The sequence below is a fragment of the Dendrobates tinctorius genome, unplaced genomic scaffold (assembly GCF_039654945.1).
Source record: "Dendrobates tinctorius isolate UK_male_01 unplaced genomic scaffold, ASM3965494v1 ptg000111l, whole genome shotgun sequence".
Taxonomy (NCBI): domain Eukaryota; kingdom Metazoa; phylum Chordata; class Amphibia; order Anura; family Dendrobatidae; genus Dendrobates; species Dendrobates tinctorius.
The window spans coordinates 16,197,033-16,269,121 of record NW_027361779.1 but is presented as its reverse complement, the minus strand read 5'-3'; the positions used below and the strand labels follow the sequence as shown (position 1 = coordinate 16,269,121).

Below are 72,089 nucleotides of genomic sequence, written 5' to 3'. Positions count from 1 at the left end.
CACACGTTTGTGAGTAGGAAAACTGTGAAAGCTGATGATAAACCACCACTGCATGTAATTGTGAGTCGACGTCCATAAGAAATGGAAGCCACTGATCATCTGGAGCTAGAGCCCGGCCAGCAGGACAGGGCATAGCTACATCTTAACCATCATCTTTCAGTTCAATTAATTTGTAGTGGCAGTCCCAGTGAAGGATTTGACAGCCCAGACTACACAGCGGAGGAGCAGGGAGAGGTAAACATTGCAAATGCTGGGGCCCTGCCCAAGCAAGGGGGGCACACTCATGGGCGTCGGTACTGGCACTGGGCCCCTCATAGTACGGCGGTGTGTCTGACGGCGGGGGTGCAACACCACTGTCAGAGACACTTGATTGCACTATGAGGGACCCTATGCCAGTGCCCGTGCCCAAGAGTCAGCCTACCCACCTGTCCAGGGCAACGGCACTCGCACGGTTTTGTGCACTAGGTGGTGACCCTGGCCAAGGGGGGGGCCGCCCACTTAGGGAGGTTTACAAAGTGGCATATGTAGATGTGGGTCATTCAGCTGATGCAAAAGGCGAAATAGGTCAAGTTCGCGGAATAGGAGGAGGACCAAAGCAAGCCATTTTTCTGGCAACCTATGTGTCATCAAGGGAAGGTGGGACAAAATCCTTGGAAACCCATGCATGGTTCATTTTAATGAAGGTTAGATCATCCACATTTTGGGTTGACAGACGGGTCCTTTTTTCTGTCAGGATTGATCCAGCTGCACTGAAGACTCTTTCCGATAGCACACTTGCAGCTGGGCAAGCGAGCTCCTGTAAGGCATATTGTGCCAATTCAGGCCAGGTGTCCAGTTTAGCAGCCCAATAGTCAAAGGGGAATGACCTGTGCCTGAGAACATCGATATGGGAGGAAAAGTAGTTGTTAACCATAGTTGACAACTGCTGTCTCCTGTCACTTTCCATCGATGCAGTATTACCAGTTGTGTGAGCGGTCCGTGAAAAATCAGTCCACAACATTGTCACGAAACCCCTGTTTCCAACACCACTTCTGATGTGTGCACCATGAACACCTCTGCCAAGCTGCCCCCGGCCCGTACGGCTCATGTGAGAACCATCACCGCTGCTGTGTGCTGGGAATGCCTCAACCAACCGGTTAACCAGAGTTGCTTGTTTAGTAGCCAATATTAGGTCAAGGTTCTCCTGTGGCATGATGTTTTGTAATTTGCCTTTATAGCGTGGATCCAGGATGCTGGCCAACCAGTAGTCGTCATCGTTCATCATTTTGGCAATGCGTGGGTCCCTTTTTAGGATCTGCAAGGCATAATCTGACATGTGGGCCAATGTTCCCGGTGTCAATGATGCTCTGCGAGTGCTGGGTGGAGGAGCACTTTCTGGCAAATCCACATCCCTCCTGTCACGCACAAACCCTGTACCAGACCTTGCCACGCCAACATTTTCACTTGCCCCATGAGATGCATCCTCCTCCCCTAAGTAATCATCCCCATCCTCATCCTCCTCCTCCTCTTCTTCCTCCACCTCGTCAAGAGGTTCCTGAGCAGACAATGGCTGAATGTCATTAAGGATTCCCTCCACCTCTTCCTCCTCGTCAACATTGGCTGCAGACGCCTGCTCCTTAAGGTGCGTCAAAGTTTGCATGAGCAGACGCATAAGTGGGATGCTCATGCTTAGGATGGCGTCGTCTGCGCTTACCAGCCGTGTGCATTCCTCAAAACACTGAAGGACTTTACAGAGGTCTTTCAGCTTCGACCACTGCACACCTGTCAACTCCATGTCTGCTCTCAAAGTGCCTGGCCGTGTATCCTCCCACAAAAGCATTATGGCCTGCCTCTGCTCGCACAGCCGCTCAACCATGTGCAGGGTGGAGTTCCACCTTGTTGCAATGTCGATAATGAGGCGGTGGTTGGGAAGGTGGAGCAATCGCTGCAGCTTCTGCATACGAATGGAGTGTACAGGCGACCGGCGGATGTGCGCGCACAGTCTTAGCACCTTCTGGAGCAGGGCTGTTAACTCTGGATAATTATTGAGGAAGCACTGCACCACCAGGTTCAAGGTGTGAGCCAAGCAAGGTATGTGGCTGAGTTTTGAAAGGGCTATGGCTGCCACAAAATTACGGCCGTTATCACTAACTACCTTGCCTGCCTCAAGATGTACACTGCCCAGCCATGACTCAGTTTGTCGCTGAAAGTACTCGGCCAGCACCTCGGCGGTGTGTTTGTCACCCAAACACATCATCTGCAACACAGCCTGCTGACGCTTTCCACTAGCTGCTCAATAGGGGGACACCTCATGTGCAACAGTGGCAGCTGCAGATGGAATGCTCGTACGACTGCGCTCTGTGGACGAGCTTTCGCTTCTGGAGGAGGGTCGAATGCCTACAGCCAACTGTTTCCTATACAGTGGGCTAGGCAGCACTGTCCCACCACCGCTGTCCCCTGTGGACCCTGCATCCACCACATTAACCCAGTGCGCAGTGATGGACACGTAACGGCCCTGGCCATGCCGACTGGACCATGCATCAGTTGTGAGGTGCACCTTTCCACTCACTGACTGCTTGAGTGCATGGACAATGCGGTCTTTCACATGATGGTGGAGGGCTGGGATGGCTTTGCGAGAGAAGAAATGGCGACTGGCTAGGTCATAGCGTGGTACTGCATAGGCCATAAGTTCGCAGAAAGCTGCGCTTTCCACCAACCGATAGGGCATCATCTCAAACGAGATTAGTTTGGCAATGTGGGCGTTCAAACCCAGTGTACGCAGATGAGAGACTGAGTACTTTCTTGACCTACTCATAGTGTCTGGGAGGGTGAGCTGGACTTGAGAGCTCCATATGGTGGAAGTAGCGGTGGACAGGGCGGACTGAGAGAGGGTTGATGATGGTGATGGGAGTTGGTGTTCTTTCTGATGGCCTAGATTCAGTATTTCGTTGATATAACAGTGGGATTCCCTGACTGCTGTGGCCTTGCAACGACACCTCAACATTTGCTGCTGTGCTAACCGGTGGGCTTACAGTGGGGGAAACAATGTAGCGTTGCTGACTACCTTCTTTGTGATCAGTTGCACATGTGGTACTTGAGGTTTGGTGTTGTGTCCACGCTTGCAAGTGCATGCTAGTTAAATGTCTAAGCATGCAACTGGTATTCAAATTTTTCAGATTTTTCCCTCGGCTAAAGGTCTTTGCGCACTTCTTACAGATAACCTTGGCCTGATCATGAGGATTTTGTTCAAAAAAGTGCCACACTGCACTCTTCCTACTTTGGCAGACATTTTGCGGCCTAGCACGCTGTGGTATTTTGACCCTCTGGACAAGCTGTCCAGCAACTCTTTTGATTTTTGGAACCTGTCTTTGGAGTGCTCCGGGCCTGCCAGATAACAGCTGTTGCGATGTCGATGTCTGCTGTGGATGCTCCTCCTCCTCATCTGAGCTATTGGAAGCAGCACCCTCTTCCCCCAATGGATGCCAATCTGGGTCAACAACTGGGTCATCCATCACCTCCTCTTCAATGTCATGTGCACCTTCCTCTGTGTCACCGTGTATGGTGGTATAGTGTGCGGGAAGGGGCACCTGAGTCTCATCAGGGTCAGAATCTGGCTCTATACACTGCGAGGACAATGTAGTGCTCTGAGTGAATGTACCAGCAGAATCATCTATCAGTGGCTGTGCATCAGTGCACTCCATGTCAGATTCATCTTGGCCTGGGTAATTCACCATTTCACTTGATAATCCAGGCATGGTATGTGAAAACAGCTCCATGGAGTAATCAGTAGTATGGCCTGCGTCATCCTTCAATCTTGGTTGGGGTGAAGGACACAAGGAAAGGTGTGGTTCATGAACATGAGCCTCCAATGACGACTCAGTGCTTTTATTTTTTACAACTTCAGAAGAGGAGGCGATAAGAGCTGGAGGCTGAGTCAGCAATGTAAGACAAAACTTTTTCCTGAAGCTCTGGCTTTAAAAGCGGTTTGCCAACTCCTAGAAAACTAAGCCTTCGAGGCCTTGTGGAGCCAGACGATGACGCAGGCTCAACACCTCCTGCATTCAGTCCTATTTTGCTTTTGCCACTACCATCAGATCCACCACCAACACCATCATTACCAGCTGCCAACCCCCGCCCAATTCCACGGCCTCTTCCACCAGCCTTCCTCATTTTTGGTAGAAATGTAGACAAAATCCAACAAACTATATAGTAATGTAAAACAAGGTACAAGGTGTCTATAGGACAGGGGAGATTTTGAATTTCTGCACACACTTGTGGACACTGGACACTTTTGGATTGTGTGAGGCCCACTGAATATCACAGCGCTATGTCACAGGCTCGATGTCGCAGGTGTGAAAAATGTCACTAGAGGATAATGGAGATTTTGAATTTCTGCACACACTTGTGGACACTGGACACTTTTGGATTGTGTGAGGCCCACTGAATATCACAGCGCTATGTCACAGGCTCGATGTCGCAGGTGTGAAAAATGTCACTAGAGGATAACGGAGATTTTGAATTTCAGCACACACTTGTGGACACTGGACACTTTTGGATTGTGTGAGGCCCAGTGAATATCACAGCGCTATGTCACAGGCAGAAATTGGCTAGTGTATGACAAACTACAAGGTGTATATAGAATTGGGCAGAATAGGAATCTCCCTAGAGTGTAGGTCTGTAAGAACGGAACAAGTCCTTGACTTATCCTTACAGAGCGACACACAGATAGCTTCACTGTGGCCGTGATAACAACCGTTACACGGTACTGAGAGAGCAGCGTACACGTACACGGCTGTCCGGTGTACGTAAAATTGTCAAGCTCCGTGTTTTTTAAGTATACGGACTGACACACGCTGTCTCTCTATAGTTTTGAATGTGAATTGGCTAGTGTATGACAAACTACAAGGTGTATATAGAATTGGGCAGAATAGGAATCTCCCTAGAGTGTAGGTCTGTAAGAACGGAACAAGTCCTCGACTTATCCTTACAGAGCGACACACAGATTGCTTCACTGTGGCCGTGATAACAGCCGTTACACGGTACTGAGAGAGGAGCGTGCACGTACACGGCTGTCCGGTGTACGTAAAATTGTCAAGCTCCGTGTTTTTTAAGTATACGGACTGACACACGCTGTCTCTCTATAGTTTTGAATGTGATCAAACAGCAAATATATTTAACTGTTTGAAAGCTAAACAAAACTAGAAGGTGCAGGTCTGTAAGAACGGAACATGTCCTCGACTTATCCTTACAGAGTGACACACAGATAGCTTCACTGTGGCTGTGATAACAGCCGTTACACGGTACTGTGTGAGGAGTTTGCACCGCTGTATGGTGTGAAAAAATGCACGCTCAGTACCTCACCAGGACAAAAAAAAAATTGGGATTGCTTTTAAAAAAGTAGTTTGCAGAGCAGTGGGTAAACAGCAATGCAGCCGTCAGGAAGCCTTAGAAGGCAGCCTAACAACCAACACCGCTGATCCAGCAAAATATAGCCTCCACTTGCACTGCACACACAGTGACTGGTGTGTTGTACAGGCAAAATCATTAGCAGCAGAAGCAGTTTTTGGTGTCTTCTTCCCTGCCTAACGCTCTCCCTACAAAATCAGCAGCAGCAGCTCTCCCTATTCTGAGATCAGCATGAGTAACATGGCGGTCGGCGTGCACGCCCTTTTATACCCCCTGTGACGCCCACCAAAGTAAGCCAATCACTTGCATGCCCTTCTGAAAGATGGTGGTGACCCCTGCCTATGTCATCACGTTGCCCACAGTGTCCGTGGATCCTGATTGGCTGAAAAAGAGCGCAAAACAAACTTTTGAAACGCGACTTTGGCGCTTAAGTCGCAGACCTCGTGGCCGACCTCATCCTAGGGTCGGGTTTCGTTTCATGAAACCCGACTTTGCCAAGTCGGTGACTTTTCAAATTTTTCGACCCGTTTCGCTCAACTCTACTGTACGCTTTGGTTGTAGCTTCTTGTTTCAGAAACATGGGAAGGTATGGAGAGGCATAAGCATTTAACCCAGCAACCGGTTTGGTGTATACAGTTTCTGTCATATGCAAGGCTGGAGTCATGCAGTTGTCAAAGGTATAGTGAGTTGCAATCATGTGAGGTTGCTTGTAGATGTTGGCATATGGAGTTTGCTGAGGTGCAGTGTTTGGCTGTGTGTTGGTGCGTGAATGAGATTCAGGTTTGGACATTGTATGTTGGACTGACCATGAAAGCTGGGAGCTGCAGGCGGATCAGCGCCTTGGAGCCTTGGAGAAGTGGCGGAACTGACAGGAAGTTAGTAGTGGTCGGCGGTTCAGTGTTTTGGCTTAGTACATAGTCTCTTGTGCACTTAAGGGGCTCTTTGTATCTATCTCACACAAGCTGATATTGTCCCCTTGGCTCCCACTTCGAGCTTGTTCAAAGACCTTTAACCTTGCCATGGCTGTCGTATGTTCACACTCCTTCTCTAGGACTTCTGTTTCCGCCTTCTTCCATGCAGCCTTGGCTTCTGCTCTTGCTGGCAACGCATTCATGTCTTCATGTCTGCCTTCTTGCGTGCAGATTCAGCTTCCATGTTTGCCTTCTTTGGGCAAAGACGGCTTGCACTTTCGTAGTTTCCGCTTCGGCACGCGCTCTTATAAGCTGTTCACTGAGGGTATAGAATCTTGATGCGCTTGATATGGATGAGTGCTTTGAGTACTTAACGGACCTGGATTTGTTAGATGACACTTCCAACATCTGCACAATTTTTGCTTCTGTTTTGTTCACGATGTTGCGCACAGTGCAGTCTCATTCACAATTGAGTTGTTAAAGGGAATCAGTCACATCATTTTTGGCCACCACCATCAGGGGCTTATCTACAGCATTCTGTAATGCTGTAGATAAGCCCCCGATGTAACTTAAAAGATAAGAAAAACAAGTTAGATTACACTCACCCTAGGGTCCGATCCGGTCCGATGGGTGTCGCGGTCCAATCCGGTGCCTCCCATCTTGTAGCGATGACGTCGTCTTCCTTACTTCTGCCACTGCTCCTGCGCAGGTGTACTTTATCTGCCCTGTTGAGGGCAGAGTAAAGTACTGCAGTGCGCAGGTGTCGGGAAAGGTCAGAGAGGTCCGGCGCCTGCGTACTGCAGTACTTTACTCTGCCCTCAACAGGACAGATAAGGTATGCCTGTGCAGGAGCTGCTGCAGCAGTAAGAAGGAGGACATCATCGTTAGAAGATGGGAGGGACCGGACCGGACCGTGACACCCACTGCACCGGACCGCGCCCCCCCGGTGAGCATAATCTAACTAATTTTTCTTATCTTTCAGGTTACATCGGGGGTTTACAGAATGCTGTAGATAAACCACTGATGGCTGTGGCTGCATCTCACAGGCCAAAGTGCAATTCCTACTTTACTCAAACAACTAACATTTGATCATCTTGCTATCAGTGGAAAGATTTTTTTTTTCTATGCATCTTGTGGACAAGCAATGAATTGTGATTATGTCTGTAGGCAGGTGACAAACAGAGCCAGATCTAGAAGTTAGCTTTCTATTTCAGGTGTAGGCCATTTACCTGATCTGAAATGTTGTGACTTTCACTCATTAGTAAGTCAATCAGCTTCTCTCCCTTTGTGTCATATTGTAATAGAAGTCAATGAAAAAAATGATGTTATAGCTACTCAATGTTATGGACATCATTAACTTTTACTGTAGCATAACTGTTGTTGGAAAAATGTAAATATTTCCAAAACTGCAATAAAAAAGGGATTATCAATATGATTGATAAAATTTTGAACTTATTCACCAATTTTTATTTTCTTCCATAAACGCCAAGACTAATGCTACAAAGGCGTTGCCGATAAGCAATTGTGAAGATTCCAGGAGACCAAAGAGATTTCTGTGTGGTTTATTATCAACACATTTTGAAGTCATACGACTTCTTCATGAGGAAGGACTTCACAAGTACTTTTGGTTAGAGATGAGTTCAGTGTTCGTACCGGACAGTTAGGCCACATGCATACATCCAGTATTTGGTGAATTTTTTACCCCAGTATTTGTAAGACAAAACCAGGAGTGGGTGATAAATGCAGAAGGGGCGCAAATGTTTCTGTTAGGCTGGAGTCACACACAACCAATAAAAAATCGGTCCCATTTTAACAGTCCGAAAACGCACAAAGGTATCTTAACCAGTGATGCGTTTTTGATGCGATTTATCTTCATTGATGCGATTTTAATCGCATGTAAAGATCCTTTTGACATCCGTCTGGCGAGATTTTCTCGCAGGATAGCAAAATGGACAAATAATGGAGCCCAATGACAGGTTTCCCCACACAAACGAATTAATAGATATAGACACATTAAATATATATATATATATATTTTATACATGTTATAGAGACACATTAATATCTATATTTCTAGTTCATACAGTTCTTAATTGCAGAATGGCCGCTGACACATTTGCCGCTTTTGTATAATTCTGCTCCTACCCGACATGAAATGACACATGGTTTACATATAGTTAACCATTTCATTTCATGTTTTTTATTTTATGTCTCTCACTATTAATTATATGAGGGCTTGTGGGTTAAATTTTGGGCTTGTAGGGGTTCATTTAAGGGGTTAATTCGTTGTATTAAATTGCGGAGACTCCCGCTGACGTCACTGAGGCTGCAGAGAGTCCCCGTAATTTAATACAACGAATTAACCCCTTAAATGAACCCCTACAAGCCCAAAATTTAACCCACAAGCCCTCATATAATTAATAGTGAGAGATATAAAATAAAAAACATGAAATGAAATGGTTAACTATATGTAAACCATGTGTCATTTCATGTCGGGCAGGAGCAGAATTATACAAAAGCCAGCAAATGTGTCAGCGGCTATTCTGCAATTAAGAACTGTATGAACTAGAAATATAGATATAAATGTGTCTCTATAACATGTATAAAATACACTCACTGGCCACTTTATTAGGTACACCATGCTAGTAAGGGGTTGGACCCCCTTTTGCCTTCAGAACTGCCTCAATTCTTCGTGGCAGAGATTCAACAAGGTGCTGGAAGCATTCCTCAGAGATTTTGGACCATATTGACATGATGGCATCACACAGTTGGCGCAGATTTGTCGGCTGCACATCCCTGATGCGAATCTCCCGTTCCACCACATCCCAAAGATGCTCTATTGGATTGAGATCTGGTGACTGAGGAGGCCATTTGAGTACAGTAAACTCATTGTCATGTTCAAGAAACCAATCTGAGATGATTCGAGCTTTATGACATGGCGCATTATCCTGCTGAAAGTAGCCATCAGATGTTGGGTACATTGTGGTCATAAAGGGATGGACATGGTCAGCAACAATACTCAGGTAGGCTGTGGCGTTGCAACGATGCTCAATTGGTACCAAGGGGCCCAAAGAGTGCCCAGAAAAAATTCCCCACACCATGACACCACCACCACCAGCCTGAACCGTTGATACAAGGCAGGATGGATCCATGCTTTCATGTTGTTTACGCCAAATTCTGACCCTACCATCCGAATGTCGCAGCAGAAATCGAGACTCATCAGACCAGGCAACGTTTTTCCAATCTTCTACTGTCCAATTTCGATGAGCTTGTGCAAATTGTAGCCTCAGTTTCCTGTTCTTAGCTGAGAGGAGTGGTACCCAGTGTGGTCTTCTGCTGCTGTAGCCCATCTGCCTCAAAGTTCGACGCACTGTGCGTTCAGAGATGCTCTTCTGCCTACCTTGGTTGTAAGGGTTGCCATTTGAGTCACTGTTGCCTTTCTATCAGCTCGAACCAGTCTGCCCATTCTCCTCTGACCTCTGGCATCAACATGGCATTTCCGGCCACAGAACTGCCGCTCACTGGATTTTTTTTCTTTTTCGGACCATTCTCTGTAAACCCTAGAGATGGTTGTGCGTGAAAATCCCAGTAGATCAGCAGTTTCTGAAATTCTCAGACCAGCCCTTCTGGCACCAACAATCATGCCACGTTCAAAGGCACTCAAATCACCTTTCTTCCCCATACTGATGCTCGGTTTGAACTGCAGGAGATTGTCTTGACCATGTCTACATGCCTAAATGCACTGAGTTGCCGCCATGTGATTGGCTGATTAGAAATTAAGTCTTAACACACAGTTGGACAGGTGTACCTAATAAAGTGGCCAGTGAGTGTATATATATATATATATATACATATATATATATATTTATTTAATGTGTCTATATCTATTAATTCGTTGCTTTATTTAACTGAACACTGTGATTTTACTGTCTTTAGGGAAAAAAAATTGCCGGCTTTTGGTGCGATTTTTATCGCAACTCACACATCGGTTCCGTTTTTACTCCCATTTTTTCTCGCCCCCATAGACTTGTATTGTCGAATCCGATCCGAAAATCGGTGACAATCGCAGCATGCTGCGATTGTCTCGGTCAGAGGATCGGATGCGATAAAAAAAAAAAATCGCATGATGGGAGCTGCCCCATAGAATAACATGGGTTCGAATGCAATGCGATTTTTTATTGCATTGCATTCGACCGTTTTAATCGCTAGTGTGACCCCGGCCTTATGCTTTTCCTCTGACCGTTCCACTCCTGGTTTTGGTTTACAAATACTGGGGTAAAAAATTCACCAAATACTGGATGTGTGCATGTGGCCTTAGTTAGACTTCCTCGGAAGCCCGTTGTAATGTTTGGAGTTCCAGGGGAAGTCCTTTGCAGATAGAGAGATAGGTTTTTTTCCTTACCCAGACCCAAAGTTCAGGTTGCCATTGTTTTCAGTTGGGATCGGGTTCAAGTTTGGGAACTTCCACGGGTCTGCTGATCCCTACTTGTGGTTTGTCCTGATGTAGAAACATCTTAGGTCTCCTGGAATCTTCAAATGGTTATTGTCAGTGCAGTTAGCCCACGTTGCTCCACATTAATTTTCATCGGATTTCTCTTATGGGCTTGAAACAGCTGACATTTCTGAGCTACTATAATGGATATGTATCACACAAACTCATCAGGTGAGCACCTCCTTGCACCCTGTTATCCTCCATCACCAGATAAGACCATTATGTGCTAGAAAGGAACAATTATTGTCTGTATGATGCAACAAAACATGTAACACATTACCAATTCACTTCTCTGGCGCCCAATATTCTTCTTCTGCCCAGTGCTGAGCTCTTAAGTCCAAATTCTAAAACAGTAGGGTGTACTAAATATTATTGATCCCAGACAATATGTGTGCTCCAGGATTTATTAGTCTTCTACCATAATACATATACTGTAACTCTGGAATATTTCATTCCTATGCTCTAATTGTGTGCTTGACTGTTACTCCATCAACCACCAACTTGGTTTTCAGACTTTGTTGTACTGCATGTCCTGACCTTAGCCTAATGTGCATTTTTAATTGTCTCTCTTGATCTTTACTTTTTCTGACTACTATTTCTAAAGGTACTGTCACACTTAGCGATGTACCAGCGATCCCGACCAGCGATATGAGTGGTCGCTAGTGAGCTGCCACACAGGCAGATCTCAGCAGCGACATCGCAGGGGTCGGGGGTCGCTACTTACGTGTCAGACGAGGCGATGAAAACGTCCTCCCGCCCGTGTCCACGCGTCGCCCGTCGTCACAGCAGGAGGCCCAGCAGGAAGCTGATGACGAGAAACGATCCAGGACGTTCTCGCGCGATCAGCGATAACCAGCGGGGGAGCCGGTTGGAGGTAAGTATCAGACATAGCGATATTGCTAGCGATATTGCTATAACGTCACAAAAACCAGTGACGTTATAGCGATATTGCTAGCGATATCGCTTAGTGTGACAGGCCCTTAATACTGTGATTCGAACAATAAATTCTTGGGATAGTAATTGCCATTTCAGGGAGAAAGACCTGGGAACATGCGGGGCTTCGCAGTAAAGAAATGACTATTCCTTCACACTGTGCTCCTTGGCTGAGCCATAAACCAAGTCTGTTAGAGACTCAGTGGTACGACTTATCCTATAGTTTGAGTTATAGAAAATTATCTTTGAGTATTTGGTTGCCTCATGTTTAATGAAGCAAATGAATGATATACTAATGCGCCGGCATTATAGGTTTATCTTATTACACAGATTAAGCAGCTTTAGGGTACCGTTACAATTTGCGATGCACCAGCGATCCCGACCACGATATGACCCGGTCAGGATCGCTGGTGCATCGCTAAATAGTCACTAGTGAGCTGCCAAACAGGCAGATCTCACCAGCGATGCAGCGACGCAGCAGCAGTCATTACTTACCTGTCAGACGCGGTGATGATGACGTCCTCCGCCCGCGTCCACGAGTCATTCGTCGGCGCCAGCAGGAAGCCGCCGATGAGAAACGACCCAGGATGTTCTCCCGCTATCAGCGATAACCAGCGGGTGAGCAGGTTGGAGGTAAGTATCACCTGCGTCACAAAATCAGTGACGCTTTAGCGATATTGCTAGCGATATCACTATGTGTAAAGGGGGCTTTAGAATGTTAATGCAAGTTAGGATGCATATAAAGGTCAGAATTGTTGTAAATTGGATTTCCACAGGAAATATTGATTGTATAGTTTGTTCTAAAAGATTGTTCTATAATGGTTCTTAGCATGTAGGTCAGTGCTTAATAGCCTCATTTATTTCACTTTGGCACAACCTGCAGTATGCATTTTATGTTAATAGAAGGCATTTATTTACTGTACATTATCACAGAATGCCTAAGGTCCCCGTCACACATAGCGACTCACCAGCGATCCCAACAATAATATGAACTTGTCAGGATCACTGGTGTGTCGCTACATGATCGCTGGTGAGCTGTCAAACAGGCAGCTTCACCAGCGATCAGCAGCAACATCGCCAAGCAGGCGCGTTGCTGTGTACGTTAGTTACCAGGGCGCTGATGAAGGGAGCTGGTAACCAAGGTACACATCGGGTTTCTAAGCGGCACGCGGCACTTAGAAACCCGATGTGTACCATGGTTACCAGCTCCCTGCATCAGCGCACTGGTAACTAAGGTACACATCGGGTTTCTAAGCACCGCGCGCCGCTTAGAAACCCGACGTTTACCTTGGTTACCAGCTAGCTGATCGCTGGTCGTTTCTCTCCCGCCTGCCACACGCAGCAATGCGTGCTGGCCAGCGGGAGACCAATGACCCCAAAAAAGTCCTGACCTTTCATGAACGATCAGTGATACCTGGCAGGGGGGCTGTTCGCTGATAGCTGTCAGACACAGTGATCTCGCTGGTGAGATCACTGTTGCATCACAAAACTTGTGACTCGGCAGCGATCTCGCTAGCGAGATCGCTGTGTGTGACGGGGCTTTATAGGTGCTTCTTTATTCACATGGTGTTATGCACAGAATTCTTCAAAAATTTAATTTGACAATCAAATGGGTTTTTCTTTTTCTGCATTAATATTTCAATATTTTAATGTATCGGTTGATTACCATTCGTCAAGGTCCGTTCCATCATCGTTGATTTTTTTATATATTTTACTGTTTTCTTGTCTTTCAGCTCAATTATTGTCATGGATGACAAAGCTTTTGACTGCTACCATTGTAAGAAATCCCTTTATGGTCAAAAATATACTGAGAGAGAAGACAATCCATACTGTGTCAAATGCTTTGAAAGCATTTTTGCAAATAAATGTGAAGGATGTAAAAACCCCATTGAATGTGATTCTAAGGTAAATGGGGGAATGTGAATAAACATAATCCAGTGATACGGAGATATTAGTAGAAATTAGTCTGTGCGGGTTTCTTAAAGTGTAATTCAGATTAAAGGGACTCAGTTTAGACAACCTCCTCCTCATATGGGATGGACCAGAGGTATTAGCATCTGAAATTTTGTCGGACGTGAATAATAATGATTTAAATTTAAAATTCAGTCAAAACTGTCAATAACAAAAAATAATTTTTGGACATTTTCCTCAACTTTGATCAGGATATGACTAGTGATTTCCCTGTACAGGAAGGAGACCGCTATGAATTCTCTATTGTATACAAACCTCATGTCACTCTAAAAAGGTTGTGGATAATATTCCTGTGGGGGAGGCTTATAGGTACAAACGCAATTGTACCTTAGAAACACAGAATAAAACGGAATCACACAGTTAAATAGATTAAGAGCACTTTATCCACAATGGACTTTAGATAGGGTAGAAAGTATAGTAAATGAGAAACTTTGACACATGCTGAAAAACAAAAAATTGTTACCAGAGGTTAAAAAATCCACCAAATTCTGCGACATTTGTTTTGACCTATAGCCCTCTAAGTGGTGCGATTAGCAAATTTATAAAAACTCATTCTTACACTATTTCAGGATAAAAAAAAATTAAATCCATCCTATCAAAACGCAGTGATTTGTAGCCAGAAAAGCAACAACGATTGGAGAAATTTTTTCGCCTAGTTTGTACTCAAATGAATCCCTAAGTTCCAATAACACCTGGTTATCAACTAAATGGTCATATAAATGTGGACATACCATTTGCACATGTTGCAAACCTATGCAGAACGCTAAATATTTTTCCTCATCAATGACAAATAGAACATGATATATACACATATATCAATTTTAATACTACATATGTAGTTTATTTGATTACTTGCAACCACCATATTGTATATTGCAGTGGGTGAACTACTACTCTCTTAAAAACCAGAAGAAGGTAGCATTTATCTGTTGCAGTCAACAAGTTATTATTCAAAAGCACTGCAGTATCAAAACATTTTTTAACAGTGCATAATGGGAATTTTTGAACCTTCAAAATGCAAAGGATTTAAAAGGTTAAAGGGAATCTGTCATCCCCCGGGACATAAATGACCTATTAATTTGGGCATACAGGTAATAGAAATGTTACACTATTCCTACCTGTATGCCTAATATTAGCGGTCTTGTTGTTAAGAAATGTTGTACTGTATTCTTTCTGAATGCTAAGGATTTCTTCCAGGTTCCGGGGCGTGCAGTGCCTGGAAGAAATCCCTGCCTTCTGTCTTCTTTGTAATACTATCCCTCTCCCATGCTAATAACACAAGAGTGCAGACTTTGGGTTTATGAAAATGTTTTCAAATCTAATGACTGATTCCTCTGTTTCCTTATGCCCTTATTTTAGAAAACTGCTATTTTTTTTTGTGCAAGCAAGATGAAGAAAAATCTTTACTGTACCCAAAAATGTACACAATATTATATATAAAAATGAATTGAACATTCATTCTGCAACTCTATTGAAAATTCTTCCACATTTTCCTTTTCTTTTCAAAGCTTCTTTTGATAGCTTTTCTCATATAGAAGTTCTGAGGATCTTCTCTGGGAGGCATCCAGCATTTGTCCCTTATCATGTTCACTTTCCATCTATCTTGGTATCGTCGTTCCATCTCCTTTATATCCTGATGAAATCTTTTTCCTTGTCCTTCGTTAACTGCACCAAGGTTTTCATTCCACATGGGGATGTAAAAAAATGTAACTTCAAATTGATCAGACAACACAATGCTTTGAAACGTTTTAGCATGTTCTCCACGATGGACTTACATTTTTGATCTTTGCTGTTACTTAGAAATTTCTTCATCAATCTCAAGCCCTTTCCTGAACAGCTTTCATTTCTAACATGTTGTCCTTCATGAGTTTACAAATATGGGGCGGCGCAGTGACTCTGTGGCGCTGGGGTCCTAGGTTCAAATCCCACCAAGGACAACATCTGCAAGGAGTTTGTATGTTCTCCCTGTGTTTGCATGGGTTTCCTTTGCATACTCCGGTTTCCTCCGAAAACTCCGGTTTCCCTCCCACATTCCAAAGACATGCTGATAGGGAATTTAGATTGTGAGCCTCATCGGGGACAGTGCCAATGACGTCTGTAAAGCGCTGTGGAATTAATGGCGCTATAGAACAGAACTTTCAGATCACATATTGACGATCCTTGAGTCTTGTAGATAAGTTTCTTGAGAATAAAGGCTTTCCTTCAAGTGCATACTTGCTGCCATTATGCAGTAGCACAGCTATCAAGACTTATTTTGTATGAATCAATAGTCTCCACTCACTCGCATTGTACTCAATGTTAATTTTTTTTTGTCAGCTCAAGAGCATCACTGCAATGCAATAGAGCACAGTCTTGAGAAAAGTATGGAAGGAATCCTTTTCTATACTTCTGTACCAGGAAGCATCCTGCATATACCTTTTCTCTGCTTCTGCATAATGAAAAACAGGTACCAGGAGCCAGCAGGTTCTTTTCCTTTAGTCTACAGCATATAAGTTCTGTAGAATATTTAGGAAGGTCCAAGTCTCTGACTAAATAATTTAATTTGAGCGTGAAAGTCTGTCGGAATCCTGCTCTTCGTATTCTTAATCTTCTGAATCAGGTGTATCTTCAAGTTTCTCTGGAGGTGAAGGGACAGGTATGCCTGGACTGTGAGGCACAGGGTGAATCATTGATGGGAGGTCCAGATATATAATTTACTTCATATTTTTAAGGTTGAATCAATCCACATTGCACATACAAAAGTAGCAATCACTATGATTTCACAGTTCGTTCTAAATTATTGGCACGCCAAAACGAAAGCTCTCTTTAGACATCGGTGCATGTGGAGACACCAACCTGTCCTAATCACCTTATTTTACACCAAAGTACACATGTTCCTTAGTTGTTTCTTCACAACAACCACAAATGTAGCAAAAGTTGTTGGGTGAATTACGACACCCCGATAGCCATTTTGATCATGTTGTTAGAAACAGAAGCTTAATCTGGCGTTTTGACTTTTTTTCTCGCTACACCGTTTAGCAGGTTAATACTTTTTTTATTGATAGATCGGCGAATCTGAGCGTGGCAATACCAAATAATGTGTATGTTTGATTTTTTTTATTGTTTTATTTTGAATGGGGCGAAAGGGGGTGATTTGAACTTTCATTTTTTTAAATTTTTTAAAATATTTTTGAAAACATTTTTTTTTTACCTTTGGCATGCTTCAATAGGTCCTCTGGTTGTCATGCCAACCAACCGGTGACCCGCGATCACGTGACGGGGTCACTGGTTGGCGGATTTATAGCCCGATGGCCAGAAGCACAAGTTAAATAGTGCTGTCAGCGGTTTTCAGTGGCATTTAACGGGTTAATAGCTGCGGGTGGATTGCGATTCAACCCACAGCTATTCCCGGCATGTCAGCTGTTCAAAACATGTCCCGGGAAAGACCTGAGCTCACTGTCGGAGCCCACATCAAAGGGAGGGAGCATGACATTGACATAAATTTACGCCCAACGTCGGAAAGGGTTAAACGAGTCCATTGAAACGTCCTTCTCTTTTCATGTTTTATGTAAGTATTCTATTAGGCATAACATTGTATGCCTCTACTCCTCCTTGGTCAGGACTCATCTGGAATACTGTGTCCAGTTCTAGGCACCACATTTTAAAAAAGACATTGAAAAATTGGAGCAAGTTCAGAGAAGAGCTACCAGGATGGTGAGCCTACTGTAAAGTATGTCCTACGAGGAAAGGTTAAAGAATCTGGGAATGTTTATCTTGCAAAAAAGAAGACTAAGAGGAGACTTAATAGCTGTCTACAAATATCTAAAGGGCTGTCACAGTGTATATGGATCATCCTTATTTTCATTTCCACATGGAAACATGAGACGCCATGGAATGAAACTTAAAGGGAGAAGCTAGAGATTAGATATTAGAAACAACTTTTTGACAGTGAGGGCGATGAATGAGAGGAACAGGCTGCCACGAGAGGTGACGAGTTCTCTTTCAATGGAAGTCTTCAAACAGAGGCTGGACAGAGATCTGTCTGAGATGGTTTAAGGAATCCTGCGCTGTATTGAGCAGGGGGTTTGACACGATGACCCTTTAGGTCCCTTCCAACTATAACATTCTATGATTTTATGTATAATTTTTGCCTGGAGTGTAAAACCTAACTTTAAAGAGTACCTATCATCAAAAATCACCCCTCGTATTTGTTTCATTTGTAATATATTAAAATAACATTTCTAATTATAATCCATGAAAAACATTAGGTAAAGGCATTTGCACACCATATGAAGGGTGAGCCCATTGTATGCAAATCGTCGAATTTCTGAATCGTTCCCGAAAGTTACCACATACCTAGTAGCACAACATTGTCACTTCAAAGCACAAAACGGATCTATCTGCTCAGAACAGCGTGATCTCCCTGCTTAGAGCAGAAAAATCATGTTTGGTTCTATTGCATAAAATAAAATGTGCGCTCAGCAGTAAGGGACACAGTTTTACTTTATTAGAAGAGTTTTCGCTGCCGATGCGCAACACTTCACTGTCCATGCATGTCACATTGTGTGATAGTGATGGATGTGAAGCGCTGTGGAGCTGTAATGAAAACTTCTCTAATATAGTAAAACTGAGTCCCTAACAGCAGCACAGACATTATCATTCACTCGATCAGTGAAATGGTCTCTGCACTAAGCGGAGAGATCTCAGCATAATTTGCAAGATCCTGCCGTTTAGTCATAAGAGAATGTGGAGTGCCTGATAATGTGTGCACATTGGGGCCCTAGTTTTATTTTAGTAGACAATTTTTCATTGCTGGTCCATAGCATTTCACTGTCTATCACTATCACACTGCTCTCTGCTGTAATTGGCATGAGAACGGTTTCTTCTGCCTACACATGAGCATTAGAAGTGTGCATGGTGCAAGAGGATCAGTGAAAAGATATGCCATACCCAATATGGCAGCATGCATCCATTGAAAAGTATATTACATATCAAAGATTTTTAGAGAGATACTGACTTTCAAAGAAGTATCTATAACAAGTAAACACACATATACAGTCATAGCTGTAAGTATTGGCACTCTTTAAATTGTTCCAAAAAATGAAGAATTTTTCCCAGAAAATTATAGCAATTACACATGCCCACTTTTGCGGTTTACTACGAAATTATGCCCAATTTGCCTTTTTCTCTCTATTTGATGTGTTGTTCCAATACCCACAAAGCAAATAAACACATGTATAAAAAACATGTGTAATTGTAATAATTTTCTGGAAGAAATACTTCATTTTCTGGAACAATTTTAAGGGTGCCAACACTTTTGGCCTATAATACACACACATACAGTATATATATATATACTGTAGTAGGGATTTGTACTCACTCAGATGCGCTAGAGGAAAACAGGAGGTGTGCTTTAAAAAAAATGTCCAGCGGGTTATTTACGCCATAAACCCAGCAGCAACAAAAAATGGTAACCGGCTTTCAGAGCAGGCAAAGCAACACAATACTGTCCTTAGCCAGGCACTGCTCCCTCAGGCCTGTGGGCACACAGGCTGGGCAATGTCCAGCATGCAGGCTTGGTCTGGAGCTACACACATAGGAGTCCTTCTACCTCACAAGACACAGGCCATGTGCCAAACAACAGCCTCCATTATGTAACCACAACTACCCATATACCTCCCCTGTAACCACACCCACAGGTGAGGTATATGGGTAGCCAGACCGCCCATCTCTCATAGCTACCCACAACCCAGACCCAGGTGCACTAAACAACATCCTAGTGCTTACGTGCACTAAAGCAAAATACTTTGGATTGCATCACAGGGAGCAGCCATCTCTGCAACACATACCTCCCATTGACTACACGACCATTAACCTCCTTACATACCTCCCCCTCTGCCTAAATTTGTGGGGCTTGGCACCTTCCATTACCCGACCAGAGACTCTTCTCGGTCGCCTTTGATAGTACATCTGTCTGTCAAAACCAGGCTCTGTCACCAGTGGAAGAGTCCTGAGAAGAGAATTTGCATATTCCCAGTGCCTTCTGGGATAAATGAAGAGTCTCCGCGAGCTCAACGATCACTGGATTTTGGCCATTGCAACTGAAAAGAGGAAATCGGTAAACCAGGGAAAGATTCGGGAGGAGAGAATTTGCATATTCCCAGTGCCTTCTGGGATAAATGAAGAGTCTCCGTGAGCTTAACGATCACTGAATTTTGGCTCATTTTTCATCTCTTTGAAATCTCTTTAACAATAACACTATGGAAGAGGCCAGGAGCCATTTGGTGAGCTGCATTTCTTGCTAAATTTTCACTGACTTACCAGTGGTAAAGTCAAACTTCACATGCCACAAATGCAAGCTTGTGTTTCCCTGTTGGAGGAAAAGTTGCAAAATCTTGAAGACAGGTTAGCTACATTGAAGATCATTAAGGAAGGTGAAGAGTTCTTATACAGAGCAGAATTATCTCTTTATGTTACAGAAAGAGAAGAAATTCGAAGTGCACTAAAGAAACAGAGGATTGGAAACATGTGACCCAGAGAAGCAGGAGGATCGGGAGGCACCAACACTGCTAAGGAACCAATACCAGGCTCTTACAGTGGAGAACGATGAAGAAATACATCAGGATAAGACTTTGCCCACAAAGACCAACCATGTATGCCTTCAGAATCCACCTGGATGAAGAAAAAAAAATGTTGTGAAGAAGAAACAGAGAGTGGTGGTCATGGGGGATTCACTGTTGAGAGGAACAGAGGCCGCTGTCTGCAGAAGGGATATAACCTCAAGAGAAATGTGCTGTCTTCCAGGTGCAAAAATTAAAGATGAGTCTGACAGGATATCAGGACTCTTCAGACCTACAGGTGACTACCCATTCCTGCTAATACATGTGGGGACTAATGACACCGCAAGAAACGACCTGGAAACAATCTGCAGAGACTTTGAAAACTTAGGCAAGAAAGTGAAAGAACTTGGAGCGCAGGTGGTCTTCTCTTCCATCCTCCCAGTAGATGGCCATGGAACAAGGAGGTGGAGTAACATTCTGCAGGTGAACAACTGGCTACGTCGATGGTGTCGTCAGCAAGGATTTGGATTTCTGGATTATGGAGTGAATTACCTATACAATGGACTACTTTCTAGAGATGGGGTGCGCCTTACGAAGACTGGAAAACGTATTTGGAAGTCGCCTAGCTACACTCATCAGGAGAGCTTTAAACTAGAACAATGTGGGAAGGGAAGCAAAAGGCCAGAAAAAGCCATACACCTGACAAATGCTATTGAGAACTCTGCTATTAGAAGTGGGAGGAAAGAACAAAGACAAAACTATTTAAATAATAAAAATATTGGAGAAAGAGAAAATAATCACAAACTAAAATGTTTCTATACTAATGCACAAAGCATGGGCAACAAACAAGGAAAATTGGAACTAATAACGCAGGAAAAGAAATATGATGTCATTGGAATCACTGAAACTTGGTTAGACAATACACATGATTGGAATACAAGGCTAGTAGGATACAACTTATTTGCAAGAAACAGACTTGATAAATGAGGAGGAGGTGTCGCATTGTATGTTAGAAACGCATATATCTGCACAGAGATTGAAGCTTCAGAGACTGGGAGTTCTGTGGAAACTGTTTGGGTAAGAATACAAGGACAGAACAATGGAAAGGACACCATTGTAGGCGTTTACTACAGACCGCCTTTGCAAGCTGAAGATATGGATGAACTCTTTATGCATCAAATGGCCAAGTTCTCCAAAAAATATGACATAATTGTCATGGGAGATTTCAACTATCCAGACATTTGTTGGGAATCTCTCTCAGGCAAAACTAGCAGGTCAAGGAAATTCTTATCCTCTCTTGCTGACAACTTTATCTTCCAAAAGGTAGGGGAGAAAACAAGGGGAACTGCTACCTTGGATCTAATCCTTATAAACAGGCAGGAAATGGTTGAAGAGGTAAAAGTGTCTGGGACCCTAGGAGGTAGCGATCATGCTATTTTAGAATTTTGGATAACTAGAGGAGGAAGACCTGTGAAATGTCATGGGGCAGTAGGGAAAAGGCTGGAGACATGGAACCTGGGCCCCTGAGCTGCCCCTCAGGCTAAGGAGGTGCCCTGACTTTCCTTAACTTGGGGGTACACTTGATGGTAGTGAGGCCCATGTCCCCGACCTGTCCCTATCTCCTGTTTAGCCCTGAGTTAAACCCACAACCCCCTCCCCAGGAGGTGAGACAGGGAGTAAAGTGAACTGCACCAAATAACACACAAGGGAAAATAAAGCAGACACCATGGGGTTAAAGCAACTAAAAACCCAAACTTAGCTTTATCTGCTGCCAATGCTGGAAGCAGCAGAGAAAGGCACCCCATCAGCATCCAGCAGCAACTCCACTGCTCCAGATAAGCTGAACCCCCTCTCCACCAGGTAGGTCCAGTCTTCACCAAGGTTGGTTAGCAAATGACCAGTATTACCAACAAGGAGCTAAGCACCTGATGACCTTTTATAGGAAGGAGGGGGTTGGTCACCACCTGCTGGCTAATTAAACATGTAGTAACGCCAGCGGCCACCGTAGGAAGAAAAATCCAGCAGCCGACCAACTGCAGTTGTAGTAACACCAGCGGCCACCGGGGGCATAACCCACCAGCAGACCAACTACAGTTGTAGTAACACCAGCGGCCACTGGGGGCAAAAACTAACATTAACCCTCCCCGATGGACTGAAAGGAAAAACGTTTATATCAGGGAATCCGGACTCTGACACAGATCCAAACATGGATCGTGATATGAAGACTCAGACGTCAAGGTTAGATTTCAGAAAGGCAGATTTTAAGGGATTCAGAAAGAGAATTGGAGGGATCCAATGGCTGGATATCCTTAAGGACAAAAATGTCCAGGAAGGATGGGAAATCTTGAAAAATGAAATTCTCAAAGCACAATTGTTAACAATTCTGAAAAGAGGGAAGAATAGGAAACATTTAAGGAAACCAGGATGGATGAACACAGAACTTAAGCACTTGCTAAAAAGGAAGAAAGAAATGTTTATAAAATGGAAAGAGGGAGGCATAGCTAAAGAAGAATATAATGCTGTCTGCAGAACCTGCAGGGCACGAATCAGATTATCTAAAGCTGACAATGAATTGAGGCTTGCAAGAGACGTCAAAAGCAATAATAAAGGATTTTGGGGATATGTCAAAAGTGAAAGAAAAGTCAAAGATGCTATAGGATTTTTACAGCATGAAAATGATGAAATGGTAAGACAGGATGTTGAGAAGGCTGAATGTTTAAATTCCTATTTTGCATCTGTTTTCTCTCTGAAAGGAAATGTAACATCAACTGTTCTTCACTGTCCTATTAAGGGAATAGAAGAATCCAGGATATCTATAAACAAAAAGATAATGAGGAAAAGCTAACCTAAATGAATTCAAGTCTCCAGGTCCAGAAGAATTACACCCCAGAGTACTGAAGGAGATAGCAGAAGAAATTTTTGAACCCCTCTCCATAATCTTTTAAAATTCTTGGAGAACAGATGTCCCAAAAGACTGGAGAAGAGCAAATGTTGTTCCTATCTTCAAAAAGGGGAAGAAGGTGGACCCAGGACTGAAGGAGATAGCAGAAGAAATTTTTGAACCCCTCTCCATAATCTTTGAAAATTCTTGGAGAACAGAAGTCCCAAAAGACTGGAGAAGAGCAAATGTTGTTCCTATCTTCAAAAAGGGGAAGAAGGTGGACCCAGGCAACTATAGGCCGGTGAGTCTGACTTATATACCAGGAAAGATCTTTGAACAAATTATTAAACAACATGTATGTATGTACCTTGATAAGAAAGAAGTGATTAAACAGAGTCAGCATGGGTTTGTAACTAATAAGTCATGTCAGACTAACTTAATTTCCTTCTATGACAGAATCACTGATTGGGTGGATCAGGGAAATGCTGTAGATATAGTATATATTGACTTCAGCAAAGCATTTGGCAAAGTATCTCACACAATCCTTATTGAAAAAATGACTAAGTATGGCATGGACAAGGCAACTGTTAGGTGGATTCATAACTGGCTTAGTGATCGGACCCAAAGAGTGGTCGTAAATGGCTGCACATCCATTTGGAAGAATGTCTCAAGTGGGGTACCACAGGGCTCTGTCCTGGGCCCTGTATTGTTCAAAATCTTTATCAACGATTTAGATGAAGGAATTGAGGGTAAACTGATTAAATATGCTGATGACACAAAGCTAGGAGGGATAGCTAATACTAGAGAAGAGAGAGAGGATTCAAAAAGATATAAATAAACTGGAGAAGTGTGCAGCAACTAACAGAATGGTTTTTAACTGGGAAAAATGCAAAGTACTACATATGGGCAATAGAAATTAAAAAAAGCATATACAGAATTGGAGGAATAGGGCTAAGCAACAGCACATGTGAAAAAGACTTGGGTATACTAATAGATCACAGACTTAATATGAGTCAACAGCGTGATGCAGCAGCAAAAAAGGCAAATGCAATTCTAGAATGTATTAACAGAAGCATACAGTCTAGATCACGTGAAGTCATTACTGCCCTCTACTCCTCTTTGGTCAGACCTCATCTGGAATACTGTGTCCAGTTTTGGGCACCATGTTTTGAAAAAGACATCAACAAACTGGAGCAAGTTCAGAAAAGAGCGACCAGAATGGTGACCGGTCTGCAAACCCTGTCTTATGAGGAAAGGTTGCATGATTTGGGAATGTTTAGCTTGCAACAGAGAAGACTGAGAGGAGACTTAATAGCTGTCTACAAATATCTCAAGGGCTGTCACATTGTAGAAGGATCATCTTTATTCTCATTTGCACAAGGAAAGACTAGAAGCAATGGGATGAAACTGAATGGGAGGAGACACAGATTAGATATTAGAAAAAACTTTTTGACAGTTAGTGTGATCAGTGAGTGGAACAGGCTGCCGCGAGAGGTGTTGAGTTCTCCTTCAATAGAAGTCTTCAAACAGAGGCTGGACAGACATCTGTCTGAGATGATTTAGCGAATCCTGCCTTGAGCAGGGGGTTGGACCAGATGGCCCAGGAGGTCCCTTCCAACTCTACGATTCTATGTTTCTTATTAAGGATGTGCACAAGTGTGAACTGAACATTATTTGCTATGTACTTGTGTGAATTGGACATTTAATGCTGTGAGGTAACGCATTAAATAGACTTTTGTGTTGGAACTTTGTTGGGTCACTGCCTCGTCACTGCGTAAGTGTGCTACCACTGCAGTACAATATATATATATATATATATATATATACAGTCATGGCCAAAAGTATTGACACCCCTGCAATTCTGTCAGATAATATTCAGTTTCTTCCTGAAAATGATTGCAAACACAAATTCTTTGGTATTATTATCTTTATTTAATTTGTCTTAAATGAAAAAACACAAAAGAGAATGAAGCAAAAAGCAAAACATTGATCATTTCACACAAAACTTCAAAAATGGGCCGGACAAAAGTATTGGCACCCTCAGCCTAATACTTGGTTGCACAAGCTTTAGCCAAAATAACTGCGACCAACTGCTTCCGGTAACCATCAATGAGTTTCTTACAATGCTCTGCTGGAATTTTAGACCATTCTTCTTTGGCAAACTACTCCAGGTCCCTGATATTTGAAGGGTGCCTTCTCCAAACTGCCATTTTTAGATCTCTCCACAGGTGTTCTATGGGATTCAGGTCTGGACTCATTGCTGGCCACCTTAGAAGTCTCCAGTGCTTTCTCTCAAACCATTTTCTAGTACTTTTTGAAGTGTGTTTTGGGTTATTGTCCTGCTGGAAGACCCATGACCTCTGAGTTAGACCCAGCTTTCTCACACTGGGCCCTATATTATGCTGCAAAATTTGTTGGTAGTCTTCAGACTTCATAATGCCAAGCACATGGTCAAGCAGTCCAGTGCCAGAGGCAGCAAAGCAACCCCAAAACATCAGGGAACCTCCACCATGTTTGACTGTAGGGACCGTGTACTTTTCTTTGAATGCCTCTTTTTTCTCCTGTAAACTCTATGTTGATGCTTTTGCCCTAAAAACTCTACTTTTGTCTCATCTGACCAGAGAACATTCTTCCAAAATGTTTTAGGCTTTTTCAGGTAAGTTTTGGCAAACTCCAGCCTGGCTTTTTTATGTCTCGGGGTAAGAAGTGGAGTCTTCCTGGGTCTCCTACCATACAGTCCCTTTTCATTCAGATGCCGACGGATAGTACGGGTTGACACTGTTGTACCCTTGGACTGCAGGGCAGCTTGAACTTGTTTGGATGTTAGTGGAGGTTCTTTATCCAACATCCGCACAATCTAGCATTGAAATCTCTTGTCAATTTTTCTTTTCCGGCCACATCTAGAGAGGTTAGCCACAGTGCCATGGGCTTTAAACTTCTTGATGACACTGCGCACGGTAGACACAGGAACATTCAGGTCTTTGGAGATGGACTTGTAGCCTTGATATTGCTCATGCTTCCTCACAATTTGGTTTCTCAAGTCCTCAGACAGTTCTTTGGTCTTCTTTCTTTTCTCCATGCTCAATGTGGTACACCCAAGGACACAGGACAGAGGTTGAGTCAACTTTAATCCATGTCAACTGGCTGCAAGTGTGATTTAGTTATTGCCAACACCTGTTAGGTGCCACAGGTAAGTTATAGGTGCTGTTAATTACACAAATTAGAGAAGCATCACATGATTTTTCGAACAGTGCCAATACTTTTGTCCACCCTCTTTGTTATGTTTGGTGTGGAATTATATCCAATTTGGCTTTAGGACAATTCTTTTTGTGTTTTTTCATTTAAGACAAATTAAATGAAGATAATAATACCAAAGAATTTGAGTTTGCAATCATTTTCAGGAAGAAACTGAGTATTATCTGACAGAATTGCAGGGGTGTCAATACTTTTGGCCATGACTGTATATACACACATATATAAACACATATAACACACACGTAAAATTTCTGCAGAGCGGTAGTTGCGATTGAGCTGCTGTCTGTTTGCGCTCTGGCACTTTACAGGCAAGGGGTGTCCCAGTCCTAGTGTGCTGTGGGGTTTGGGGTGTATCACAATACCTTGTAGGCCGCAGGCCTCCGCTGCCTTCAGGCTTCCATCTTCAGGATCTGCCACACACAAGGCATGGGACACCAGATACTTTGCAACATTCAAACTTTTACTGAGCAGTCCAAGTTTATCAGGTGGGTACAGGTGAGTTAGGGCACAACAATTCAGACTTCCTTCCTCCTTAGTACAACTCCTCTTCTGTTCTGCCACACATCTATTCCAGACTACCCCCAATCTGACTGCATCAGCCCCAGATTTGTTTTCCACAGCAGCAGTGCACCCAGGAATGGCAGCCTGCATCTCATGTAACTCCATGTCCACTAACCTCGCGCTGTTGAAAGACCAGGCCCGCTCCATGGTACCTGGCCCAAGCCCAAGCCCTGGGATCCAGACGTTGTTTTAATGTCCATCAGGAAATTCCATTTGGCCGCCCATGGCCCTGAGCGTTTGGCCTATGCTGCCCCTAGCAACCCACCCCACCTGAACTCCCTCTAACCAGGAACTGCCTACCTTCTTATCAGCACTAGTGTCCACCACTGGGCCAATCCTAGCCTTAACCATTTCCTGTCTTACATGCTAACCTATTAGGTTATGTGCACACAGTGCGTTTTTGATGAGTTTTCGCAGTGTTTTTTTCCACATGGAAATGGGGCGAAAAAATGCTATGGAATCCTTATGCAAGCTAATTCAATGACAATCCTGTTTTGTGCACATGATTAATAATTTTCCTTAAGTATTTGCGGTGCGTTTTTTTCTGCAGCATGTCAATTATTTTTGTGTTTCTGCAATGTTTTTTCACTCATTGACTTCGATTGAGTCAGTCAAATCTGCAGCAAAAACGCAGGTATAAAAATGTTTGCGGATTTGCTGAGTTTTTGTTTGCGCTTTACCGGCTTCCCATGATGTTTCTCACGCTGTCATCTGTGTGACAGCATGGGAAACACCGGTGTAGTAGTTCTTATCAGCGGTAACACTACTGCCGGAAAGACAGTCGTTCAGAACGCTGCAGGGTTACGCTGTCAGATGTCATCATGACCCTGCCGCTGTGACTGTGACCCGCGGTAACAAACCGTCAATACTGACGGTCAGAGCGCTGCGGGATCATGCTGTCAGATGTCAGCATGACACTGCAGCTGTGACCTGCGGTAATGGTATCGCAGACTGTGTCAGAGCGCTGTGGGATCAAGCTGTCAGATGTCAGCATGACCCCGCAGCTGTGACTGTGACCTGAAGTGGTGACCTGCAGTAAAAAGTTTACCGCAGATCAGCTGGCATGGACTGATGAGACTACTGCTCCCATCGGGCTATGTCTGCTGTCACTGATAACAGTGCAGCTGATGGGAGATATAGTATAATCTGCTGGCACTTGTGCTCACAGTTAAAAAAAAAGTAAAGTAGTAAAATAATTGCATACACATTCGCATAAAAATAAAACCCATTATATTCACCTAACGCCCAATCCCCTATGCCCTCGTCTCCTAGAAAAAATGTAAAATAAAACGCCAACATATACTCACCTGTCCACCGTAGTCCATGTAATCCTGAGTGTCCCATGGCGATCTCACGTGCGGAACAGTCACATTGCGAGATGTGACTGCTCTACCCAGCCGCCAGCGATACACTGACAGGAGTTCTCCGGAGTCCATCAGCTGATCAGCTCCGGTGATCTTTTACGGCATCACTGCTGTGTGAGAAAGTTCTCACGGCAGCTCAGTGATACACTGTCTTTGTGACTGATGTGACTGCTCTCAAAGTGATCAGGATCCTCATGGGACATTATGGATTATCTTCTCGGCGGAAAGGTGAGAAATATTGTGGCTAATTGTTTTATTTTTGCTGCAGGAGACGTTGGCTTTGGTGGATTAGGCGTTCAATGAGTATGGTTTAATTAAGATTCATTAAAGGAGTCTGTGTCATTATTTCAAATAAAGGACTTTATTCTAGGTGTCTGTGTTTTTATATAATTTCACCAATGCAATTTTTTTTTTTTCATTTTTTTTTCTTTAACCCCTTAACCCCCAAGGGTGGTTTGCACGTTCATGACCGGGCCAATTTTTACAATTCTGACCACTGTCCATGCAAAAAATGTAATAAGTAACATTTCCCACAAGTTTACTTTACATCAGCACAATTTTGGAACCAAATTTTTTTTTTGTTAGGAAGTTATAAGACCAGCGATTTCTCATTTTTGCAGCACCATTTTATTTTTACGGACCACATCACATTTGAAGCCACTTTGAGGGGTCTATATGATAGAAAATACCCAAAAGTGACACCATTCTAAAAACTGCACCCCCATAAGGTGCTCAAAACCACATTCAAGAAGTTTATTGACCCTTCAGGTGCTTCACAGGAATTTTTTGAATATTTAAAATAAAATGAACATTTAACTTTTTTTCACAAAAAAAATATTTCAGGCTCAATTTTTTTTATTTTACCAAGGGTAAAAGGAGAAATTGGACTGGAAAAGTTATTGTGCAATTTGTCCTGAGTACGCTGATATGTGGGGGGGAACCTGACAGAGCTCAGAAGGGATGGAGCGCCGTTTGACTTTTTCAATGCAAAATTGGCTGGAATTCAGATCGGACGCCATGTCACGTTTGGGGAGCCCCTGATGTACCTAAACAGTGGAAACCCCCCACAAGTGACAACATTTTGGAAACTAGACCCCCCAAAGGAACTTATCTAGATATGTGGTGAGAACTTTGAACCCACAAGGGCTTCACAGAAGTTTATAACGTACAGCGGTACAATTAAAAAATCTTATTTTTTCCACAAAAATGATCTTTTCACCCTCAATTCTTACTTTTCCAAGGGTAACAGGACCCTCAAAGTTATTGTGCAAATTGTCCCGAGTACGCTGATACCCCATATGTGCATGTAAATGACTATATGGGCGCATGGCAGAGCTCGGAAGGGAAGCAGCGCCATTTGACGTTTTTGGCTGGAATTGAGATCGGACACCATGTCGCGTTTGGAACGCCCCTGATGTACCTAAACAGTGTAAACCACCCACAAATGACACCATTTTGGAAACTAGACCCCCTAAGGAACTTATCTAGATGTGTGGTGAGCACTTTGAACCCCCAAGGGCTTCACACAAGTTTATAATGCCCGGGCGTGAAAATAAAAAAATCGTAGTTTTCCACAAACATGATCATTTAGTTCCCCAATTTTTTTATTTTACCAAGGGTACCAGGAGAAATTGGACCCCAAAAGTTGTTGTCCAATTTGTCCTGAGTACGCTGATACCTCATATGTGGGAGAAAACTACTGTATGGGCACACGTCGGGACTCGGAAGGGAAGTAGTGACGTTTTGGAATGCAGACTTTGATGGAATGTCTGCGGGTGTCATGTGCATTTGTAGAGCCTCTGATGTGCCTAAACTATTGAAACTCCCCACAAGTGACCCCATTTTGGAAACTAGACCCCCCATGGAACTTATCTAGATGTGTGGTGAGCACTTTGAACCCCCAAGTGCTTCACAGAAGTTTATAACGCCCAGGCATGAAAAAAAAAAATCGTATTTTTTTTCCACAAAAATGATATTTTTGCCCCCAATTTTTTATTTTCCTAAGGGCAACAGGAGAAATAGGACCCCAAAAGTTGTTTTGCAATTTGTCCTGAGTAGGCTGATACCCCATATGTGGGGGTAAAACACTGTTTGGGTGCATGGCAGAGCTTGGAAGGGAAGCAGCGCCATTTGACTTTTTCAACTCAGAATTGGCTGGAATTGAAATCAGATGCCATGTTGCGTTTGGAGAGCACCTGATGTGCCCAAACAGTGGAAACCCCCCAATTCTAACTCCAACCCTAACCCCAACACACCCCTAACCCTAATCTCAGCCCTAACCCTAGCCCTAACCCTAACCCTAATGGGAAAATGGAAATAAATACATTTTTTTAAGTTTATTATTTTTCCCTAACTAAGGGGGTGATAATGGGGGGTTTGATTTACTATTCATGGCGGTTTTTATATTTGGCAGCTATCATACGCTAAAAGACGCTTTTTATTGTAAAAATAGTTTTTGCATCACCACATATTGAGAGCTATAATTTTTCCATATTTTGACCCACTGAGTCATGTGAGGTCTTATTTTTTGCGGGACAAGTTGACGTTTTTATTGGTATCATGTTCAGGCATGTGACATTTTTTGATTGCTTTTTATTCCGATTTTTGGGATGCAGAATGGACAAAAACCAGCGTTTCATGAATTTCTTTCTGGGTGGTGCGTTTACACCATTCCGCGTTCGGTAAAATTGATAAAGCGGTTTATTCTTTGGGTCAGTATGGTTACAGCGATACCTCATTTATGTCATTTTTTTATGTTTTGGCGCTTTTATGCAATAAAAACAATTTTATATATAAAAAATAATTATTTTTGCACCGCTTTATTTTGAGAGCTATAACTTTTTTAGTTTTTTGCTGATGATGCTGTATGGTGGCTCGTTTTTTGTGGAACAAGATGATGTTTTCAGCGGTACCATGGATATTTATATGCGTCTTTTTGATCGCGCGTTATTGCACTTTTTGTTTGGCAGTATGATAATAAAGCATTATTTTTTGCTACGTTTTTTATATTTTAAGGGTTTCACTAAAGGGGTTAACTAATGGGACAGTTTTATAGGGCAGGTCATTACGGATGCGGCGAAACCAAATATGTGTACTTTTATTGTTTTTTTTTATTTCCAAAAGATGAATTTATTAGGGAAGATTTTTTCTTTTTTTAATTTATTTAGCGATTTTTTTTTTGATGAATTTATTAGGGAAGATGAATTTATTAGGGAAGATTTTTTCTTTTTTTAATTTATTTAGCGATTTATTTTTTTTAATTATTTTTACACTTTTTTTTTAACTTTAATAGGTTGTCCCGGGGGGACATCACTGTCCTGTGACAGATCGCTGATCAGCGATCTGTCACAGGCATTGAAGCAGACTTCCTCCTGCCTGGGCTTTGCAGGCACTGAGGAATCCAGCTCCCTGCAGGCCCCCGAAGGTCCCCGTCGCCATCTTGGATCCGGGGACCTGCAGGGAAGGAGCCCCCCTCAGCAGCGCTGCACATTGCGCTGCTGTGGGGGGCTCAGGGAAGCACGGAGGGAGCCCCCTCCCTGCCGATGCTTCCCTTTAACCCCGGTACACCGTGATCGTGTTTGATCGCGATGTGCAAGGGGTTAACGTGTCGGGGGCGGTCCGTGACCGCCCCTGACACATTGTGCCGGATGTCAGCTGTGATAATCAGCTGACACCCGGCCGCGATCAGCGGCGCTCACCACGTGGGCGCCGCTGATCGCTGTGACGTACTATCCCGTCCCTGGGAATTAAGTCCCAGGGCACATGGACGGGATAGTACGTCACATGGCAGAAAGGGGTTAAAATTAACAGTTTATGTCTGGTTACAGCCTTCTTACATAAGCTACATGTGTTTGTGTGTGTTTGTGTTTACTTTTCAGCTTAGTAATGAGGGTGTCAGGCTGACACCTTTTCATTACTAAAGGCCCCCTTACACATAACGATGTCCCAGCAATCCCACCAACTATCCGACATGGATGGGATCGCTGGGACATCGTTAGGCTGATCGCTGGTGAGCTGTCACATAGACTGCCCCTCCAGCGATCAGGACCAGCGAGCAAGCTGGTTTCCAATGTAAACAGCGGGTATCTAAGAGCCGCGCGGCTCTTGGTTACCCGCTGTTTACCTTGGAAACCAGTGTGCATGCTGGTTTCTAGGGTAAACAGTGGGTATCTAAGAGCCGCACGGCTCTTAGATACCCGCTGTTTACATTGGAAACCAGCGTCCAGCGTCGCTGATCGCTGGTCTCTCGCTACCACACGCAGCGATGCATGCTGGCCAGTGGGAGACCAACCATCAACAAACGGCCCAGGACAATGGAGCACGATCAGCGTTACCTGGTGGGGGGGCGGTCGATGATCCATGTCACACACAGCGATTTCGCTGGCGAGATCGCTGTGGCGTCACAAAATCAGCGATCTCGCTGGCGACATCGCTGTGTGTGACGGGGCCTTAAGCCTAGAGCTAGGTGTCAATGACAGCTGCTGACACCAAGCCCTAATCCCATTACCCTGATGCTACACTATCAGAATGAAAAACGTGGTGTTGAACCAAGAAATTACATCACAAAACTTTTTTTAAAATATCTTTATTTAGCTCAAAAAAGCCTTCATTACTATACCAAACTGCATTAAAAAAATGCATACAAAAAACGCATTCAAAAAAGTGCTTTTTTGCAGCAGCATTTTTCCTGCCAAGAGATGCAGAAACCGTGCGGAAATTTCTGCAAGCAAATACTCAACATGCACACATAGCCTTATGCTTGTGCTGTATTCTATGCTGTCTTAAACTTTTCATTATGCATTAACACTTTATGTCCTGTACTGTACATCACCATAATACAGTACATTATATCACATTACATTAGACATACGTTACTTCAGATATAAAACTGCATGGCGGTATTCACACAGTGCATCTGTTCCCTTCAGAGACAGGAACAGGGTAAGACAGTCCACATCCCTACACATGTAAATGAAAATTTGCTTATTCAGCTGCGTCGATAATGTCTGTTGTATCAGTGATGTCTTCTGGACAAAATGCATTCTGAAATTTCAGATTTCTAAAATCTCATGCACATGCTGCTTATTTTTTCTTGCAGATTTGAACCATCAATACGTTTTCTCAAAACTGCATTATGTCCATTCTTCCAGCATTTTTCTAGTGATTTTCAGTCATTCAAATAAATTGGGAAAAAAATACAAGTAAAAACGCACGCAAAGACATTTTACACCGCATTTTTCTGCCAAAACTTGAGTATGTGCAGATTTTTCTGCGGTGAAAAACAAAATTTGCACATACTCTAATGAAGGTTTATTTTTCTTCCAGGATCTTTCCTATAAAGACAGCCATTGGCATGAAGCTTGCTTTAAATGTGTCAAGTGCACGAGTTCTTTGGTGGAGAAGCCATTTGCTGCCAAGGATGAGCTCCTGCTGTGTATTGACTGCTACTCTACTGAGTATTCTGCAAAGTGTTTTAACTGCAAGGCCACCATAATGCCTGGTAAGACTCATCTCTCTGCAGATCACTAAAGCAAAACCATATAAATCATCAATTTTTTTCTCATGTGGCACATATCCCTTAGCCAGGTAGGTTTACCTCCTAGGTAAGGAGTTCTTCATTCTCATCCATTTTTGTGTGTTGTAATGGTGGCCGTCCACATTCGGTTGAGCATTATGTTCTGCATGGAGGGAAGTACCCCACTGCCTGCCACCTCTGAGTGTATTTTCAGGAAGTAAGGGGCGTTTAAATTCAATGTGACCAATCTTTTCTGATATCATTTGTCACAGGAGAGTTAGACCATGCTAGTTGGTCACCTCACCAGTCTTCCCGGAAATCAATGGGACTGGCTGACTTTAATCTCAAGTATATGGGTACCTTACTGTAAGTGATTCACGTCATGGTGCAGAAGTCATTTATGTATTAATTTATATAATGACTGAGGTTAGGTGAATCTCCTAGATCTTATCATAGAATCATAGATCTTGTTCAAGTTAACTGGATCTGGTATGATTCATGCATTGTCTATATCAAGTCAATATGAAAAACAGAATTACAAATATAAGAAAAAAAAATAGCTGCAGTAAGAAATTAAAGTAAACAATATAGTTAAAGTCACCCTCCATAATAATGGTAGAAGCATACACAGATTATAATTTTCTGGAACAACTTGTGTCTTGTAAATATTAATGAGTCACTGTTAATACAAATATGAATGCCCTGTTAGACCCTCCATAGTCACTTTCATGGTAAAGACAGTCTTGTCTCAGCAACTTGGTAAGTAGACTGTTTAAAGGGGTTGTCAAGGCTTTTCACAAAAGTCTGGAGTCACTAAGTGAGTGTATATTCACAAATCATCACTTTACACGCAGTTCTGTGAGGATTCTCCAGCGCCGTTGGCGAGAATGTGGTGTTTGCAGGTACACAGGATACAGTGATGAGTCGCGAGACAATTTGGTGCTTTCTATAATAACGTTTATAAGACTAGAGGGAACTTTCCTCAGTCACGGCCTGATCACCAAAAGGGGTAACACGGGTTGCCGTCTCAGGGGCTCTATACAAGCAAACACAAACGGGTAGAACACGACTACTTCCGGCAATAGCCAGTCACTATAGGGCCGCGGTATGGCCGACTACGGGTCCTTAAATATATAGTCAACTTAGCCGTCCAGACGTCCCTCGCCGTTCGGGTTGGTGGTCTTTCGGCGTAGTAGTTGCTGGGCCCAGTTGATGAGGCGTTGGCGAATTCTTCATGCACTCCGGCGCGCTGATGACACTGGAGCCCCACAGGCCCCGGCGGAGTCCTTGGACGGATGGGCCGCAGCCCCCGGACTGGGGCAAGCGGCAGCGATGTGTGGTGGCGAATGACAGGCCACCTGCGCAGCTAACGGCTGCGACAGGGAGTCCACGGTCAGCAGAAGCCCGGCCCCTGCTGCGGACCGGAGCGGGACAGTGGTGGCTGCCGACGGCACTGGGCTTGCTGCGACCACAGGTGAGGGCAGAGCGGCTGCGGGCAGCGGGAGACAGGCCGCAGCTGCGGGCAGGAGCGAGGCGGCAATGGCCGCTGGTGGCCGCGGGCAGGCTTCAGCCGTGGGCAGGAGCGAGGCGGCAACGGCCGCTGGTGGCCGTGGGCAGGCCGCAGCCGCGGGCTGGAAGAAGGCGGCGGTGGCCGCTGGTCGACACTGGGCAGCGGTTCTCGGACGGTCGTCTAGGTGCCGTCCCACTGATGTCCAGGGGAAGTATCTCTCCTGTCTCTGGCCTCCTTCCTGGCTCTGGTGAGTTGCTCTGGCTCTCAGTCGCTCCCACGATCTCCTGCTCCTTCTGTCTCGTTCTGCTGACTCATCGTCCCGGGAATTCCCCGCCTCCTTTATACTGGTCCCTCCCCCAGCTCATCTGTCTGTCACATCGGTCCATCTCCGAACTCTGTCCCCTGGAAACAGTTTCCCCCGGAACCCAGGTGACGGTCCCCTTGGTTCTGACCCGGACACTCGACGGGGACCCTCTCTCCCACACTCCCCCACCCTGTATGCTCGCCAGTCCTCGGGTGAGGACTTTAGTAGACTCGAGTTAGTCTTTGGAGATGACAGTTCTTGTCGCCATAAGAACTGGTCCTTTTCGTAACGTTCAGGGGGTTTGCCAGCTGTTGACCGCTCGGAGCGTCTAAGTTCGACCGGGGTGGAGCTTTCTGGGTGGTGGATGGTGGTGGGTTGGTCGATTCTGGCAGGCTAGCTGGGTCCGCTGCAATGTCATTACTTGGAGGGCCCGCGGATGTGACTGGGAAGTCCTCTTCGTCATCCAGGTCCCAGGCCGTTGACGGGGGGTCGGGGACCTGAGTGATCGGCTCGGGTCGCATGGGATCAGTGGATGCACAGGGGTGCAACATATTTCGGTGCACAGTACGAGTGAGAGGTGCACCGTCTCTTTCCGATTGTATTTCATACACAGGCCCTTCAGGGCTTATCCGGCGCAACACTCGGTACGGGTTCTCCTCCCACCGTGGTTCTAACTTGTTTGGGGGCATTGATCTATTACGAGTACCCGATCCCCAGCCTGGAAGTCAATTGGTGGGGGCAGCGCTCCCCCGGGTGTTCTAGATCTTGGAGCTTTGTATGGACGATTCGGTGGAGGGTCTGCAGCCAGTGCCGGTGGTTTCGGACCCACGAGCATAGTCCGGTCCAGGGTAGAGGTTCCTCCGGGTTTAACTCCACTTCTGTGATTCCTTTGCCTTCCCGTCCAAACAGCAATGAGTAGGGGGTGTAACCAGTCACCCGGTGCACCCGTTTATTATATACCCACACCAGCTCAGGGACGTATTCAGGCCAGCGGGCCTTTCGGTCGCTCTCCAGGGTATGCAGCATTTGGATTAGTGTCCAATTGAATTGTTCACAGGCTCCGTTTCCCTGCGGGTGGTATTGTGTAGTGCGAGACTTATCGATACAGTAGAGATGATGTAGTTCTTCCCTTTATACTGGTCCCTCCCCCAGCCCATCTGTCTGTCACAATGGTCCGTCCCCAAACTATGTCCCCCGGAAACAGTTTCCCCTGGAACCCAGGTGACGGTCCCCTTGGTTCTGACCCGGACACTCGACGGGGACCCTCTCTCCCACAAGAATATGACTGAGAGTATACGATATGCATACGTTTATCCACATTCTAACCACAGTTATGCTCAAAAGTTTGCGTACCTCAGCCGAATTTTTGCTTTCTTGACCTTTTATCAGAGAATATGAATGAGAACACCAAAACTTTTTCTCCACTCACGGTTTGTGGTTGGGTGAAGCCATTTATTGTCAAACTAATGAGTTTACTCTTTTTAAATCATAATGACAACCCAAAACATCCAAATGACCCTGATCAAAAGCTTACATACCCTGGTGATTTTGGCCTGATAACATGCACAGAAGTTGACACTAATGGGTTTGAATGGCTACTAAAGTTAACATCCTCACCTATTTGGTTGTAATCAGTGTTTGCATAAAAACTGAGTGAGTTTCTGGTATCCAGACAGACTCTTGCCTCTTTCATCCAGCCACTGACGTTTCTGGATTGTGAGTCATGGGAAAAGCAAAATAATTATCAACTCAACGGATCTACGAGAAAAGGTAGTTGAACTGTATAAAAACAGGAAAGAGATACAAAAAGATATCCAAGGATTTGATAATGCAAGTCAGCGGCGTGCAAACTGTAATTAACATATGGAAAATCAGGGGCTTTGTAAAAACAAAACCACGGTCAGGTAGACTAACAAAAATTTCATCCACAACTGCCAGGAAAATTGTTCAGGTTGCAAAGAAAAACCCACAAATAACATCAGCTGAAATACTGGACTCTCTAAAAACTAGTGGTGTGACTGTTTCAAGATATATAATAAAGAGGCACTTGAATAAAAATGGGCTGCATGGTCAAGTCGCCAGAAGAAAGCCATTACTGCACAAATGGCACAAAGTATCTCGCCTACAATATGCAAAACAGCACAGAGATAAGCCTCAAAACTTCTGGAACAAGGTAATTTGGAATGATGAGACCAAAATTGGACTTTTTGGCCACAACCATAAACATTACATTTGGAGAGAGGTCAACAAGGCCTATGATGAAAGGAACATCATTCCTACTGTAAAGCACAGAGGTGGATCGCTGATGTTTTGGGGATGTATGAGCTACCCAGGCACAGGAAACTTGGTAAATGTTAAAGGAAATATGAGTGCAGCACATTATCAGCAAATACTGGATGCAAATTTGCAATCATCAGCCTGGAAGCTGCCTGGAAGCTGCGTATGGGACGTGCTTGGACATTCCAACATGACAACGATCCAAAAAACAAGGCCAAGTCGACCTGTCTTTGGCTACAGCAGAACAAAGTGAAGGTTCCGGAGTGGCCATTTTAGTCCTGTCCTCAATATCATTGTCTTGCAGTATGCTTATCGCATACTTGCAGTCATATGACTGAACAGTCTTGCCACCAACATCAGAGAATCCTGACAGCATGTGCTGTGCCAGATGTGAGGATTCACAAGTCTGGAGTCACAGAATAACTGCAAACATTTGTGAAAAGCCTGGACAACCCCTTTAATATTTTGGCATAGTGTTTGCCTTTGTTTCCTCCAATTTTCTTCAACACTTCAAAGACACACTGATAGGGAATTTAGATTCTGAGCCCCAATGGTGACAGTGATGTCAGTAAAGCGCTGTGGAATTAATGGTGCTATGTAAATAAGTAAAAATAATAATTAAATATTTAATCTTTAACCTCTTTCTGACATTAGATGTAATAATCAATCCGTGTGCCCTGAGCCTATTTGTCCAGGGACAGATTACTACATCTGCACGATCGCCCGCACCATGCTGTGGAAGCGATCAGCTTGCAAAAAATGATTGTCCAATAGTGGGATAAAGTAAAACAAAGTTTTAAATAATTGTAAAAATATTTAAAAAAATCAAAAATAGAAAAATCAAAAGATATTGTATCTAAATAAATATTTAGATGAAAAAAATAAAAAAAAAGTACACAGATTTGGCATCTCCGCATCCGCAAACACCCGACCTATAAAACTTTCCTACTAGTTAACCCCTTTAGTGAACACCATAAATAATTATTTTTTCAATAAAATAGTTTTTATTGTATAAAAGCACCAAAGCATAAAAAAACTATATAAATGAGGTATTGCTATAATCGTACTGACCTGATGAATAAAACTGCATTATCAATTTTAAAACACACGGAATGGCATAAACCCGCCCAAAAGAAATTCCTGAATTGCTGGTTTTTGTTCATTCTGCCTCCTAAAAATCGGAATAGAAAGCGATCAAAAAATGTCATGTGTCCAAAAATGGTACCAATAAAAACGTCAGCTCAGCCCGCAAAAAACAAGACCTCACATGACTGTCAGCCAAAATATGGAAAAAATATAGCTCTCAAAATGTGGTAATGCAAAAACTATTTTTTGCAATAAAAAGCGTCTTTTAGTGTGTGACAGCAGCCAAATATAAAAACCCAAAATAAATCATGTATGGCTGTAATCGCACCGACTAGAAGAATAAAGTCGCCTAATCACTTCTACCGCATGAGGAATGGCATAAAAAAATAAATAAAACCAATTCTACACATGCTGTTGATTTTTTCATTCTGCCTCCCAAAGATCGCGGTAAGGCTCGGCGCACATTTATCCTGTGCTTTGTGCTGAACGCTTACAAAGGGGTTTCAGTGTAAATCTCTGAAATACGTGATTCATACGGAACCTCTGGCAGAAGATTTCCTATAATGAGGCAGATGGAGGCACTGTGGATGCCGTCTGACCTGTGATCCGGTGGTGTCCGTCTTTTTAGGATTGCATAAAAGTGCCTTAGGCAACAGTTTTGTGCACTTCTGAAAGGAAGAACACCGCTGAACAGAGGCCAGATGGACTCGAGAGTAACTATGCTACCTCATTATAGTGAATGTGGTGTCAATATGATCACTGCACCTTTAGATCAATTCATTGGGGAGTGTCGTTTGTAAAATGAGTTCACATATAGAGGGTTTCTGTTCTGGTGCCTCAGGGGCTCTGCCAATGTGACATGGAACCCTCAAACCATTCCAGCAAAAGCTGAACTCTAATATAGCACCTCTTCCCTCCTGAGCTTTGCACTGTGCCTCAAAATAGAACAATAAAGATGGTGAACAGCAGCATCCTATACATCTAAATAATCAGAAAAGTTAGTCTTATTTATAACCTGCTTACTATCAATCATGGGCAATAATCGGATCAGTCACTCACAAATACATTGCAACGTGGAGACCACATATACGACCAAAGATCCATATAATAAAGCAAAAATTCTTTATTAATAAGGCATAAGACGGGATACACGGAGAACACGTGCAAAACGCAAGCAAAAAAGTGCAACAGTGCAAAGAGGATGTACTGACCCACAGATAACCACCATAGATATGTATGTATTTTTTTTACTAGAATGTATAATCAAATATCCCCCATAATACTTTCATATAGAAAAAATGAGGTAAGAACCTAGAGGGGAAACAAAACCAAAAGGTAGTGGGCAGTCAGTATGATGTGACCATCCCAAGTATGAGAATGCTGACTATAATTAGAGCAGCAAAAAACCAGTCTCTAAGCATGGTCAAAAAATGTATGTTCCTAGGTCGCATAACATCACATCTCCACTAGATGTCAGTATGCCCCTACCCCAATATAAAGTAATTGTCAACTGACCACTTATTCTAAAAGGGGAGAACATCCCGAGATCACAATTACCTCAGATGCGGTGGTGGTCTAAATGGCAGTCCAGATCAGCGCATCAACCCGATGCACGTTTCTGAGAAAGACTCCTTCGTCATGATGCACTGTTGCACTTTTTTGCTTGTGTTTTGCACATGTTCTCCATGTATCCTGTCTTATGCCCTATTTAATAAAGAATTTTTGCTTTATTCTATGGATCTTTGGTCATATATGTGGTCTCCACACCCCCGTTGCACTGTGCCTCAAAAGTAGTATTTTCCCACATATGGGGTATCGGCGTACTTTGGAGAAATTGCACAACAAAACGTATGGTGCAATTTCTCCTGTTATCCTTATCAGAATGCAATATTTTGTGCTAAAAACATCTTTGTGGGGAAAATTAGATTTTTTTTATTTTAACGGCTCAACGTCATAAACTTCTATGAAGCACCTGAGGGTTCAATGTGCTTACAACATACCTAGATCAGTTTCCTGAGGGGTGTAGTTTCCAAAATGGTGTCACTTATGGGGGTTTTCACTGTTTAAGCACATCAGAGGCTCCCCAAAAGCGACATGGCGTCCACTAATTGTTGCAGCAAATTTTGCATTCAAATGGCGCTCCTTCCATTCCAAGCTATGCCATGCACCCAAATAGTGGCTTTCTCCCTCATATGGGGTATCGGCATGTTCAAGAGAAATTGTACAACAAATTTTTTTCCTGTTACCCTTGTCAAAATAAAGAAAATTTGGAACTGAAGTAATTTTTTTGTTAAAAACAGTTAAATGTTCATTTTTTTTCCACATTCAAAAAATTCCTATGAAGCACCTGAATGGTTAGTAAACTTCTTGAATGTGCTTTTGAGCACCTTGAGGGGTGAAATTTTTAGAATGGTATCTCTTTTGGGTATATTCTATTATATAGACCCCTCAAAGTGTCAAAGTGACTTCAAATGTGATGTGGTCCCTAAAAAAGTAAAAATGAGAAATCGTTGGTCAACTTTTAGCCCTTATAACTTCCTAACAAAAAAAAAATTTGCTCCAAAATCCTGCTAATGTAAAGTAATCTAAAGTAGACATGTGGGAAATGTTACTTATTAAGTATTTTGCGTGACATACTGTAGCTCTGATTTAAGGGCATGAAAATTCAAAGTTGGAAAATTGCAAAATTTTTGCTAAATTTTTGCTTTTTTCACAAATGAATGCAAGTTATATAAAAGAAATGTTATCACTATCATGAAGTACAATATGTCACGAAAAAACAATCTCAGAATCACTGGGATCCATTGAAGCATTCCAGAGTTATTACCTCATCAAGGGACAGTTGTTAGAATTGTAAAAATTGGCCTGGTCATTAACGTTTGGTCCAAAACTTTTTTCATTAAAAAAAAGTTGCTGAAAAGTTATGTCTTCGTTTTAAGCTCTTGGATTCCAATGCAACATTTGTAGCATGTCCACATCTTCTACGGAAGTGTTTTCTCATGTAGGAAAGATGCCCAACTGTGCTTACGAGCTCTGCATCTTCTTTAACTTCTCCTCTGCTCATAGAACTTGTGATATTCCGTGAGTACATCACATTTTGTGGACACAGAAGAGTGTCAAGAACCAAACCTGGTCATTAGAAATTGGTATTGTTTTCTATTCTCAATGTTCTTGTTAATGCGTGCCCATATGTTTCTAAATCATTCTGACCAGACAGCCTAGATATCCAGATTTTGAGATAAAAGTTATTTAGACTGACATTTGCAAATGAGTCTTGATGAAGAAAGCACTGGTGTAAGATGCACTGTAACAGACAGGGCGGTGAACCACTGTGCCATGATCTGAGAAGAGCCTGAAGAGGCGTGACTAGATGGCTCACCAAATCTGACCTAGGGTGCACAGCGGCAGAGAATACAGTGATCCGACGAGGGAGGTGGGACCAGGTGCTACACTAGGACTGACCTCGGGTAGATGGCAGCTTAGCCCCAAGGGACAGGAGGCAGGAATGGCCCGGAATGGTAGACAGGCAGGCAGTCATGGCTGATAGGCAAGTATACATTGGCTGGGGACACTTTAAGAAGGTGCGCTTGTGGCTCCTTTAAGAATGTGGGAATGTGTGGGTTGCCCTCCCAGGGCTGTGGGATACTCGGTACCGGACCGGTCTCTCAGAGGGGATTATCACAGCAGCGGTGACCTGGTCCGTGGCCCTGGGCACCCATGTAAAAGGGGTTGAGTTGGGAATAAAGTTTATAAGTGATTCGTGATGCCACTTGTGGTGTTTGGCAAGGGAGGTGTTAAGCCGACGCTGCAAGCAGATCCTCTGGGACAGATGGTGTAGTGCAGCAATGATGTTGTAGCCCTCCACAGATAGGGCTGTTGGTCCCAGGGCAGTGTAGAGGAATGTTTAGGAAGAGGGTGCAGTGTCTGGCACAGAGATGTAGCAGTGCTGAGGATGTTGCAGGAAGGAGGCAAGGACACAACAGGGTGTAGTTTCTTTACCTTTACTTGGCAAACACAGTCCAGGGTCCTGGTTACAGATGGCACAGGAGCGGGCTAGCCTGGAAGCAACTGAGGAATCTCTCTATCAGATGGGTTGTGTAGTCTCCTTCCTAGCGCTGGCTTGAGGTACATCCAGTACTGTGTTACACTGAAGTTCCTCCTTCTTATCTTCTCTTAGAACTACCTCGTATGGCAGACAGCTTTAGCCCTCTATCTCTCTTGGCTCACCCGTCGCTGTTGTGCCTCCGAGTTTTAGTTGGGAATAGAGCATTTACAGCTTCCTATTCCTCTGGTTTCTGTTGCAGGACCTTCAGTATCCATACAACCGTGGAGACCAGTCTCCAGATCATGCGCTATCACTGGGAGGGAGCTCTCTCTCCTCAGCTCAACCTCCAGCCTCTCTCCACATATCTACACTCGTTGCCCTCCTCACACTAACTAACTAATTTCCCTTCCTGGCCCTCAGAGAGCACTCCTCCCCCAATTCTGGTTCAGAGCTCCCTCTGCTGGCCTGGAGTGGGAACTGTGTTGCATGAAAATGATTAACTGTTAGAGAGTCCCTTCATTGCCTCCAAGCCTGACATCACCCTCCCTGGAGGAAGGCAATGCCACTGTGGCAACCATACTCCTGGGGGCACCACATGTGCTCACCCTAAGCACAGTGCCTGGGTACCTGTGTGCTGTGTACGTACCACAGACAACAACAGCAGGAGAGGAGGGAGGAAGTGCAGGACCGTGGTGGGTGAGTGAGTCGACAACTCTGTCATGGAATGGAGGTAGAGATGCACCAATTTCTTTAAGTAACACCACTTAATGAATTTGCAGCATTTTTCAGCAGGACATGTGCCACCACCAGAAATGCACATCAGTGAGCAATTCAAGTACATTTATTTTGTAATTTATACAACTTTTGTGATTAAATTTGATGTTTGTGCTTTCCTTGCTATGCAACTAGGCTCAGCCCACTTTTTAAAAAGTTGGGAGAGTCTGTTAGGACTGGTGTAAAAAGGCCATAGTTACAAAATGTTTAAAATGTTTGGAGAACTACAGGAGGTGGAAAGATTTTGCAACATTTTTAGACAATTTTATGCCAGAATTCTGGTAAACTGTTTCATGAATTGGAGCTTCAGTGTTGCAGACTGATTTCATCTCTGGTTTTCGGTCATACCATTTATATCCTAAAATCAAATCCAACAAGTTTCAAAAATGCAGACAAGCCTTCACTCAAATGTATATATACAACCTCTTTGTTTTACAGTCTTTACAGTCTTTGTTGTTCTTTTAATTTTTTTAATTTTTTTTTTGCTGAAGATTACAACTAGGGATGAGTGAGTAGTGAAATACTCAGACTTGCTGTACTCGTTACGAGTAGCTCCTAATAAATACTCGGGTACTTGTAACGACTAGTGAGTCCAATGTAAGTCTATGGGAAATGCGAGTAATGGGCTGTGTGTGTGTGCTGGGCTGGGCGGAGACTGTGCAAAGACTGTACCAGGCTGTGCAGGACTCTGCTAGGCTCTGCAGGTATTGTGCGGGGACTGTGCCGGGCTGTGCAGGTACTGTTTTGGGACTGTGCCGGGCTGTGTGGGGACTGTGCTGGGCTGTGCTGAATATTGCGAGGCGAGAAGTGAAATACTCGCCAGGATTCGAGTACCGCATTACTCGCCGAGTACCGAATCCTAACGAGTATACTCGCTCATCCCTAATTACAAATCCTCTTTAACATGTTCCTTTATATTACAGGTTCTCGTAAAATGGAGTATAAGGGCTGTAACTGGCATGAGACATGCTTTGTATGCCAAGGCTGTCAGCAGCCTATAGGATCTAAATCATTTGTGCCCAAGCACTCTAGCCTATATTGTGTCGATTGCTATGAGAAAGACTTTGCACAGCACTGTGCCGCCTGCCAAAAGGTACTTTAGATCCATTTTAACTTTAACTAATTATCCAATAACATGTTATGCTTACATACACAAAAAATATATTAGTACTAAAGTATCAATATTCCATGAGATAGGAGGTTCATAGCCTTCTTCAGGATTAATAGTGAAGCATAATAGGATCTTCTGTCTATTTTAAATCCTGCTTTGTTACTATATTCAGTATGTTACTATGTCTCTCGCATGAAAACCTGGCACTGCCGCCGGCACTAGGACTGGAGCATGCGGCTACATGTGTTTCTATGCAGCCGCACGCTTCGGTCCAAGTGAAGTGCCGGCGACAGTGCCAGCTTTTCATGCGAGAGACTGTTTATGAGACAGATCTAGCTGTTTACAACAAATGGAAGAGTAAATTATTCATAAAACTATGGGCATATTTTAGAATGTAGAGGGCTCAATAAAAGGTAGCATAATTTAAAATACCGCATCATGTTTCTACAGTTCTTGTCTTATTATCATCCAATACCTCCACATCGCTTCCTTTCTTTTCCTGTAAGGCTAGTTTCACACTAGCGCTTTTGAGAGCAGCGACGGCCTGCGCACGGCCGCCGCTAAGCCCCGCCCCCTGCCGCGCCTCCGCCGGTAGCTCCGCCTACCGGCGCATGACGCTGCATGCGTCCTGCGTCCCCTATCTTTATCACTGGGGTGCAGGCCGTGCGCAGTATGCGTTTGGCGGCGCATGCGTCCTTTTGACGGTGCGCCGACCTGCGCCAAACGCAACCTGCTGCAGTTTGGTTGCGCTCGGCGCACCGTCAAAAAGGCGCATGCGCCGCCAAACGCATTTTGCGCACGGCCTGCGCCCCCAGTGATAAAGATAGGGGACGCAGGACGCATGCAGCGTCATGCGCCGGAAGGCGGAGCTACCGGCGGAGGCGCGGCAGGGGGCGGGGCTTAGCGGCGGCCGTGCGCAGGCCGTCACTGCGCTCAAAAGCGCTAGTGTGAAACTAGCCTAAATGATGTAGATAGTACTGTCGTACAGATAGTACTGTTTTCTTGTCTCTTACTGGAAATGATGCATGCACAGATAGTACTGCCTTCCTGTCTCTTTCTGAAATGTATGTATGCACAGAAAGATCTACCTTCCTGTCTCTCCCTGTAAATGGTTTATGCACAGAGAGCACTACATTTCTGTCTTTCCCTTTAAAATATTTTTGCAAAGTACGCTAGCAGCCTATAAAGCAATAGAAGTGCACAACACTAAGCCATGAAAGCAGGGGTTTTCTGATGCCAATGAAAATGCTGCTTGTCATGGAAAATATAAAATAATTGTCAGTTATAGGTTTTATTGGGAAAGAGTCCTACGTGGATTAGGTTTGTTTTTCACATTGGGCCTATAATTTACATTTCATTGAATCTATCACCTAGAGACGATGAGGACAGCTTCAAAAATAGCCATAGAATGCAATTATCCTAACCACGACCATGTCAGTGACAAAACAGGATAAGGAGATGAGCACCAAAGAAACAGATACTAAAATGTGTGTTAGGCCACGTTCACATGTTCAGTATTTTATATCAGTATTTGTAAGCCAAAACCAGAAGTGAGGAAAAATCCAGAAGTGGTGACGTGTTTCTATTTTACTTTTCCTCTGATTGTTCCACTCCTGCTTTACGCTTACAGATACTGAGGTAAAAAAATGACCAAATACTGACCGTGTGCACATGGCCTTAGACTTTGGATGTTGGCAATTTCTTGTGGGTGAATCGAATTGAAGGTTTGTCATGGTTTCTGAGTACTTTGACCCTATACATGTTAGGGACGGCGGAACGCACTAAATATTAAATAACAGAAAGTGCGTTCGCCGCCCGGGGTCCACCGTGCAGAGGTGTTAAACTGCTGCTATATAATGGCAGACGCACAATATGGCGGTATGGCATATGCGGGTTGAACGTCACCCGGCGTGCGCTGGCGAGCTCTGTTAATATCACAGAGGCGCTTAAGGTATAAACATAAATGCCGAGCCAGTTGACCTCACAGGTCTCAGCGGTGTGCACGCATGGTATATGGTCACAGGACTAGGCCCAAGACTCAGGGTAGATGTCCGTCTAGACCTACCGTGCGTGCGGCATCCCTACCGCGGACGCCAACTAGTGCTGCAGACTGCAGCATGGCGACTGACCCAGCCGCAATGCAACAATGCCCAAGAGTGGGCGCACTGTCGGACGCTAGCACTGTGGAGGATGTGCTGTGTGGCCTGTAGCTTGCCACTGACTGGCGCTGACTCTATTACTAGATCCCTATACACACTTGTAATGTCAGAAGGAGGGGAATCTTAATGAGTCATTTGCAGTCCATATATCCATCACCATTCACACAGTAGCAATTAGAGTCTATACAACGCATGGCCGAGCGGCCATGCGGACCTTTTATAGCCGTGCGCTTCCTGGACCTTCCAGATCTCTGGGAAGGACCAATCAGATCAGGAGAGGACCTGAGCACGTGACTCCCGATCTCCAATGGGAGATCGTCTCGTGAGCATGCCCAGTAGCTCGCCGAGAGGACTTAGCCTCTGGAGTGGCTTGCTTGCAGGACAGCTTGTGCTGCTATTACTGGCCCAGAGGTGGCAGCAGCAACCAGTCCTACAGAGCTGGTCTGAGCAGAGTGTCTGGAACGCCGAGCTTGCTGTGCAGGCTCTGGAGCGGTCGGTGGAGAATGGGAGACCGCTGGATGCAAGGCTCTGGATTCCTGCTGTGCAGTTGCAGGAACCTGATACCTAACATTACCCCCCTCCTAGGGCCCCCTACCCCCTGAGCCTTGCTACACTCAAAAGCAGCGATCAGGAGCCGGGCATGGATGTTCTCCACTGGCTCCCAGGTCTGGGCCTCTGGACCATGACCCTTCCAGTCCACCAAATAAAATTCTTTGCCACGCACAATCCTGCATCCCACAATGGCATTGACCTCAAACTCATCCGAAGACAAGTCTGATGTCCCGTCAGATGACTCGGAGAACCGTGCCATGTGAACAGGCTTGAGAAGGGACACGTGGAAGACATCAGAGATGGCCAAGTGTGGTGTGGTGGAAGAGCCTTGCGGTAGACCACCGAGCTGATCCGCTTGAGGTCTTTGAAGGGACCAATGTATCACGGTGTGAACTTGGTTGACTCGGCCTGCAGCTTAATATTTCGGGCAGAAAGCCACACCAAGTCGCCAGGGGAATAGGTTAGAGCGGGGTGCCGATGTGTGTCGGCGGACGCCCTCATTCTTTCCTTAGAAGCTTGAATGGCATCCTGGGTGTGATCCCAAATGTCGCGAGCCTCCACTGCCCAGTCTGCCACCCTGGAGTCAGTGGAAGACACTGGCATCAGGACGGGGACATGTGGGTGCTGACGGTAATTAAGCAGAAACGGCGTCTGACCAGTGGAATCAGCCACCGCATTATTCAGGGCAAATTCGGCCCACGGCAGTAAGGATGCCCAGTCATCCTGCCTGGCCGAAACAAAATGTCGCAAGTAGGTGACCAGAGTTTGGTTGGCTCTCTCAACCAACCCTTTCGTCTCGGGATGATAGGCGGAGGATAGATTTAGCTCGATACTGAGTAGACTGCAGAGCTCCCTCCAAAACCAGGATGCGAATTGGGGACCTCGGTCACTAAGAATTTTGTCCGGCATGCCATGCAAATGAAATACATGTTTTATGAACAGTGTGGCGAGACCACGAGCGGAAGGCAGATGCGCGAGTGGCACCAGATGCACCATTTTAGAAAAATAATCGGTGACCACCCAGATGACCATACTGCCACCAGACTGGGGCAGGCCGACCACAAAATCGATGCCAACTATCTCCCAAGGTCTGTCTGCCATCGGCAGAGGACACAGTAACCCAGCCGGCCTCTGTCTAGAGGACCTGTTCCGAGCATGCGACACGCATGCTTGAATGTATTCTTTCGGGTCCCGGGCCATGTGCGGCCACCAATAAGACCTTGCCAGGAGTTCTGTGGTCCGCTTAATGCCAAAGTGACCACCCACCCTGGACGCGTGTGCACACGCAAGGACCTCCGGCCGCAGGCGAGGAGGGACAAAGGTCTTGCCCGGTGGCACTGACTCGAAAGCAACTGGGGCCACGGTCCTGAGACTCTCAGTGGGGAGAATTAGCCAAGGCTCAGCCTCCTCTTCCTCTGCTGAAACCACCGAGCACGAGAGAGCATCCGCACGGACATTCTTCTCTCCAGACAGGTAGTGCATTGCCAGCAACTCTCTGTCCCCGATGGAGTAGTTTTTCTCCGCCGGTGAGAAGGACTTAGAGAAGAAGAAGCAGGGATGCTTCCGACCTTCTGGAAAAGGACTGCTCCTGCACCGACGGATGAGGCATCCAACTCGAGGATAAAAAGTTTATCCACATCGGGACGATGTAGGATGGGAGCGTTGGCAAAATGGGTTTTCAAAGACGAGAAGGCCTTGGAGATCTGTTCAGACCAAACCATGGGATTACCTCCTTTTTAGTGAGGGCAACCAGAGGAGCTACCAGTGTGCAGAAGTGGGGGATGAACTGACGGTAATAATTAACGAACCCCAAAAAGTGCTGCACCACTTTGAGAGAATGGGGCTCCTGCCAGTCCATTACCGCCTGCAGTTTGGCAGGATCCATAGCCAACCCCTGGACCGAGATGATATAGCCCAGAAACGGCAAGGACTCCTGCTCAAACTGACACTTCTCCAACTTGGCGAAGAGAGAATTCGCCCACAAACGGTCAAAGACCTTGCAGAGGTCGAAGGGCATGACCAGATATTCATAGTGGCCATCCCTGGTATTAAAGGCTCTCTTCCACTCGTCTCCTTCGCGAATGCGGATCAGGTTGTACGCCCCCCGTAGATCCAATTTCGTAAAGATCCGGGCCCCTCGCAACCTGTCAAACAACTCAGAGATCAACAGAAGAGGGTATTTGTTTTTTACTGTAATGGCGTTGAGACCTCTGTAGTCAATGCAGGGACGTAACTCTCCACTCTTCTTCTGCACAAAGAAGAACCCTGCACCAGCCGGCGACACCAACTTTCTGATAAACCCTCTTACATAGTAACATAGTAACATAGTTATTAAGGTTGAAGGGAGACTTTAAGTCCATCTAGTTCAACCCATATCCTATCCTAACTTGCCCTAACATGTTGATACAGAGGAAGGCAAAAAAAACCCATGTGGCAAACAGTAAGCTTCACATTGGGGAAGAAAATTCCTTCCCGACTCCACATACGGCAATCAGACTAGCTCCCTGGATCAACGCAATATTAAGGAAACTAGTGTATATACTCTGTAATATTATACTTTTCAAGAAAGGCATCCAGTCCCTTCTTACTTTTAGTAGGGAATCACTCATTACAACATCATATGGCAGAGAGTTCCATAGTCTCACTGCTCTTGCAGTAAAGAATCCGCGTCTGTGAGTATGCTTAAACCTTCTTTCCTCCAGACGTAGAGGATGCCCCCTTGTCCCCGTCACAGGTCTAAGAGTAAAAAGATCATTAGAAAGGTCTTAGTATTGTCCCCGCATATATTTATACATTGTAATAAGATCACCCCTAAGCCTTCGATTCTCCAAACTAAATAACCCCAAGTGTAATAACCTGTCTTGGTATTGCAGACCCCCTAGTTCCCTCATAACCTTGGTCGCTCTTCTCTGCACCCGCTCCAGTTCAGCTATGTCTTTCTTATACACCGGAGACCAGAACTGTACACAGTATTCTAAGTGTGGTCGCACTAGTGACTTATATAGAGGTAAAATTATGTTCTCCTCATGAGCATCTATGCCTATTTTAATGCATCCCATTATTTTATTTGCCTTTGGAGCAGCTGCCTGACACTGGCCACTAAATGTGAGCTTGTCGTCCACCCATACACCCAGGTCTTTTTCAGTGACTGTTTTGCCCAGTGTTTTACAATTAAGCACATAATTATACATCTTGTTCGTTCTACCCAAGTGCATGACCTTACATTTATCCCCATTAAAGCTCATTTGCCATTTATCAGCCCAAGCTTCTAGTTTACATAAATCCTCCTGTAATATAAAATTGTCCTCCTCTGTATTGATTACCCTGCAGAGTTTAGTGTCATCTGCAAATATTGAAATTCTACTCTCTATGCCCCCTACAAGGTCATTAATAAATATGTTAAAAAGAAGCGGGCCCAAAACTGACTCCTGTGGTACCCCACTGCTAACCGTGACCCAGTCCGAGTGTGCTCCATTAATAACCACCCTTTGTTTCCTATCCCTGAGCCAGCTCTTAACCCACCTACACATATTTTCCCCTATCCCCATTGTTCTCATTTTATGTATCAACCTTTTGTGTGGCACCGTATCAAAAGCTTTTGAAAAGTCCATGTACACCATGTCCACTGCATTCCCTTGGTCCAGTCCGGAACATACCTCTTCATAAAAGCTTATCAGATTAGTCTGACAGGAACGGTCCCTTGTAAACCCATGTTGATCTTGGGTTCTCCCGAATATATTGAGACATAGCCTTCGTCTCGGGGAGTGATAGAGGATACACGCAGCCTCTAGGAGATTCCGTGCCTGGCAATAGGTCTATCGGGCAATCGTAAGGACGGTGCAGCGGAAGCGTCTCCGCAGATTTTTTGGAAAAGACTTCCGCTTACTGGTGGTATTGTCTGGGAAGCGCGGAGAGATCCGCGGGCACTTCCGTGGAGGCTACTTGAACACTGCCCCTCAGGCACCTTCCCTCACAGTCCTTGCTCAAAAACCAAGTATACTCCCCGAAGACCAATCTATATGAGGGGAATGGCAACGGAGCCAGGGAACTCCGAGAAGCACCTGGTCGATGCCATCTGGCAAAATGAACAGGGAAAAATTTCACGGTGGGATGGTGAGATTGAGAGCCCTAGGGGTGCTGTCTGGTGGGTAACCTGAGATGGTAAAGGTGCACCATTAACCACCCTGATGGTCAAGGGTTGGGACAGTAACACCAGTGGAATAGCGTGCTTTTGGGCGAAGGCCGAGGACATAAAGTTCCCTTCTGCCCCAGAATCCACCGTGACCTCTATCTCCCAGGTGGAAGCCCCGCTATCTAAGGTCCCTCGGAATACCAGTTTGGGGGAGAATGGTTTCATATCAGATAGACCCCCCACCTATGACCACTGGATGTGATCGTTTTTTTAACCGCAGTGGACACGTGTTAGCAGAGTGACCAAACTGCCAGCACTGGTAGCAGAGTGCAGAGCTTCGCACTACACGCGGCTTGGGACCGGCGCGAGACACTTCCAGGGGTTCAGAAGGTATAAGCTCCTAAGCGGGAAACTCTAGCGGCTTAGAGAAGGTGGGAGCCAACTTAACCCTTTGTCTGGATTGTGCATGCTCCAACCCGCGCTCTGTAAACCGGAGATCAATGCGGGTGGAAATGGCAATCAACTCCTCCAGACTTGTGGGGACATCTCTGGTTGCTAGAGCATCCTTAACATGCTCTGCTAACCCTCTCCAAAACACAGGGACGAGTGTCTTATCAGGCCACTACAGCTCGGAAGCCAGTGTCCAGAATCGGACGGCATAATGACTGACTGAGAGGGACCCCTGTGTTAGGGCTAATAGCTGGAGAGAGGTGTCGTGAGTGACCCGGGGTCCCAAAAAGACCTGCTTTAAGGACGTGAGAAACTGAGCAGCGCTCAGAACCATGGGGTCATCACGCTCCCACAATGGCGTAGCCCACTCTAACGCCATGCCCGACAGGAGGGAGACAATAAACCTCACCTTAGCCCGCTCTGTAGGGAACCGTGTGGCCAGTAGCTCAAGCTGAATAGAGCACTGGCTCACAAAACCCCTACAGGTGGCGCTGTCGCCCGAAAACTTGTCTGGCAACGGGAGACGGGAAAATGTCGGTGCAGGCGTGGGCATGGGCATATGAGAGACAGCCTCTGCGACTGCCTGTGCAGCGGCCGCAGTAACCTTCACAGCTGAGGTGGGACTCTCGAGAGCCACCAACCTGCCCTCCAGCTGCCGAATGTACTGCAGTAGTTGCTGCTGATCTGCCATTACTAGCCAGACCATGGCGCAAGTATAATGTTAGGTATGGCGGAACGCACTAAATATTAAATAACAGAAAGTGCGTTCGCCGCCCGGGGTTTACCGTGCAGAGGTGTTAAACTGCTGCTATATAATGGCAGACGCACAATATGGCGGTATGGCACACGCAGGTTGAACGTCACCCGGTGTGCGCTGGCGAGCTCTGTTAATATCACAGAGGCGCCTAAGGCATAAACATAAATACCGAGCCTGTTGACCTCACAGGTCTCAGCGGTGTGCACGCACGGTATATGGTCACAGGACTAGGCACAAGACTCAGGGTAGATGTCCGTCTAGACCTACCGTGCGTGAGGCGTCGCTACCGCAGACGCCAACTAGTGCTGCTGACTGCAGCGTGGTGACTGACCCAGCTGCAATGCGACAATGCCCAAGAGGGGGCACACTGTTGGACGTTAGCACTGTGGAGGATGTGCCGTACTAGATCCCTATACACACTCGTAATGTCAGAAGGAGGGGAATCTTAATGAGTCATTTGCAGTCCATACATCCATCACCATTCACACAGTAGCAATTAGAGTCTATACTAGCGCATGGCCGAGCGGCCATGCGGATGTTTTATAGCCGTGCGCTTCCGGGACCTTCCAGATCTCTGGGAAGGACCAATCAGATCAGGAGAGGACCTGAGCACGTGACTCCCGATCTCCAATGGGAGATCATCTCGTGAGCATGCGACGAGAGGACTTAGCCTCTGGAGTGGCTTGCTGCAGGACAGCCTGCGCTGCTGTTGCTGGCCCAGAGGCAGCAGCAGCAACCAGTTCTACAGAGCTGGTCTGAGCAGAGTGTCTGGAACGCCAAGATTGCTGTGCAAACTCCTGAGAGGTCGGTGAAGAATGGGAGACTGCTGGATACAAGGCTCTGGATTCCTGCTGTGCAGTTGCAGGAACCTGACACCTAACAATACATAAGACGCAAGTGTTATCAATTAAGCATTTTCATAGGTTTTGTCATTTTAAACTACATTTAATAAGTTCTAGCTTGTGTTTTTAAACAAATCCATGTCTTGAGCTCAATTATGTGGAGAGAAGTGAGGGAATAACTGCAGGCTTCCTGAAAAAGTGCAAGCTCTTGAACCAAACCTGAATGGAGGCAGTTCTATATGAACATTTGTGAGTGTGTGTTAGATATTGGGGGCTTATAATGATTTTAGACAGATTAGGTTGTCTTATAGTGGTCACCTGAGGTCACACACACACATCAAAGTGTGGGTAGTCACGACACTACTTATTTCAGAAAGATTACATAAAATCAATTGTAGCAGAAGGAAGAAATGTTGAAGTTCTTGGTTTCGGCTTTTACATACAATCCAATGACAAAGTCAAAACCAGAACTTGATGAACGCGTGATTTGCTAAATGGAAATGCAAAAGTTAGACTTTACAGTTTTAACATGTGCTAGATTTTTTACATTGACTCATGCTGCATAATAAATTTGTTGGATCTATGAACACTCTTAAGGGGGTTTTACACATAGCGATATCGCTAGCAATATCGCTATAGCATCACCGATTTTGTGACGTAGCAGCGATATTGCTAGCGATATCGCTATGTATGATACTTACCTCCGACCGGCTCCCCCGCTGTCTGTCGCTGATCGCGCGAGATCGGCCGGCTCCATTTCTCATCAGGCACTTCCTGCTGGGCTTCCTGTGGCACCGACAAGCGACGTGTGGAGGCGGGCGGGAGGACGTCTTCATCGCCGCGTCTGAAAGGTAAGTATCGTCCGCTGTATTGCTGCTGCATCGCTGTGAGATCTGCCTGTGTGGCAGCTCACTAGCGATCATTTAGCGATGCACCAGCGATCCTGACTGGGTCGTATCGTGGTCGGGTGCATCGCTAAATGTAAAAGGGCCTTTAAGGGGCTTTTTCACATAGCAATATCGCTAGCAATATCGCTATAGCATCACCGATTTTGTGACGTTATAGCGATATTGCTAGCGATATCGCTATGTGTGATACTTACCTCCGACCGGCTCCCCCGCTGTCTGTCGCTGATCGCGTGAGATCGGCCGGCTCCATTTCTCGTCAAGCGCTTCCTTTGGCGCCGACGAGCGACGTGTGGAGGCGGGCGGGAGGACGTCTTCATCGCCGCGTCTAAAAGGTAAGTATCGTCCGCTGTATCGCTGCTGCATCGCTGTGAGATCTGCCTGTGTGGCAGCTCACTAGCGACCGGGTCGTATCGTGGTCGGGATCGCTGGTGCATCGCTAAATGTAAAAGGGCCTTTAACTAACTTTTACACCACCTATTGTTTGACTTCTTTTTTTGTGCAAACATTTTGGTGCATATTGCTCAATGCCCATTTTCAAGTAAGCCACACAATTCATCACTTATCCCTATAGCTTAAAAGATAGGTGTGGATATCATAAATACAGTAGATTTAGAAATATACCTACAGTGTGCAGCTTGGGGGCATTTTTTGTGACAGTCAGGGTGTACTGAAAATAGTAAATCTGCCTCGAAGTGTCCATAAGAAACAAAAATATTCCAGTGTCATTATTCCCAATGTGGGTTGATGTGACTGGGGCACATTTCTAATTACATTTGTTTCCTTTTATGCTGTTTGGTATTGAGTTAATAATTTTGATCTTTTTTTATTTAAATGATTTATATACCGTACTTTGTTAAACTTCACATTCATAATGTCTTCCTTGAACAGGCGATCACCAAGGACGGAATCTCGTTCGAAGAACAGCCTTTTCACCGTGAATGCTTTTTATGTACCGGATGTAAGAAGAAACTGGCTGGAGAAAAGTTTACTTCGCAGGATGATATGCCATACTGCATGGATTGCTTTGGTAATCTTTTTGCACAAAAATGCAGCGCCTGTGAACAACCCATCACCGGTACGTGTTATACTGCGCTCTTTAGGCACAGAATTATGTGATGGTTAACTCAGTGTGCAGCAAACGGATATTAACTACTGACTAGTGATCAGAAAATAAGGAACCTGTGTTTTTTTAACCTATGAAAACTATGTAACTTTATAGTTATAGTATATAGTTATATAGGTTGAATAAAATCATGGGTCCATCAAGTTCAGCCTTTCTCCACCAGTTATACATTCTCTATCACTAGATTATTTATTGCCCACAATGCCATTTGGCGTGAGGAAATCATCCAGCCCTTATTAAAATGCTGTTATAATATCTACCATTAGGCTATGTACCCACGTTGCTTTTTTGAAGCAGAATATTCCTGAGCGGAAACGCCCACCCTCTTCCCGGGAAAAAGCATGCATTTTATGAAGCGCTTTTGTAAGTGTTTTTGACGCTTTTTTTAAGCGTTTTAGCATGAGTTTTTCTAAGTGTTTTTGCAATACAATTGTATGTATGTGGAAACGCACGCGTTTCTGCAAAATTAATGAACATGGTGCGTTTTTTTCTGCTAAGCGTTTCTGCAGCGGAAAAAAAACACACCATTAGCACAACATGTGCGGATTCAATTATGATTACATGGGATGCTTTTCTTAAGCGTTTCTGCAGCAGAAACGCGCGTCTAAAAGCTCTGCGGAAACGCTTCAAAAATGCAACGTGAGCACACAGCATTACTGACGCTTGTGATAGAGCAGTCAGACTGCCGAACACCCTAACTGTAAAGAATCCTTTCCTATTTAGCCACTAGAATCGCCTTTCCTCCTCACCTAGTGAATGTCTCCTGGTTCTTTGTAAGGTTTTTGTAAGGAACAAATCATGTACCAGCCCTTATCTTTGTCCAGATATGTATTTACACATATAAATGAGATCACCTCTAAGGTGTATTTTTTTCTAAGCCATATATAAAGAATGACTCGTCCAGAAATAAAATAATGCAATATTCTTGATTGCAAAACAAAAATAGATTTTAAAAAAATCTTTGCATTGGAACAGGTTCTCATGATGGCCATAAAAGATTAACGTGTTGCAGCCATAAAAATAAAATTACACATGGTGATTAGTAAGCACGTTATTGTTAGGCCAGAAACATGTCAGTCTTTCATGGCTATCATGTGAACCTTTTCCACTGCAAGTTTTCTAATTTATTAGGAGAAACCCTCCATCCCATGTAATAATCCAGCTACTCACTACTGAACTGACTGTAACTTTCGAACACTTTAAAAAAAAATAAAAATCTTGAGCCCAAAACTGGATCCCATATTCTACATGTGGCCTTATACGTGATTTATTGTGGGGGTAATACATTGGGATCACAGGATTTTTTTTCTCACTTTTTTTACACCTTAAAATATTGTATGGTTTTGCGGCTGCTGCTTGACATTGAGTGCTGCTGCTCAGCTTACTTGTAACCAGAATACACAAGTCCTTCTGTTCTGTAGTCCAAAGTATATATTCATTTTAATTATATGAGGCAGCTCCAGTGTAGGTGTGTTAAACTACTTTTATCAACGTTTAACTTCATCTGACATATCTAATTGTTCAGAAACAATTTTATAGGGAATGGATAAATTATATAGTTTGAAGCAAAAAATGTATATCATGTGGTTAACTATCAAATAGGCAAGTTTCATAAATGTGAGAGTCATAAAACAATGTTTTCAGATATGTGCAGATGTGATAAAGTGGTTATTAAAATGCATGTTTTTTGAGATGTGAGAACTCTAATAAAAATGGTTATAAAGAGCTGTCATGCTGCATTCACACATGGTAGATTTGAGGAAGTCAAGTTCCATAAAAAAATAGAGGGAAAGGTTATGAAAAGATATGGCACTGTTAATCCTACACAAAAATGGGGCCTATTTTCTAACGAGAGGAATCACATGCTTAATGCAATAATGGACAACTCATTAGTCTGTGGCTGCCATCCTTCTTTGGCAGGGGTCAGACTTGCGAGAAACTCACACGAGTCTCACGTCTCAATACCCGGCACTGCCGCCGGCACTTGGACCGGAGCGCTCAGCTGCATAGAAATACATGCAGCCGCACACTCCGGTCCAGAGTGCCGGCGGCAGTGCCGGGTATTGAGACGTGAGACTCATGCGACCCCAACCTTATGATTAGGTGCACTTGATCTTGAACGTGTTGGCCAAACCCTGTGTCACGATGACACAATTTTCTTTGATATAGAAAAAAAACTAATTTAGATCCCTGTTGTCCATAGATTTGATAATTTTAAGAAAGCTCAAAAAGTATAATTTATGGTGAGACATGTCACTGTGTATAATAATATTTAGAATCATCCAGTAACTACAGGGGTTAAAATGATTATAGCAGACAGGCAGCAGTTATCTCAGCCCCAGGGAATATTGGGAAAGTTGTTATTGTGTCCTGGACATCCAAGAGTAAAGGCCCCATCTCAAATAACGAGATTGTTAGCAAGATCGCTGAAATGTCACAGGTTTTGTGATGCAACAGCGACCTCGCCAGCGATCTCGCTACGTGTGACACATAGCGGCGACCGCCCCCCCCCCCCACTGGATATTGCTGATTGTGCTTGAATGTCCTAGGCCCTTTTTTGATTGTTGGCGCCCCGCTGGCCAGCATGCATCACTGTGTTTGACGCCGACGAGTGACCTCGGCGACGCAGAACTCGGGGACGCAGGCTGGAGTCATCAGAATAGCTACTGTGTGACAAGGTCCCAACAACCGCCGAGGTCGTTATACGGATCTCCATATCGTTGCTGCGTCGTTGAATAGATCTGCCTGTTTGACAGCTTACTAGCGACCATGTAGCGACGTACCAGCGATCCTTACCAGGTCCTATCGTTGTCGGGATCGCTGGAGCGTCGTTATGTGTAACGGGACCTTTACGTGTGTGCTAGAGAGTCTCCTGTCAGACTGAAATATCCTGAGTGGCGTGCATTCAACAACAAGCATCTGCTGCCGCAAGGTGGGAGAAGATGTCTCTTAAAGTAAGCATTCGTCATTTTAGCCAATTTATTGGCCAATTCAAATACGTGATAATATTCACACACATTAAAAGTATTGTGATATTGTACTAGAACCAGAAAACTATAGCAGAAATTAGCACATAATTAATGAAAGTGAGCCATAATCGAGGCAAAATGGCATTTTGGCATAATATCAACTACATTGACCCTGAAAAAAATGGGGAATTGCATGTGACAACTTTATCACACCTTGTGTAATATCTGCCATCTGCTGTAACATCTTTGCTTTATCTGGCACCTGTATTCTCCCCGCTATGATCGGCTCATGGAGTCTTGAATGAAGGCTGGGGGTCATATTCTTTGTGACTCACTGCTGATGCTAAAACAAGCCCGGAGCCGAATATTATGTTGCTATGTAACAGCTATTTATTTTGCACACAAATTAAGATAGAGGCTGCCTCCTGCCTTTATGCGGATAAGGAGCTAGGCCGATGTCAGATGGCACTTTGTTTGCATTAATGTATTATTTCTCACATTTTCCTCTATTTTCCTCCTGCACAGGTCAAGGAGGTGGACAGTACATCTCATTTGAGGACTGCCAGTGGCACCGTGATTGCTTCGCCTGTTCAAAGTGCAAAGTTTCCCTTATTGGCCAAAAATTCCTCTCACAGCAAAGCCAAGTATTCTGCACCGAGTGTGGTCAGGACATGTAGATAGACGTATCTGACAGCGACAATTAATAGGGCATTTTTTTTACTTTAGATAATGCTAACACTAACCCTATGCACTGAATGCTTAATGTGTGAAATGTGAATCTAATATATGTAGGCAACATATGGAAACTGCATAGAGAACTCAAAATAATGCATTTAATATCAATACATATTACATAACATTTGTTTTTTTTTGCTGCCAGATCCTATAGGTCATGATGATCACTGAAGTAAAGAATGAAAGGATCTCATTTGGCGTTAGTTTGGCAACAGTCAAGAGTAGATGAACTTCTTTTTGTGCCCTACACGTGCCAGGCGTAGGTAGTCACCAGCCTCTATACTAGAGCCTGATGATATGGCCAATTTAACTGACTGTCCTGGTAGTCAATGTAAAGTATATGCTTTTTGGCTGAAAATTCTTATAGAGAGAGTCATGATTAGACGTTATTGCTTTGTACATACTGGTAAAAGCTACACCAATTAGCCATAACATTAAAACACCTGTCTAATCATATACAGTAGGTCCCATCCCTGACGCTCTATCAGCTCTGATTCATAAAGGCATGGACTCCACAAGACCTCTTAGAGTAAGTGCTCTCCAGCATCTTTTTCAGGCAGCTTCCAACAGTAATCCGCAAAAGCGTGCCAAAAAAGGAATAGAATCCACAGCAATGAAAAAGCAACATTGCTGTGCACAAGTTCTGTCTACCCTGAAGTAGTTAAAAGATGTAATATGTTTATTCTTCAGGCAGCTTCCTCTTCAAATCTGCCTCTCTCTACACTTCAACGTATAGTGTAAGAGACTGTCAAGGTGCTTTGTGCAGCAGCCAAACACGCCACTTTAGGAAACAGCAAATATTTTCCTGAAGCAACTTTTAAACCTTAAAGAATTCGACTGGTGCACCAACCTCAAAAAGATGCAGTGAGCACATACCCATAACGGAGTATTAGCCCTAAGATTAGCAGCAGATCAATTAAGGCTATGTTGCCATGATGAGTTTTTGGTGAATTTTTGATGTTGTAGATTTTCCGCATCTATTAAGTAAAATTTGTTATTTGCTTTTTTCTGAAAATGCACAGCATAAAAAAACTCTCCAAAAGCTCATCATGGGAACATAGCCTTAAGGCCGCATTACACACAACGATATTGTAAACGATATCGTTGCAACGTCACCATTTTGGTGACGTTGCAGCGATGTCGAAACGACATTGTTGCATGTGACATGTAGCAACGATCAATGATCAGTTTGATGATCATTAACCGTTGCCTAATGGTCTGGGCCATAATTCTATTGTTCAGCAACACTGGGAGCTGGTATCCAGGGTAAACAGCGGGTAACTAAGAGCCGAGCGGCTCTTAGATACCTGCTGTTTACATTGGAAACCAGCTTGCTCGCTAGTCCTGATGGCTGGTGAGTCTGTCTATGTGACAGCTCACCAGCGATCAGCTAACTATGTCCCAGTGATCCCATCCACGTCAGATTGTTGGTGGGATCGCTGGGACATTGAAGCGTGTAACGGGGCCCTTAGTCCCGTAAGTAGCAAGGTCAATTCTCCATGAATCGAACTTGTTTTTTTTTTGTTTTGTGTTGGATTGCAGGATGTCTCTTGCTGAAAGATGCTAATGAAATTTTTAGCTTATTGTTGACATAAGGGAGTATACTTAGTCAGCAAAAATGTTTATAGTAAGTGTCTAAATAACTTCGACATGAATGCCAACAGCCAAGGTTTTTTTCGCCGACGATTGTACAGAACATGACACTGCCTCAGCCAGCTTGCAATCTTACTAGAGTGCATGTTGGTGCTATACGTGCCCCACATAAGCCATGCACATGTATCCACGCATCCACATTGTGTAAACAGTGGTTTACAACTCCAGTCTTCTATTATGTTCCAGTTCTGATGCTCTTACGCCCATTGTTGGCACTTACACCTTCCAGCAGGGGAATGGAGTCAACTTGAAAGTATGTTAGGAACAATATTGTATGTGTAATAGGTGGAACGATTGCAAATAAAATAGGAGATAAATCCTACTTTGATCTGTGATATGGATCAATGGCCCCATGAAAAAAAAACGGTGGCACAAGGAGAAACTAAAATGTTCTTCATACGAGAAACAAAATAAAGTGACAAACTAAAAAGGGTCCACATATTGGGCACAGACAAAAGCACAGACCATTTCTCCCATGAGAATAAAAGCTGGTATAATAGAGAACGAGTATATAGACTTAAAATAATAACATCCAACAAAATAGAAGGAGGCAGACAATGGACAAATATATATATACTAGATTATGGCCCGATGCTATCGCATCGGGAGGATGCGATAGCATCACACCTCTTGCCAGGTTAACCCTCAACACACACACTCCTTTCACCTTTCACCATCTCCACTCACTCCTTCACTCCACATACGACCCCTTCTCTCACTCCGTCTCTCATACTCACGCCGTCATCGCCGCTGCTCCACGATCCCCGACATCTTCTTGCGCCGGCGCCATCCTGGATCCAGACGTTGTCCACGCTGGCGACATGTTCTTGCGGCCACGCCATCTTGAGTATCGTGAAATCCCGCGATAGTCAAGATGGCGTCGCCACAAGAACATGTCGCCGGCGTGGACGACGTCGGGATCCAAAATGGCGTCGGCAAAATCTCGCGAGTTTTCGCCGACGCCATTTTGGATCCCGACGTCCTCCACGCCGGCGACATGTTCTTGCGGCGACGCCATCTTGACTATCACGGGATTTCGCCGATCCAAAATGGCGTCGCCGCAAGAACATGTCGCCGGCGTGGAGGACGTCTGGATCCAGGATGGCGCCGGCGGAAGAAGATGTCGGGGATCGTGGATCAGCGGCGATGACGGCGTGAGTATGAGAGACGGAGTGAGAGAAAGGGTCGTATGTGGAGTGAAAGAGTGAGTGGACGTGAGTGGAGATGGTGAAAGGTGAGAGGAGAGTGTGTGTTGAGGGTTAACATGGAAAGAGGTGCGCGGTGACGTCACCGGTTACAACTGGACGGAAGTTGTTACAACCGGAAGCTGCTTAGGGCAATTATATATATAGATATATGTCTTTATATTTCATACAGATATACATAGAAGATTAGCCCGTAATTGATTTGTCAACTTCTGTAAAGTCAATGCAGGAGCCGACAGGATAGAAGACATGGTTTATATACAGTAAACACATGCAAAATAGCTAGATATGTATATGTCAGTGACCAATCCAATTAGTATAGTGTGTGTGCAAATTATGGGACATGTATGTAGTCAATAAATGTTTTTTTTGGGGAAAAAAATTGGCGTGGGCTCCCGCGCAATTTTCTGCACCAGAAAGGGAAAGCCAGCGACTGTGGGCAGATATTCATAGACGTAATCCATATCTGGGGGATAAACAGTTTGCGATCGGAGCGGTGCTAAAATGCGACTGCCCCGGCTGTAAACCACTGATGAATGAATGAGATGATGCCAGCGCTTGCTTCAGAGACAAGCGCTGACATCACTGAGTCTGCCCTCCCTGCCGGCCTGACCCGCACTGAACTCTGCAGCGTGGGAAAATGAATAGGCATTTTCCCACGCCCAAGAGTTCAGAGCTGGTCAGGTTGTGAGGCAGCACAATCATCAGTGACATCACCGCTAGTCACTGAAGCAAGCACCGGCAGCTTCTCATTCATGCATCAGTGGTTTACAGCCGGGGCGGTCGCATTTAGCACCACTCCAGGTTGTGTAAACTGTATATGGCCCAGGTATGGATTACGGTGTGGGACTGAACGCCGGAGAGGTATGGTATATTGTTGGTTTATTATGTTTTCTTTTATTACAGGAGAACGAGGGCTTCGGGGATATAAAATATGCAACACGCACGTCTGAATGAGGCCATAAAATGATTCAAGTTAACATATGGGACAAACTTCTGTTGAAAAAAAGCTTTGGGGAAAAATAAATAAAATATTTGCGCAAAAAATGAGACTTCTGGCAGTTTCACAGCATTCTCACTGGTAAAGCAGGGGTGGGACTGGGTGTGGCCACTCCACTCGTCAAATTCATGATGAATGGCAGAGTTTGCACCTTGCTACAAATCTTACTTCAGCCTCTGCTATTGTAGCAAATAGAGTCGCTCGCCACTATGCACCTGATTCTCTGCTCCAAAACACCCCATCAAGACCAGCGAGAGAATCACTGGCCATGATAAATTGAAGAAAAAAAAGGATGTAAAAAAAGAAAGGTCAAAGTAAGAAAAATGCTTGAAAGTGAGAAGGCTTTAAAAAATAGAAGTGCACAAACAGGTTTTGGAGTAACTCGGCAGTGAGGTTGTTCCAAACTTCTTGGAGGAGAAGAACACAATAGGGTAAACGGGCACCATCTCAAATGATATCGTATGTGTGATCTCCCAATGCATATAAAACTATATAGAAGCAGACCAAGAAAAAGTATATGGAACAACTATAGGGATCACCACCAATATTTATAATACAAAAATATGTTTTATTTAATTCCAGCAAACACTACATACAAACACATGGTTAAAAACAATTAAAAGAGTCTGTGCAAAAGCAGACATTAGAAAGTGAATGTCACGCCCGCGCCTTGGCTGAATGGCGCGAGTCGGGGGTTGTGGCCCCACTGTGCCACAGACCAGACTACCCTGGAAGGGGCGTGACTGCGACAGCTACCTTGGTCTTCACTGGAGCCTCTGATGGTGAGGTCAGGCTTGTGCGGCAGATAGCTGTCAGGTGCCACTCCAGGGTGGTGTCTGGCTGTGGCTGCTGATCCCACTTGGAGACAAGTCACTTGGACAGATGTGACTGACAGGCAGACTGAGACACAGGGCAAGAAGGTAAAGGTACGACAGATACAGGGCAAGCAGGTGTGGCTTGGAGACACAGGGAAAACAGGCGTGGCTTGGAGACACAGATTTAGGCGGGCACGGCTTGAGACACAGGACAGGCGGGCACGGCTTGAGACACAGGACAGGCGGGCACTGCTTGAGACACAGGACAGGCGGGCATGGCTTGAGACACAGGACAGGCGGGCACGGCTTGAGAAGGAACAGTTAGGGATCTGTTCACACAGCAGGTGCAGGTATGGATGCAGGCAGGCAGGTGTGGAATATGAAGGAACAGGTTTGGACCTGTTCACACAGGAGGTGCAGGTATGGATGCAGGCAGACAGGCGTGAAATAAGAAGGAACATGTTTGGACCTGTTCACACAGGGGGTGCAGGTGAAGGCAGGAGTGGAGAGAGAAGCTGCAGAAAGAGGTTCTGCAGTGGCAGCAGGAGTGGAGCAAAGCTGAACCACAAGGTCTGTGGAGAGAAGCTGCATCAAGAGGTTCCGCAGCGGCAGCAGGAATGGCGCAAAGCAGAACCACAAGGTCTGTGGAGAGAAGCTGCATCAAGAGGTTCCGCAGCGGCAGCAGGAATGGAGCAAAGCAGAACCACAAAGTCTGTGGAGAGAAGCTGCAGCAAGAGGTTCTGCAGCGGCAGCAGGACAGGAGCAAAGCAGAACCACAAGGTCTGTGGAGGGAAGCTGCAGCAAGGGGTTCTACAGCGGCAGCAGGAATGGAGCAAAGCTGAACCACAAGGTCTGTGGAGAGAAGCTGCAGCAAGAGGTTCTGCAGCGGCAGCAGGACTGGAGCAAAGCGGAACCACAAGGTCTGTGGAGAGAAGCTGCAGCAAGGGGTTCTGCAGCGGCAGCAGGAATTGAGCAAAGCAGAACCACAAGGTCTGTGGAGAGAAGCTGCAGCAAGAGGTTCTGCAGCGGCATCAAGAGCCATGCAGGCAGAGCGGCTAAGGAGCCGTGCAGACAGAGCGGCTAAGGAGCCGACGCACAGATAGGGAGGACACAAGGAAAGACACGGCAGAGAAGGAACCACAGACAAGGAGACCGACAGACAGAGGTAAGACTGAGTTCAGACAGAGACACCGGGACAAAGACACAAGGACCAGGATATACTGCCTCCTGGCAGGCGGACAGAGAACAGACAAGGCACTGGGAACAAGACTCAAGGGCCAGGATATTCAGCCTCCTGGCAGGCAGACAAGGTACAAAGCAAGACTAGGAGTAAACCTCCAGAGAAGGAGATACACAGAACAGGGCCTGGCTTCCTCAGCAGCAAGAATGTCATGGTCACGTGTGTCAGGACGCAGATGATACCGCAAGGCGGACCCATAACACACGTGACCCTGGATACACCGCCTCCAGTGGGGCGCATTTAAATAATAAAACGTGCAGGTGGATACGCCGCCTCCACCTGGCGAATTTAGGTATTACACGTTATACAATAAATCAAATGATAAAGGGGGAACCTGGGAAACTTTAACAATGGTGGGCCCTGCGATAGGGAATGGGGACATGGAGACCTCCTAAGCTCCCCTGAGCTAGTGTCCCTGCACTCCTTACATTCCCTAAACAGGCTCCGCACCTGTCGCTGCACGCGTACCTTAACGCCCTTGCTCACCCTGACCCTAAACCCTCACTAGGGAATGGGTCGGTGCGGAGACTAATCCCACCACTGCACTAATAACACACATGAGGAAAGAGACAATACAGGGGAAACACCACTTAGCTTTGCTCTGTTGCGTGCGCTCCTAGCAACAGAGCCCTCCACCTGAGTGCATCTTCTCCTCCACCTGGATCCATCACCATAACAGGATCCTTCACCTTAGTGCAGCCTTGGAGCAGAGTCCAACACCAGTTGCAGCTGCTTAGTACCAGAGTCCCAAGGAAGTGTTCAGCTTCTGCCACGAAGTCAAGCATGCTTGAGTCCAGCTCAGCGGCTAAGTCCCACATGGTGAGTGCCACTCTCCATAGTAGCCACTCCACCAGACCATGCAGACACTTCCCGCTGACTCCATCACTGCGACCCCACCACGCCATGCCAGCCCTTCGTCCAGACACCATAGCTGCAACACGTCCCCCCTGGCTAAGCTGCGCAGGACTCCTCACCAGCTCCATCCTTCCTCCAGGCTCTCCACTTCAAAGTGAAAGCAATCTCACAATATCACAGGCAGTGATTGCACACCCCTAGCACACCTTTATAGGGTGTCACACCTGATACATAAATAAGTGCACAAAAACCTAAAGTGCAATACCGCTAACCACCACCAGGGACAGTCAAGACACCTTGGAACTTTCCAAAGTAAAAAAAGTTCACCCAGTGCTATTTAATACTGCCAGATCCAACAATGGATCATGACAGTACCCCCTCCTTAATGAGGGGCCTCTGGACCCTCAAGACCACCCCTCATTAGGGAAACACCCACAGTGGGGACGCCCAGACCCTGAGTTCACCCCACCATTACCTGACACTTCAGGTTTATGACAAACGCACCGCTGGTATTGGCAATAAAGTTCATTTTGGAGGCACCACTCATCTCCACAGCGCCGACCTGGGGAACGAGTTTTTGTATGTGTATGTTTGTTTGTTATGAGCTGATCAGGCTCCACAACACACTTCCACAAGATGTTTTATGGTGGCACACATACACGCTCGTTCACACACAGGTCCGGACCTGAACGTTTATTATACACATTCGTTTGTCAAAAAATTGGTGAACTCATTCAGGACCTGATCACAGAGGCGTCCCCCTGTGTCACCACACTCACACCCCCGCTATTCACCAAGGGATCACCACCCTCCAACCCTCTTCACCATGAGGTCTGCGCCTCCCAGGGTTGGTTTAATGGCGAGGGTTGAGATTTGTCCCTACTCCCCCGCAGCACACCTGCTGCTCACACCAGGAGGAGAGAGAACGCATATGGAGGAAATATACACTCACTGGCCGCCTCCACACGGCCAGGAGGGGCGGCTTCTACGGTGGTATTTGAAGATTTGGCGTAAACCCCGCGGACTCTACATCAGTCTGCTCATCACTGGAACGCACCCCTTCACCTCGGGGAACACCAAGCAGCTCCGTGGGGCACCATTCCTCCCACCTGCCTGGGTACGCCCACGTGCATGAGCAAGTCCCGCTCCCCAGCAGCGACTCCAGGGGCTTTTGCCAGACCCGCAATTTGCCAAAGCCACCATTTTAATTTCCTGGTTACCTGAGCAGAGGCCCCAGACCGTGATAACTGCTGCTGCAGCGGCTCTAAACACCTTGCCGCTCCCCACTCACATCAGTGAGGCCCAGCAGCAATTACTCAGCGGTCTCCACATGGCCAAAGCTCACCAGAAAAAAAAAACTGAATGGCCTGTGATAATGTCATGATCACGTGTGTCTTCTCCTCCACCCGGATCCATCACCATAACAGGATCCTTCACCTTAGTGCAGCCATGGAGCAGAGTCCAACACCAGTTGCAGCTGCTTAGTACCAGAGTCCCAAGGAAGTGTTCAGCTTCTGCCACGAAGTCAAGCATGCTTGAGTCCAGCTCAGCGGCCAAGTCCCACATGGTGAGTGCCACTCTCCATAGTAGCCACTCCACCAGACCATGCAGACACTTCCCGCTGACTCCATCACTGCGACCCCACCACGCCATGCCAGCCCTTCGTCCAGACACCATAGCTGCAACACGTCCCCCCTGGCTAAGCTGCGCAGGACTCCTCACCAGCTCCATCCTTCCTCCAGGCTCTCCACTTCAAAGTGAAAGCAATCTCACAATATCACAGGCAGTGATTGCACACCCCTAGCACACCTTTATAGGGTGTCACACCTGATACATAATTAAGTGCACAAAAACCTAAAGTGCAATACCGCTAACCACCACCGGGGACAGTCAAGACACCTTGGAACTTTCCAAAGTAAAAAAAGTTCACCCAGTGCTATTTAATACCGCCAGATCCAACACTGGATCATGACAAAGATATTAACTGAGAGACATTGCACAGGCAATGTTTCAGTGGGAGTGGTGAAACTAAATAGTCAAGGGCTCCAGGTGATTGGTCAGGGACAGATTACACAGGTGCGCCCTGACTGCATAAGAACCAGAGAGTTCAGGCGCCGCCCCCCTATACACACAGTCTGGAAACATAGAGAGCAGAGGCACAGAGCTGGCAACAGACATAATTCACAGCATGGCTTGAAGCAGAAAGTAAGTTGGTGTGCGGGGGATGGGAGGCCATGTAGTGATGCCAGCAGGGTTGTTACAGTGAACATAAGAAAATTGGGTCATAATCACATACAATTCAATATTTAAGGTTCCAAAACCCCAGACAAAATAAAGAGAAGTGCAATTGTTCATTAGTTAATGAGGTCCCATTACATAGAGATATATATTACTATATTTCAAGTACTGATACCTGTATGCATGCTGTTTACAAATAAATACTGTCATAGACATACAAAATGTACTAGGCGCACGCTTACACAGGAGACCATCAGCAAATATTATTAATGGTACTTCAAGTTCTATTAACATACACCCTGGGACATTCAAATTGCTGCAGCCAAATTTAACTCACAGCAGATAGTCAGAGCATATTACCAGCACAGGAGCCCTGGAGGCATAGACAGAAATCTCCCCTGCCTCCAACCATGATACCTGGCAGACCCAAAGTGGAAGCACACAGCTGGGTTTTGTGGAACCTAAGACCTTCCACAAAACCCTGTTTTACTTCTGGAACTTGTGGCTCTGGCCTGGCCAGTCCTCAAGCTTTGGGTTGTATCCTAGCTAGTTTATCTTTTTCCTCAAATCCATTTTCCTGAAATGCAGCTGAAAGATTCAAGGAACCTCCACCATGTTTCACTGTTGCTTGCAGACACTCATTATTGCACAGCTCTCTAACCTTTTGGTGAACAAATTGCCTTCTGTTACAGCCTAAAAATTCTAAATTTTGATTAATCAGCATAGAGCACCTACTACCAGTTTCTGCACCCCAGTTTTGTTTTTGTGCATTAAGTCACTTGGCCTTGGTTCCAAGTTGAAGGTATAGTTTCTGGACACAATTATTCCATGAAGAACACTTCTGGACAGAATTATTTGAACACTAGATAGATGTAGCTTGGAACCACTGGTTTCTGGCAGTTCTGAGCTGATGGTTCTGCTGGACTACTTTCAATTTTGAAGTAAGCATGATGGATGTGTCTTTCATCTGCAGCACTAAGTTTGCTTGGCCGACTACTATGTTTGTGGTGCTCAAGATTACCTTTTTTTGACTCCTCAATGATAAGCAATTCAGGAAGATACTTATCCATCATGCAATACCATCAAAAAAAATCTCACTAGTTCCCAATTTATTCTGCAGAAGCACAACGACGCCAAACGTACAGAAAATATCATTTAGAACTATCTTCAGAGTAAAGAACAAGGAATCCTAGAAGTGATGATGTGCCCCCCACAAAGCCCTGATCTCATCATCAAGTCTTTCTGGGATTACCTGAAACAATGAAGGATTTGGAGGAGCCTACGCCACAGTAGATCTGTGGTTTGTTCTCCGAAATGTTTTGAACTAACTTCCTGCCAGTCCCTTCAAAATCTGTGTGAAACTGTAGCTAGAAGAATTGAAGCTTTGAGGCAGTTTTGGAGGCAAATGGTTGTCACATCAAATATCTAGTTGATTTAGATTTCTCTTTTGTTCATCCACTCTGAATTTGTGGTAGATATCTATAATAATGTAGGCAAATTGCCACGTGCAAAAAAAATTATGAACCACTATAAACATTATCGAATAAATACTGAAACTATATAACACGTCTATTTACAGCAAAAAATCTGAATAGTAAAACTAACCAAAATAGTTCTATGCACAGTGGGTACACAGGCAGTTACGAAGATGTGGTCCTTCCTCAAAAAGTGAGTGAGCAAACAAAAACACAGAAATTATGATAACCTCCAAGAACTGATGAGGCAAGATTGGGTTGCTATTAGAGAGAATTTAGCCCAGAAATAAAGATGGGCAAATAGCTTCATGCAACCTTGGTCCCACGGTCCAGGTTAGTTCTCTCTGTGTATGGACCGGAGCTGCGAGAATTTCCTTACTATCAGGCATCCCTGGCTCAGTTTATTATTTGCCAGGCTGGCGCCAGCACATGTGCACCGCACACTGCACAAATGACTTCCCACCAGGCTAGTGAATCTAACGACACTCCGGGAAACACAAGCTTAGGAAATGTCCATGGCCTGAGCGCACTAACCTGGACTGTGAGTTCATCTCTACCCAGGAGCTGATATCCAGCATGACAGGGCAAATTGCAGAAGTCTTGAAAAACTGGGGGCTAACACTGTTAATATTGAGTCTTTGCATGAACTCGATGTATCAGTAAAAGTCTAAAACCTTATGAAATGCTTATAATTGTAATTCATAAATTAAAAAAAAGAAATACGCCCAAACTCAAAGGGCATCATCAGTCATGATATCAGGGATAAGTGAAATTAGAGAAAAGGTAATCTGAGGTCGTTTTATTATTTAAATTAAATAATTAACTTTTTATTTATACCACTCGTGGTCAGTGGATCCTTGACACGCTATCAAATATTAAAGCAGCAAACTGTGAAAACCAAAATTTGTGTTAGTCTCAATACTTTTGGCCAAAACTATATAACACACACATCTATCTGTCATCAATATTATGTATACTTGTCTCTGATCTATTTACTGTCTATCATATCTGTGTGGATATATAAAATTACTCTAATAAAAGTACTCTGACTTTGATGAAATGTTTTTGGTAGTTATATAAATTTAAATTGATATCTGAATGTAATATAAAGCCATATAAAATATATTGCAGCAAGTATCTGTAATCTCATGTTATTTTACTATGTTACTGCAGTTGTGCACAACTTTTCGGGTCTGAAGGCCATGGTCAGACTGTTGTACTTGAATGGGCCACAATAAAAAACTGTCCTACAGTAAAACTCGTATCAGTATACTAAAGGAACATTTTCTGTCAGTCAAAATGAACAATATAGAGATATATAAAGATATAGAAATATATCCACACACAGCTGCTGTAATGAGATGCTGTGTGACCTTCCCCCGATGCCTTATTGTATCACAGGCAAATCAAGCATGCGACTAACAGAATAATAATATACTGATTTAGCATCTTGTGTTCCTGCAAGGTCGTACACGACCACAAATGTCCCCAAATAATCCTAGCTAAAAGTTATTATAAGTTTGTATTCTGGCATATACTGTAGGATTGGGGATCATTTTCAGGAACCAGAACATAAGTGAACCATAGATATACACAGACTCAAACACAAAATTGTGACACCATGCTACTCTCAAAATATCTTTTTTATTGCAAGAAAAAGTACAACACATCAGACATTGGACAATTACTGAGCAAATGTAATACCAATATATTTTAAGAAAGCATTGCATATACTGTAGTATAGTCCTTCTAGCACAAGCAACAATTTTACTAGAAATAATATATTTTTGGGCTCCATTTTTAACATGTTCATGTCAACAACTAAAGAAACTGGATACAGAAAGTTGTGCTTTCCAAAACACACAACAGATTGCAAAAATGGATAAAAAAAGACACCAAAACATAGAATGGTTTGTAAAGCGGTTTTTTCCATAGACTCATTTGATTGCAATGTTTTTGGGCATAGCAAAAAAAAACACATGGGAAAAAATATCAGGAAAAATTCAGTTTATAAAACCACCCTTAAGAGAACTGTTTACTTCCCCCGGTTTCAGATGCCTGCTGTAA

At 44.7% G+C, this 72,089-nt stretch overlaps 1 protein-coding gene across 1 annotated transcript; it reads left to right on the top strand.

Annotated features, from left to right (window-relative positions):
• The first annotated feature begins 13,460 nt into the window (after positions 1-13,460).
• Positions 13,461-61,860, top strand: FHL5 (four and a half LIM domains 5). The gene is made up of 5 exons (XM_073589535.1): positions 13,461-13,626; positions 33,618-33,792; positions 44,727-44,896; positions 55,603-55,789; positions 59,332-61,860. Exons 1-5 carry the CDS (start codon positions 13,468-13,470, stop codon positions 59,481-59,483), a joined length of 843 nt encoding a protein of 280 aa, XP_073445636.1. The 5' UTR covers positions 13,461-13,467; the 3' UTR covers positions 59,484-61,860.
• The last annotated feature ends 10,229 nt before the right edge of the window (positions 61,861-72,089 follow it).

Coding starts and splice junctions, on each gene's coding strand:
- FHL5 (XM_073589535.1), top strand. CDS start 13,468: ATGGATGACAAAGCTTTTGACTGCTACCATTGTAAGAAATCCCTTTAT. Junction 13,627..33,617: donor CCATTGAATGTGATTCTAAG/GTAAATGGGGGA, acceptor TTTTTCTTCCAG/GATCTTTCCTATAAAGACAG. Junction 33,793..44,726: donor CAAGGCCACCATAATGCCTG/GTAAGACTCATC, acceptor TTTATATTACAG/GTTCTCGTAAAATGGAGTAT.